The 72,089-nt window shown below is 42.2% G+C and overlaps 1 protein-coding gene across 2 annotated transcripts; it reads left to right on the top strand.

Annotated features, from left to right (window-relative positions):
* Positions 1–6,394: 6,394 nt before the first annotated feature.
* On the top strand, positions 6,395–55,352 carry LOC147613078 (uncharacterized). 2 transcript variants are annotated; one of them, XM_086782378.1, is made up of 6 exons: positions 6,395–6,598; positions 6,999–7,269; positions 7,374–8,336; positions 8,433–8,633; positions 54,651–54,846; positions 54,926–55,352. In XM_086782378.1, exons 2-6 carry the CDS (start codon positions 7,108–7,110, stop codon positions 55,108–55,110), a joined length of 1,707 nt encoding a protein of 568 aa, XP_086638504.1. In that variant the 5' UTR covers positions 6,395–6,598; positions 6,999–7,107; the 3' UTR covers positions 55,111–55,352. The 2 variants fall into 2 exon arrangements, with proteins under 2 accessions (XP_086638504.1, XP_086638505.1); XM_086782379.1 differs by having other exon boundaries at positions 6,463–6,598; positions 7,121–7,269.
* The last annotated feature ends 16,737 nt before the right edge of the window (positions 55,353–72,089 follow it).

The raw sequence follows: 72,089 nt of genomic DNA on the forward strand, positions 1-72,089 counted from the left end.
CTGTCTTGACAATCTCTATTCCTGAAAAGAGCTTCAACTCACAACTATCTCTTCATTATTTCTATTCCTCTTGCATTATTTGGTCACTATGAGATCAGCTATACAGATGACTATGAATGCAAGACTCCCATTCACTTCTCTTTCAAACAAAGAGTGATCGACATGGCTGATATGAAACCTCATTTTTTGCAAATACATAGCCAATTGCTCAAACAAAGAGTGATCGATGAAGCTAATATGAAACCTCATTTGTTGCAAATACAGAGCCAATCGCTCAAACTGCTTTAATCCATATAATACTTTCCTCAACTTGCATACATGCATCTTCTTTGAACTGTCCAAAAAACCCTCTGATTGGACCATACACACTTCTTCTTGTAAGTATCCATTTAAGAAAGCATTATTGGTATCTAACTAGTGTAGAGTCCATCTTTGATCCGATGCTATTGCAATCACACTGCATATAGTAACCATTTTAGCTATTGGAGCAAACGTCTCATCATAGTCTATGCCATATGTTTTCACATAGCCCTTAACAACCAATCTAGGTTTGAAACAACTTATGCTTCCATTCGTGTTGTGTTTAATGAAATATATCCATTTACACCCTATGATCGACTTGTTCATAGGAAGTGGGACAAGCTCCCATGTCTGATTCTTGTACAATGCATGCATTTCTTCCTTCATAGCTATTTGCCACTCCTTACTCTTGTTTACATCTTCAAAATGTATTAGTTCAATGCATTCATTCACCTTTTCCATATACATGTAGTGATGATTAAGATAATGCTCATATGTAAGTCGCTATATCAGATACTTGGTTCGTGTGCTCCTCCACAAGTATGGTGGCTCCCTTGTTGAACTCACATTCTTGAGGGTGGTGATGCCAGTAATCCTCTCATCCATCCATATGCCCCCTTCAAAATTGATGATGACTGTGCATAAATGGAGCTCTCAAAAATGTTTTAAACCTCATTTCGATCCCCAAACATATATACAACATCATCTTAATGTGCCTCGACAAGCGATATATGCATATGTGAAGACATGACCCTATTTTTACCTGGTGGCGGTGACTTTTATTGACTTTGGGCTGATGCACAAAATTCAGAGCTCCCCTTTATGGACTAAACCTTATGGGATGGTAGAGCATCATATGCTTTTGTTTGACTTGATTTGACCTCCGGAGCATGTATAAATCCCCTCCAAAATTGCCATATTTTAAAGCCTTTTTTGAGGTTTTTTTTGTTTGTTTGGCTATACCATCAAAACCATGACCTCTCCCATGTTTGGCCACATTAAATACATCATTTGCATCATGTTTTACATCTCTATATAAATGAACCACATCATTCACATCCTCTTCCAAGCATGCTTTCACGATAGCTTGACCTTGCAACTAGTTTGTCAAACTGGTCTTGCATACCATGCTAATCCTTCATCAAACCTCACATCTCAGCTTATATATAGCTTCTTTTGTATCGGATTATACGTCCTAGAAGGTTTTGTGCTCCTCACTCACACCAATGAATATGTATTTCATAGCTTTGGATTATAGTTTTGACCTCACCTCTTTAGGTACATGTACGTAACATACACAACTAAATATCTTCAAATTGCTTACATCCGGTTTCTATCTAGTGTAAATCTCCTCTAGTGTTACATCTCCAAGCATAAGAGTCAAAGCTTGATTGATTAGAAACTTAACATATACATATGCCTCAACCCAATAGAAGTTAGGCATGTTCATCTCATTAAGCATGGCACTAACTATTTCTGCAATATGTCTATTCCTTCTTTCGACAACTCCATTCATTTGTGGTGTATATCTTGTAGTCAAATGTCAATGTATGCCATGCTGTTGTAAATAAGCATCAAACTCAAGTGTTAGATACTCACCACCACCATCCGTACTTAGACACTTTACTCTCAAACTTGTTTGAGAGTAAAGCATGAAATTGTTTGAACTTATCCAATGCTTTTAATTTGTGCTTGATGAAGTATATCCATGTCTTTTGTGTATAATCAACAACAAAGATTATATAATATCTGGCTTTGCCTATGCTAGCCTCTTTTGTATATTAGAATGCACAAACTCCAAAGGCATCTGCTTCAATTGACCTTGCTTACTAAATGGCAATTTGGAAGACTTCCCAAATTCAAATGATTCACATACATGTGTCAGTTCGCTTGTTTTGAAAGAAGGCAAACCTCCCACTATTCCCTTGCCTTGCATATCTCTCAAATTGGCTTGCATTCACATGTCCAAAGCCTTTAGTGCCATATATCAAACTCTGTCATACTCTTTGCTTGTGTATACATATTCTCATACCACTTTGTATTACATGCATCCACTAAAGTAAACATTCATTCTCTCTTTTGCTTAAACAAAATAGCCCATAGGATCAAATATCACTCTCATGTCTTGCTGCTTAACCATTTGTCCGACCCATAGCAAGTTCTTTGTAATGTCTGGAACACATAATACATTATGCAAGTATTTCTTCTTTTTAGTGTCGACAATTTGTATCAAATGTCACCCAGATGAGTAGATGTGTCATCCCAAGTAGTAACATATGAAGGCACTTCCACTTCTCACTTTGCTTTAAACCATTCATCATGGTGGTTGGTCATATGATAATTACAGCTTGAGTCAATGTACCATTTATCTTCACATATATTCATACTCAAGCTTTTATGCTCATGATTCATATAAAATAATTGATGCTCTTCTTTCTACTCTCTTCCTTCATCAGAAGAAGATGCATAGTTGCTTGATTGTACCTTCCTTCTTGCATATCCTTATCTTTATGAAAACATTTTGGAAGCATGTGTCCTGTCTTCTCGCAATACTGGTGTACAACTCCACTTCTATCTTAACTCACAGCATGGCCTCTTCCTTGATTTGCATACCTGCCTTGATATATTGACTATAATAGCCACTTTGATAGTTGATTTAATAACCTCTTCCATAGCCTTCTTGAGATCGTCGACCTCTTGCAGTCCCTCTCGCATATCCTCGTACATTCATACTTAAGCTTTTATGCTCATGATTCATATAAAACAATTGATGCTCTTCTTTCTCCTCTCTTCCTTCATCGGAAGTAGATGCATAGTTGCTTGATTGTACCTTCCTTCTTGCATATCCTTATCTTATGAAAACATTATAGAAGCATGTGTCATGTCTTCTCGCATTACTAGCGTACAACTCCACTTCTATCTTAACTCACAGCATGGCCTCTTCCTTGATTTGCATACTTGCCTTGATATATTGACTATAATAGCCACTTCGATAGTTGATTTAATAACCTCTTCCATAGCCTTCTTGAGATCGTCGACCTCTTGCATATCCTCGACCTCTAAAGTCACCTCTTCCACGAGACTCTCCATAGTCTCCTCTACCTCTGAAATCTGCTCTCCCCCTTGCTCTGCCTCGTCCTTGATACCCTCTTCCTCTTTGACTTCTTGTTCTACCTCTTTGACCTCTTCTCCCTCTACTTGTGTAATAGGTTGATTCTTGGTATCCTCCTATACAGATGAAGCTCCTCCCTCACGAGACTCTCCATAGTCTCCTCTACCTCTGAAATATGCTCTCCCCTTTGCTCTGCCTCGTCCTTGATACCCTCTTCCTCTTTGACTTCTTGTTCTACCTCTTTGACCTCTTCCTCTTTGTTCGCTTCTCCCTCTACTTGTGTAATAGGTTGATTCTTGGTATCCTCCTACAAATGAAGCTCCTCCCTCTGTAAGTGATTCTCTTCCTATATCAACTTTGGCACCAACAATTCAAATGATGGCAACTCATCTCTAGTCCGTATACTGGTAGTAAACACTCGATAATCTCTACCCAAACCTTGCAAGCATGCATGCACTTTATCATCCTCTTCAACCATATAACCAAGGCTAATGAGTCTACAAGACTCCGGATCTTACCCACATAATCCATAATGCTCATATTTGTTCCGTTTCACATTGTTGAGCTCTGTTTTCAATTACAACTTTCTTACCTATGACGCACTCTCATACCAATTTGCTAAACCATCCCATAGCTCCTTGGCTGTTGCATAATCCTCAACATGTAGAATAATTGAAGAAGAAAGAGTCATAGTTATAAGATAAATTACCTTTTTATTCTTTAATTGCCATTGCTTGAGAGTTGCTTTATAAGTAGCCATCATAGTAGACACTTGCTCTTGTGTGTGTGGAGAGGGTCTGAAACTTTTGGGGGTCTTGGTTCTACATCATCTCTGTCGCTTAGGTCCCATAAGTTGATTGACTCCAAATATAGTTGCCATGCATGGTAATGGCCTTTGTCTAGTTTCTTCATTCAAGTAAGATTTGCATCTCCAAGGATTAGGTCCCATAAGTTGATTGACTCCAAATATAGTTGCCATGGGTGGTAATGGCCTTTGTCTAGTTTCTCCATTGCAGTAAGATTTGTATCTCCAAGTTGCAAACTCCTTATATTGCTTGTGACTTCTATCATATTTCAAACCTGTATATCTCACTTCTCTTCTCTCACCAATGCAAAGAAACTCTCAACCTCTCAATTCACTCTTCGCACACAAAACATAAATTTTCTCACAAAGGCAATCTCTCAAAACAACAGAGCTACAAGCTGTGCTATGATACCATGAAAAGAATTTGTAGCAAACCCACACTCTCATGGGCCTTGATCACCTAAGAAAAAAGAATGTCAGGAGACGCTCAAGAAAGAGCAAAAAATACTCAAAATTGATAGAATTGCAAAGAATTAATCTCTAAACACATAGAATATACTATCCACAGTTTATATGAGTGATCGCTGATGATAAACAATGTGTGTAGAAAATAAATATTTGGACCCAAATGGAACTTTTTTGCTTGTAGCATATTAAAGTGATGATTGCTATGATATTTTGCACTCCAAAGCTCTGATTCTTTGCTCTCTACAGTCTCCCACAAACTCCACACTTGCTTCTTATCTTTTTCTCACTATTTTCTATATTTTTTATTATTTACCACTCCTTTTTCCATAAACTTTGGCTCCCCACTATAGGGATGTATTTTGGCCCACTCAAATCACCTTATTTTACTCTTTACACTCACTCTAAGGTCTACCCAATTATCAAATATTTTAGCTATTCCCTACTCTAAGGTTACTTAATGGCTCCTGCCATCATAATAAACATTGCCGGTATGTATATGTCCATCACATGAAATTGCTTTTGCTTCTCTAACAAGGGGTACCACCTTGGGAGACCGACCCTCTTACCTAAATTGTAGGTTTACAACTATATTAATACTATGTAAAGAGGTTTTTTAAAACAAAAACAAAGCTTAACCTTTATGTAGATTGACCAGCACCAATTTGAATCTTTCAATCTTAATTGTTTTATCAATACATTTTATGATGTATTCTACACACACACACACACACACACACACACACACACACACACATGTATATACATACATACATATATGTATGTATGTATGTATGTATGTATATATGTATATACAATATATGTAAATCTGTAATATGAATACATACATATAAATATATAAATCTAAATAAGGAAAAAATATATTTTTATGTATGTTCATACTATGTGCGTGCGTGTACGTGTTTATGTATGCATATGTACATACATATATATGAAGATATTAATATATGTAGGTATGTAAATATATATAAATATAAATATAAATATATTTAGGTATGTACACACACACAAAGTAAGTTATTTCTATACATATGTGGAGTAATGATGAGGATAATAGAATCATGGTCGGCTAAATTTAATCACGACAAGGCATACTATTTTCACATTAGGGGAACATGCATACACATACACATATAATATATACATATACATACATACACATATATTTATATATACATATACACATACACACATGTACATATACAAATATACACACACATACACATATAAAATATACATATACACACACACACGTACATATATACATACACATATAATATATACATATACATATGTATATATACATATACACACACATACACATGTAATATATGCATACACACACACACACACATCATCATCATCATCCACACCTTCCTTACTACCTTTGTCGATAGCCAGGAATGTCATCGTGAGAGGTCATTGACTACTTTTTTTCACTAATGAAAGAACGGTGGTGTATACATATGTATACATGATCATCCATACCTTCCTTACTACCTTTTTCAATAGTCAGGAACGTCATTGTGAGGGGTCATTGACTACTTTTTTTCGCTAACGGCCAATGAAAGAACTGTGGTGTATACATATGTACAAATATACACTATATATGTATGTGTATATACAATATGAGTATATATATATATGTAATGTGTATATGTACAATATGAGTATGTATATATATATTAAGTGTATATATGTGTATATGTATATATATAAATATGTATTATATGTGTGTGTGCGCTAGCCCGCCCTGTCGTGATTAAATTTGCCGACCATGTTTCTATTATCCTCATGCGTTTATATAGAAATAGCTTCCGCAGTTCGCTTAGACTCTTAAATCATCGAGTTCTAGACATTCAATGATTGGAAAAGCTTCCTCTTCAATTGCACAGGTAACGCAATTTAATTTTAGATCATTTTCAACAAACCCGTTGCTTAAGCAGGTTGTATCTGCAAATAGTTTGCTTTCTAGCCCCTTAGTATTGGTAACTCTCTTCGGTTATCGTGATGGTACTGGCGATGATGGTGATGATGATCTCATGCTGATATTGGTAACTCTCTTCGGTGATGGTGATGGTGATGGTGGTGGCGATGATGATCTCATGCTGTGGATGATGATGATCTAATGTTGTGGATGGTGATGATGATGATCTGGATGATGTTGATCTAATGATGACCATCATGATAATAACACCAGCGCTGCCTATGATGACACTGATGATGACCATAAGTTTCACCAAGGGTATTTTAATGTAATGATTATGATGGTGATTGTATAATTCTTTATTACAGGTAGTGGGGCTCTAAAAGCCTTTGCATGAGTGCCATGTTGATCGCATTCTGAGGGTTTTCAAAGCTGGTACACACACACACACAGAGAGAGAGAGACAGATTGCAAATAATGTCGTCTGCAGTACACATCAGCAAGCATGAGAACATGCATAATATCGAGCAGCAGTGTGAAGTTCCCAAATGTCCCGTGTGTATGGAAAAACTAGGCACTCATGGAGGACCGACTTCCTTAGCATGTGGCCACAATGGGTGCCTCGAATGTCTACAACAGGTTTGTGCATCATACGAGGAGCTTTTTTGTGCATGTAATGTGTCTAAGATTTGACAATCAAACAGCTAACTATAGCCTAATCTACTTGAGATATTGTGTGCCAGGTGCAAATGTGTAACGCCACCCCTTTATGCCCTTTGTGTCGAACTCCTTTTGCATCAGAAATGAATTTTGGCACTAACTTGGATCTCAAAGATGCATTGGGGCGGTTGGAGCTAAAATGGCCTGCGGCACCTAAATTTGATGAAGACAATTCAGGTGAATTTGGAAGCACTGATCATGAACAGAAGGAGCTTGATGTTGAACATGCCGAGCAGCATTACCGCCCTTGTGTGTATGAGGAATTCAATACCTGGACGCCTGTTGCCACTCCTCAAAAGGACACTGTAGACGAAACCAGATATGTTCGCAATGCATGGCCTTGTGATGGTAGGAGTGCCGTTCAGGCAATTGGAAACATGCAGCCCGATGTGAGCACTTGGAATTTAGCAAGGGGAATGATGTCCATGTTGGCTAAAAAATCCCCGCCCTCTAAGGAACAAGGCGGTCCTCAGGCCAGCCACCGCCTTGACACAGACGGTTTGAATGGAGGGCTTGAAGATGTTTGGGCTAGTGTACATCTTCCTAGCGCACCACCTCTTTCAACACGCTGTGACGAGAGCACCATGGTGTTACGATCCCTGCTTGAGGCGGAGCCACCACAGTGGGTTCCAGATAGTGCATGTAGCAGATGCATGCAGTGCAATGCGAAATTTCTGCCTCTGACAAGGGGACGGCATCATTGCCGGTTCTGTGGTGGAATATTCTGTCGATCTTGTTCAAAGGGGAAATGCTTGCTGCCATTCAAGTTCAAGGAAAGGGATCCCCAGAGGGCCTGTGATACATGTTTTGAAAGGTTAGAGCCTATACAAGGGTTCCTAACCAACATGATCAGCAATGCAGCACAGATTGCGGTACATGATGTGACGGATTCAACCTGCATGAGGGGCTGGTTGAATAATCCAATTGGCCTGTGTATGGAAGATGAAATATACAAAGCCACCAACACTCTGAGAAGCTTCTGCAAGGTTTGCTACATTCTGTCCCCTGCAGCTCATTGCTTTTTGTATTTGATCACTGTGAATCCAACGAGACAAAGTTGATGCACAAACTTGGTCTTGCAGGTCGGCATACTTAAACCAGAACAATCCATACCGGAGGCTGTCCTCAAGGGAGCTAAAGGGCTTGCCATCTTAACAGTCATAAAAGCAGGGATGGTACTTACGTATAAGGTGGGGACTGGTTTGCTTGTTGCCCGAAGAGATGATGGTAGTTGGTCGCCTCCAGCTGCCATTATGTCATGTGGGTTAGGATGGGGCCTCCAAGTATGTAATTTCTTATCTTTCTCATGCACATACTTTTTTTGGTATATCTATTTTTTAAAATTGTGGTAAAAGGATATTTTTACACATTTTTAATGGTGTGTGCAAATGTGGCTATTGTAAGAGTGCCTGCCCATCATGAGGGTCGTTGAGTAAGCAATCAAACGTTTTGTAGGTTTAAATGGCAGGCAGGCATATTATACACAAGCAGGTGGGTGCCTGCCAAATCCATGGCTGCTGTGCTGCCATGTCCAGCACTTCCATGGATGGGCAAGCAATCCAGACATGGATATGTGCCCCTTGTCTGGCCAATCAGCAGATCCCTCCTCGGAATCTCTCACCTTCCCTGCATCTGCAGCCTCCTGCCATGACCTCTGCTCACTTCAAACAGGCCTTTTCTTGATTGCAATCTCCTGCTCTTCTGATGACCTTTGATGTTTCCAGGTAGAGTTAATGGTTGCCACATTAAGTCTGTGCAAGTCGTGAGCTGGTGATTTTCTTGTGCTGCAGTAATCACCAGGGGGATATGAGTGCAAGGCTTTTGTTTCAGGGCTGCAGGAGCTCTGAGTGTAGGCCAAGCATGTACTTGTGGGTGAGGGTGTTGTGTAACAGGGCTGCTTACAGTGCCCGCCTGTTCACACTAGCTACTATCCGTGTGTGATGAGAATTAAGGGGCAGATGAACACTATATGTGTAGTTAGGCTGCCCAAGTCATTTTTTTAATGCATCCTATAGAAGTGATTGTGGAACAGCTTTTGTGAAAGATCTCCCTCTTCTTTGGCTGGTGGCTTGTAGGAGTCTAGCAGATTACACTTGGCTAGCGATAGCCAGTTGACACTGCAGCCTGTGGTAGATGCAGCGCTCCCCAAGAGTCTTAGCAACAGTGCCTTTGGGACATCCCAAAGGTGTAACAAATTTGGTGGTGGATTCTTCATGCCCGCGATAAGTATTGGAGAACCCTCAGAGCGGCTTGCCAATGAGAATGTCAAGGAGCGGAAGAAAACTGACTGAGAACATTGACAGTGTAAGAAATGTTGGGCCTGGTGTAAGTCAAATAAATAAGCGAACCAACAAGCCTCCGGTACTGTGTGCTGTCCTCGAAGAGGGGAGAGGGATCATCATGGGAGAGCTTGGAGTTAGGATCCATCGGACAAGAAATTCGACGGCACTTGGTCATCACAAATGTCTCCAGGAGCTGCTGCAAATATCTTTACTGGCTAAGAAACACTCCATCAGAAGACTAATAGACCTCCATCCCAAGAAAGTAGTGGAGAAGTCCTAAATCAGTCATCTCCAAGGTGAGCTAAATTTGATGTCATGTGCATGCACATGTACATGCTAATCCCAGGGCTGATCCTTGAAGGGCAACAGATAAAGAACTAGTTTTGGACCAGATTCAGGAGCTTATGCTGATTGTATGGGGAGGGAGGCTTGTAGAGAGAACTAGGAGGCTGTCGGCCAGCACATGAAAGGACACTTCTGTCGGCTGCAGCAAGATGGACAATTATTTGTCCAGGACTTGGCCGACCTGTTGGTCGGCCAGTCCATGAGGACTCCCAAGGCCTATATAAGGCATAATTTGCTCATTGGTTAGATCATTCAGCCCCCCATGGGCTGAGTCACTAGACTTAGGCTTAGAGTAGGTGTTTACCACCTTTTGATGGCAGCCAAAGATTGGCCAAGATCTGGACACCATTTTGTGCTATATGAATATACTGAAACTCAGCTCTCTCTCTCTTCTCTCCATCTCGCTTGCTTATGTTTTGTTTGAGGTTGTTCTAGGATGGTGTTTAGGGCTGAAAGAAGACTCCTAGAACTTCCGCATCAGAGCTTCAGGTTGATTCTGAGATATTGTTGCTACCCATGTCCCACCCACCCTTACTACATCGGGAATAGATGAAACCATCACCCGTGTCTTTGATCCTTTAATGGTGTGGGAATGAAACTACACCGGCTAGGTGTGAACGTCCTTAGGCACCGTCTCGTGAACAATACACACGTCACATGTGATATGTCAAAACCACTTTGCACATAACCATTGAATGGTATATCATTACACAAGATAATTTGCAACAGAGACAAGCATTGCACAATACACCATCATTAGGGCCGCGAACGGGCCGACCCCCCTCAATATTGAAGTACATTGTTGGAGTATTTAAGTTTGTACAAAGTACCAAGGGCCTGCCGGCCAGATAATCCTATGCAATGCAAATATGAAGACAAGTTACCCAAATAGAAGTATGTCGGAGTAGTTTGTCGATGCCGGACTTGTCGAATGAGTCTTAATAGCTTGGCCACTAGTCTCATATACCTGGAGGGAAGTGAGCGTGAAACTGTTGTTCCAAGACCACGCACAAACAGGCGCTTTCGTACTAGAGTGTGGCTCACACCCTCTCAGAGAGCATGGTTCAAGCCTCCTTGGTACGAGTACGCGGTGTCAATAGTAGTGCTGAATTGACAAGAGACGGGCATCCATTGCCAATGCATATGAAATTCAGCATTTAGAAAACAGTGGTATGTCGATGTAGATCACCAAGGAGCTGCCTTGATAACCGGCCCGACTTCAGTGTCCATATTCTCTACCATTGGCTCTATGTTCTACCAAGCAAGGTAGCAACATCTTCAAGAGCACATAGGACAAGAGAAATACTACACATGGCGGCTAAACAAGGAGTCATGCCCTTCTACTGAATAAGTAATGACAACACATTGTCCAATTAGCTTACCAGTCTTCATAGAAGTTGTTGCAAGCGGAATCCTTCGCGTTGGAAGCTTTAGAAGTGTTGATATCTTCGATTTGCCGCAATCCTTCATGACAAAAGTCTTCAAGAGGATGAAGGGAACCCTGGAAAAGCTTCCCCTATGGTTCAACTTGAGAAAGGAAGGCTGAAATTAAGGTTTTCAGCAAAAAGACCAGAAATTACAGCAAAAATGAGAGCTGTTTTGCTGAATTTCAGTCATTGGGAATGAGTAGGAGAGTGATTAGCACTTGGAAACACTCTTGGAAGCTTGTAAAACACCCTAGCAAGTTGGGTATAGCTATGGAGAGCTTGGAAATGGAGAAAAATGGTGGAAAAACAGAGTTTTCAGCCTCCAAAAATCCTCATGAAGAGAAAACACGAATTTTCTCTTAATAAGTAAGTGAATTGGGGTCCAATCAGGTGAGAGGACATAAGGAGATGCCCATTTATGAGTAAAAAGGGAGGATCAGGTCCTCGACATTGAGTCTTGTCCGCCTCGGGACTTCAGTGAGTGTGAACTTGGAAGCGGTCATAATTTATAAGTGACTTTTGGGCACCCAAACTTTAATGAAGTGGGAACGCACTCACTTATAAATATTGACCAAGTCCTAAAGGCTATTTGAGCCTAGATTGGGTAATACTTACCACCTGTTCACATGCCATAGACAATTTCACACGCACGGTTCACGGGCGGGCGTCCCCTAGCCTGGAACTACACATAGGTCATGCAGGCAGGAAAACAGCATGCAATTTTATTTGCAGGCAAGCACATAAAGATGCTATGCAATGCAGCATTGGCATGAGCAATTTCCGTTCATGAAACCATATAAGATCAGGTGTTTCGAGGCAAGTATATGCGATACCAAACCCAGTGGAAAGCCAATCCTCTAGGCGTTTCCAGGCATGTACACAAAGGCACAAGTCCTAGCGGAAAGCAAAGTCCTCCACATATTCTGGGCATGATATTGTCAAGTCCTAGCGGAGTATCATATCCAACTATACAGCATGACACATGTCAATCACATGCATAGGCACATTCCATAAGCCATGGACACCAATCCAATATGTACATAGTGTGAAAGCAAGAGTGAACCATTCGGGTGGCCAAATGGTGACAGTTGCTAGGGGTTTCATGAAACGTGTTTCATAAACGTTTCTTTCAAATCCCAGACGTTTCAAAAACGTTTCATACAAAACAAGGGGCTTACAGGTCCCAAAATTTATATATATGTTTATAATATGTAAAAAATATGTTGCCTTCTCTGTAAAACAATATTAAACATGCATCATTTACACATTAAAACATGTTTTCAAGTTAAAACTAAAGAATCTAGGTAAAAGACGCTTACATCGTACAGTTCTGAGGTGGACGCGAATGAAACGCGTTTCATTTGTATGAAACGTTTGGTTTCATTCAAACTGAATGAAACGCAACTATGGTTTAAGGCTGTGGCCAATTTCAGTGTTTAATTGCATTAATGGTCAAGTGTTTTGTGAAACCCCGAGGCCCTTTAGAAGTTACACCAAGGAGCTTCTTGTCGCCTATACTGAGGCTAAGACTCGCATCACCTATGGGAGGCCAGGCTTCGTGTCACCCATAGTGTGGCTAGGACGTGGAACCCACTGTCACGAATCCCAGTTTAGGCCTCCCACTAAGCCAGGTCCGTGCTCGAGAAGAACTACTATTTATAGGTTCCAAGAACGGGAGATATATATCCATTGCATAATGCATGTGCATGCATCTCTCCTTGCTTGAAAATGATTTCGTGTGACTTGTTTTTGTGTGAATGCCTGCTATGACGTATCCAGTTCACAAGCAAGGAACGCTCACCCGTGAACCATGTGAATGCCTTGTATTCTGACATGGTTTGTGACATGTGAACAGATGGAGTATTCATTTAACCCTTGTTTATTATTGTAAAGGTTTTATAACCTTCGCAGTTCACACTTATTAAAGTTGGGCGTTGGCCACCGGCCTAGTGCCCGGGGCCCAAAGGATAAAAGTGTGGCCAGCCCAAACTTTGGGCACCCACACATGGCCTCATAATTGTGTGGACACTTAAAGAAGGTGCCCACCATTAATTATGGTGGGATGTGGCACAAGGGGCTTGGACCCCTCCACGTCCTCTCCCCCATTCTTCTCCACCTTTTTCCCCTCTTCCTTCTCATGCAAGTTGGTGCCCATCTCTCTCTTCCCTTTTCTGCTCGTCAATTGCTCCCCGGTGGATAGCTGTTGTACCCGCTGAAACTATTGCACCCACCTGTTGTGTACCTATTGTGGGCACCTATTGTATCTGTTGTGTACCTACTTTGGACACCTTCTATACATGGTGTACCTATGCGCACCTGTTATGGACACCTATCGTACTTGCAGTACCTGTTGTACCTACTATACCTGTTGTACCTACTATACTTGAAGTACCTGATGTACCTGCTATGCACCTGCTATAGGCACCTATTGTACCTAACTATTCTTGCAAGTACCAGTTGAAACCCTAGCTATCCTTGCAAGTACAAGCTAAAATCCTAACTGTACCTGCAAGTACATGTTGTGAATCGGCACCAAGTGTACCTATTTGAGTACATTTACTTCTTGTATATGAGCAAGTGTCCTTCAAATCTTAGTGTATTTTTAAGTGTCTTGATTAGCATTGTGTTCAACCAAGTTACATTGGTATCAGAGCATACGGTTCTCTTTCACTTCTATCGTGAGAGACGATTACCGTGAACACTAGCTATCTCTACACTTAGAACATTATGAATACAATGAATGTTGGAGATGCTAATACAAGAGGCAAGGACAATGAAATGCATGCCTCCAATGCTTTACAAGATGAGCAAACTCATGTGGTGCACAATAGGGAACATGAATATGTGGGACAGCCGTTCCGTGGCAAAGAGAAGATGCAAGAAGAAGAGTCCATAGTCTTGAGGGCTGAACTTACTCGTATGCAGGCTCTTCTCCATGCACAAGAAGAAGAATTGAATCTCTATCGCCGCGAGGATCCATTGGTACATGATCGTTTGAAGGCCAAGAAAGCTGAATCTTATATGGATCATGCAATGGCAATGATTGCTCAAGAGTTGCACATGCAACCGAGGGATGCAGCACCTGTATACTTGGCTCGTACCGAGGATGCCTATGCAGAAAAGGCAACCATCCCACATGTCTTGGAATCCCCACTGGTGTCCGAACAAGAACTTATGTCTAAGAGGATAAATCTCCATGCTATGGGAGAGGAACAATCAGGGACTTCACGCCATGCAGGAATACCTCATGTAGCCCGTGAAGGATACAATGTTTATGGCAGTGGTCAAAATGTATGTCAAATACCATTGCCGGCTGAAAATGTACATGCACAACACATGCAACATGGGCTGCAATTTTCTGTTGGTGCAGGTATTCCGTGTATCTCTCATGCCACTCATGCCTTCGAGTGTGCTCGTGAGGGAGAAGTTATGGCTGAAAATGTATCAATGCATGTTGAGGGGCCAGCCATGCCTCATGCTTACAGGGCACATGTATCTATGCCTCATGCATCACCTTTTGGTCCAAAAATGATGCCAATTACAGGGGCTGTCCCAATGGACAAACATGGGGGAAAACATGTTGAGATGTACACACATGCATCAAAGTCTCGTGACTTCAAAGCCGGAGACAAATATGTGAAGTTTGACACATATCATGGGGAATATGATGCATCAAAGGCACTTGCTTTTGTTGCCCAGTTTAATATTGCTTTCAGTGATGAGGATTTCACTCAGAAATCCATGATCCGGCATGTAAGCATGTTCATGAAAGGCACTGCTGCCCACTGGTGGCTCACGGAGCTGCCCTCACCGAATCCCGTTAGATCATGGGAAGAGTTCAAAGAGAGGTTCTATGCTCAATTCTTGCCTCCCAATGCATTGAATGAGATAACAATGAAGTGGGATTGGGTACAGCAAAATGAGGGGGAATCGGTAAATGCATATGTACAAAAGTTTTGGAAAGTGCTCTTGGAGGTGTCTCCATTTATGCATGTCATCGAGGCGGAAAGGAAGAGAAGGTTTCAATCGGGATTGCAACCCGTGTACAAAGCGGGATTACAAATATATCCTGGTCATACCTTACACCAATTAATCGCAGCCGCCACCGCCACCGAGCAATTGGAACTCAAATTGAGTCGATCCAATAAGGCTAAACCCTCATTTCAAGGCAAAGAGAGGGCTGTCCAAAACCTGCAAAATGATGGACAGCCACCTAAAAGGGACCAAAACCAAGCCAAATCAGGTCCAAAAGCTAAAAATAAGTTTGCTAAAAAGCGCCCTTATAAGCCGGCAAAAACTTTGGTCTTAGTGCTGAGAAGAAGGAGCAATATATGCGTGAAGGCAAATGCTTTACTTGTGGCAGCACTGAGCACATGGCAAGAGCATGCCCAAATAAGAAGAACAAAGCTAAAAATGCTAATGTACCGAAGCCTAATGTGCATATGGTTCCGGATGTGCAGGGCAACACTTCATATGATAGCAAAGATAGGGTTGTATGTAAAGCTTGGGGACAGCTTAAAGATCAGCCCGCTTTGTTCATGTTTGATGATTGTGCATGTAAAAATTTCATATCCACTCAGATGGCAGCTGCTTTGGGTATTGAAGTGGAGGACATGGGTCTTCAAATTGAAGCAGGGGCTGCCTTTGTTGGTAGAGAAGTGCAGGTCATGCCTATTTTTGGCAACTTGCGCATACACATTCAAGGCTATGTGGATCATGAGGATTTTCTTGTGGTGCCTTTGAATGGTTGTGATGTATTGCTTGGAAAGCCTTGGCATACACGTAGTGATCCGTGTAAGGCTTACAAGACTAACACGATCACTTTCATGCATAAAGGCCGAGAACATGTAATTGATGCTGGTGAAGAGGGTGATACCATTCCCCTTGTATCTCATGTACAAATTAAGAAAGTAATGAAAAAGAGTATTTTTGCGTACTTGATTTTTGTACGAGATCCTGTTGAGGAAAATGATGTACATGTAAACACTCTTTGTAATGATAGGCTAAAATTTTTGCAAGAGCACAATGATTGTTTTGTTGATGAGTTACCAAATGAGTTACCACCTGTACGACCGGAAGATCATCGCATTGATCTTGTGCCGGGTAGCTCACCACCTAATAGGCCAGCCTATCGTGTAAGTGCATCCCAAAAAGAGGAGATCATGAAGCAAGTAAATGAGCTTCTTGAGAAGAGTTTGGTTCAGCCAAGCTCTTTTCCATATTGTTCACCCGTCCTCTTAGTTCAAAAGAAGGATGGATCCTTTCGTATGTGTGTGGATTATAGAGCTTTGAATAAGCTTACCATCCAGAATCGGTTTCCGATTCCACGCATTGACGACATCCTTGACAAGTTGGATGGATCGGCATGCTTTAGCCGAATTGATCTCAAGAGTGGATATCATCAAGTGCGTGTAGTGCATGAGGATGTACACAAAACTGCTTTTAGGATAGCATTTGGGCTTTATGAGTATCTTGTTATGCCTTTTGGTCTTACAAATGCCCCGGCTACATTCAATAGAATGATGGATCGCATATTCCATGGATACAGGAAATTTACAAGTGTCTTCTTTGATGACATCCTAGTCTTCTCGAAGACCGAAGAAGAGCATAAAGCTCATTTGGCTATTGTTTTTGAAGAGCTCCATAAGCATAAACTCTTCATAAATGCAAAGAAGAGTGAGTTCTTCTTGTCAGAGATACATTATCTTGGGCATTTTGTGTCCAAAGATGGAGTGCGGATGGATCCTACAAAGATTGATGCAATTCGGAATTGGCCCGAATTGAGTTCGGTGCATGAGATCCGTAGTTTTCTTGGATTATGCTCTTACTACCGCAGGTTCATTCGGCACTTTGCATGGATTGCTTCTCCTTTGCATGATTTGACAAAGAAGAAGGCTGTGTTCAAATGGACTAATGTAGAGAGAGATGCATTCCTCAAATTGAAAGATGCAACTACTCATGGTCCAGTGTTGATCGTTCCGGATTTGCAAAAGCCTTTTTGTGTGGAATGTGATGCATCTGGAAATTGCATAGGGACTGTCCTTAATCAAGAGGGACATGCCGTGGCTTATGAGAGTCGTAGATTGCATGATGCAGAGCTATCTCTTGGCATTTATGAGAAAGAGCTCTTGGCTGTAATTCATACACTTACTATATGGAAACATTACCTTCTTGGGGCTGATTTCACCTTGAAGACAGATCACCAGAGTTTGAGGTATTTTCTTACTCAAACTAAGTTGTCAGAGAAGCATATGAGGATGGCCAATTTCCTCTCTATGTTTCATTTTCAGATCTTGTATACCTCGGGAAAGAAGAATGTAGTGGCCGATGCATTGTCACGAAAGCCGTACGTAGCAGCTATCTCGGTTGCCTCTCATGGGGACTTGTCTACCATGCGTGATTTGTATCATACGGATGCTGATTTTGCCACTATTTGGACTGATTTGATGGCTGGTCATGCACATGCCTCATATGTGATCAAAGAGGGTTATCTCATGAAAGATAATTGCCTATGTGTGGTGTCTGACATGAGGCAAAAGGTTTTGGATGAGTGCCATGCTCCTCCATATGCTGGTCATAGAGGCATAATGCCTACTACGCACATGATTGAGCGGTATTTCTTTTGGCCAGGTATGCGGAAGGACATAGAGGCACATGTACGTGCATGTATCACGTGTCAAAAGGTCAAATTTGATAGGCAAAAGGCACCAGGTTTGCTTCAGCCATTGCCTATTCCCACGCAGCCATGGGAAAGTATTACAATGGATTTCATTATGGACTTGCCATGTACCCAACAGGATAATGATGCAATTTGGACAATTGTGGACAGGTTTAGCAAGCAAGCTCATTTCTTGCTGGTCAAAAAAACCATCAAAGCTGAGCATATGGTTAAAATATATCTTGCACGAGTGTTCAAACATCATGGAATGCCGAAGTCCATTGTGGTGGATAGAGATCCCAGGACTACAAGTCTCTTTTGGCGGGCCTTATTTGATAATATGGGCACCAAATTGGACTTCTCATCAGCTTATCACCCTCAAACGGATGGACAAAGTGAGGCTGCAAATTCAGTCGTGTTGGATCTCTTGAAATGTTATGTGGCGGATCAGAAGTCTTCTTGGGAGAAGTACTTACCGCTTGTGGAATTTGCATACAACAACACAGTACATGTATCTACGAGAAAGGCCCCGTTTGAGATTGTTTTTGGTAAGGTGGTTTTGCCACCCATCCTTCGCACAAAGGATGAGATATTTGCAGAGCTGATGAGTATGTAAGAGACTTGGATATTGCTTTTGCTCAGGTGCCGACAGCCATTGCAAGGTCACAAGACAAGCATAAAAAGGCTGCCGACAAGCATAGAAGGCAATTGGATGTTAAAGAGAATGATTGGGTATTGCTGAAATTTGAGAAAGCAAGACTTGCAAAGAGGCCTGGCAAAGAGGGTGCATATCCTAAGCTTGCAACCAGGTACTATGGACCTTTTCGAGTGATCGAGAAGATCAATGAAGTGGCTTTCAGATTGGCATTACCTAGTCATTGGCACATACACAATGCTTTTTATGTGAGTCTCCTTCGCAAGTATGTAGGGCCGGAGCCCAGTGAAATGGTCGTTGAGGATCCACCAGAAGTGGATGAGCTTGAGGAGATCTTGCAACCAGAGCAGATTGTGTATCACAAGGAACACAAGCTTGTTGCAGGCAAGCTTGCTCTGCAGGCAAAGTTGTGAGGCGTTACCTTGTGAAGTTTAAGAACTATCTTCCCATTGATGCTAAATGGGTAGATGAAGAGTTCTTCAAAGATTGCCTGCATGTGCTTCAGACATATTTTGATGCATTTCAGTTGCAGACAACTGTTTAGAAGCGGGAGGGAATGTCACCATTTGGCCACCCGAATGGTTCACTCTTGCTTTCACACACTATGTACATATTGGATTGGTGTCCATGGCTTATGGAATGTGCCTATGCATGTGATTGACACGTGTCATGCTGTATAGTTGGATATGATATTCCGCTGGGACTTGATGTTATCATGCCCGGAATATCTGGAGGGCTTGGCTTTCCGCTAGGACTTGTGCCTTTGTGTACATGCCCGAAAACGCCTAGAAGATTGGCTTTCCACTAGGTCTGGTATCTCATATACTTGCCTGGAAACGCCTGGTCTTATATGGTTTCATGAACGGAAATTGCTCATGCCAATGCTGCATTGCATAGCATCTTTATGTGCTTGCCTACAAATGAAATTGCATGCTGTTTTCATGCCTGCATGACCTATGTGTAGTTCCGGGCTAGGGGACGCCCGCCCGTGAACCGTGCGTGTGAAACTGTCTGTGGCATGTGAACAGGTGGTAAGTATTACCCAATCTAGGCTCAAATAGCCTTTAGGACTTCGTCAATATTTATAAGTGAGTGCGTTCCCACTTCATTAAAGTTTGGGCACCCAAAAGTCACTTATAAATTATGACCGCTTCCAAGTTCACACTCACTGAAGTCCCGAGACGGACAAGACTCAATGTCGAGGACCTGATCCTCCCTTTTTACTCATAGATGGGCATCTCCCCATGTCCTCTCACCTGATTGGATCCCAATTCACTTACTTATTAAGAGAAAATTCGTATTTTCTCTTCATGAGGATTTTTGGAGACTGAAAACTCTGTTTTTTCACCATTTTTCTCCATTTCCAAGCTCTCCATAGCTATACCCAACTTGCTAGGGTGTTTTCCAAGCTTCCAAGAGTGTTTCCAAGTGCTAATCACTCTCCTACTCATTCCCAATGACTGAAATTCAGCAAAACAGCTCTCATTTTTGTTGTAATTTCTGGTCTTTTTGCTGAAAACCCTAATTTCAGCCTTCCTTTCTCAAGTTGAACCATAGGGGAAGCTTTCCCAGGGTTCCCTTCATCCTCTTGAAGACTTTTGTCGCGAAGGATTACGGCAAATCGAAGATATCAACACTTCTAAAGCTTCCAATGCGAAGGCTTCCGCTTGCAACAACTTCTATGAAGACTGGTAAGCTAATTGGACAATGTGTTGTTTCAGTAGAAGGGCAGGACTCCTTGTTTAGCCGCCCTGTGTAGTATTTCTCTTGTCCTATGTGCTCTTGAAGATGTTGCTACCTTGCTTGGTAGAACATAGAGCCAATGGTAGAGAATATGGGCACTGAAGTCGGGCCGGGCATCAAGGCAGCTCCTTGGTGATCTACATCGACATACCATTGTTTTCTAAATGCTGAATTTCATATGCATTGGCATGGAGGATTTGGCAATGGATGCCTGTGAAGCTATGTATTGAATTTCTCCAATAGTAATATAATTTACTCAAGGGAGGGGTCGGCTGTTCCGGCTCATTGTGTGTCTCTTGTCAATTCAGCAATTTACTTCTTGTATATGAGCAAGTGTCCTTCAAATCTTAGTGTATTTTAGTGTATTGATTAGCATTGTGTTCAACCAAGTTACAACAATTATGCCTTAAACATATGCCACTTAATCCACAAAACTGTAAAAGAGAGATGTGTATAACTGACACCGCAGAGGCCGGAATGGGCCAACCCTCCCTCCCCCCCCCCCCCCCCCCCCCCCCCCCCCCCCTTGGAGTATTTTATTACCCAAGGAGAAAATATTATGTACAAGCTTTGAGGGCCTTACTCTCCCTATGGGAGATGCCGGATTATCGATATACAAATCATAACACAGCGCAACACGGGGCAACCATAAAATTCAGCCGGTCCACAAGCTGTAGAAATGCCAAGCCAACAATATAAACCATATACCTCCGTGTGGGTATTGGTTCTTCCCCAAAAACCACGGGTCTTCATGCAATAGAGCTAGAGCAACATGTACAACTCTCCAATCAGCCGGTACAACAAGTACAATGGTTGGTACAGTAGCTACAATGGTTGGTACCACAAGTACAAGGGTTGCTACAGTAGGTACTTTGGTTGGTACAGCCAGTACAGTGGTTGGTACAATTGGTACAAGGGTTGGTACAATGGATGGTACAACAAGTACAATGGCTAGAAATCATAATAAAATGATCAAATACCCTTGCCTTTAGTATTTCTTCGCGATGGAAGCCTCCAAAACAATCCCCAACAGTTGGTATACTTCATGGGCAGCCTTCAAGAGAGAGAGAGAAAGAGAGTAGCCATCATTAGGGCACCATGTCACGGTGGTAGAGGCTAGTGTGCAGCAAGAGAGCCTCCTCCAAATGAAGAGAGAGGGCTCCAATTTATAGATTTGGGCCTCCCATGTGCTAAAATGGCAAGAAAAGGCTATAATAATAAGTGGAGAGCCACATAATAGTCGAAGTGTGTCATGTGTACAGTGTGTATCTACCGTGTGCTACACGCACACAAGACTAGCTTCGAGGTTTGGGGAAGCTTGGAGCTAGGCAGGCTGATTGACGAGCTGAGTTAGGGATAGACTAACGAGCGGGCACCCAAGTATGGACGGGCGGGCACCCAAGTGTGGACGCCTGATGACCGGCCAAGAGCCTATAAAAGGGTGGCCAAGGTTAGTCATTAGTCATAAAGAGTCTCGCGTGACTTTGTGAGAGCTCTATAGTCAAGAGTCTAGATCTAGTGCAGACATGCACCTGCATCATGCAGCCGAGGTCGGCATTAGTCTCGAGGCCCGCGAGGGTAGCTTCGTGGCAGTATGGGACGTCACAGGGTAGAGATTCGTCGGTATGTCCATCTAGTAAGCTCAGCTCGTGGCTCGGTGGAGACAGCCAAGACTTGTGGGCTTGCCCACGGCTGTCAAGGTTGGGAGGTGAGTCAGGCCTGCACCCCCGTCATGTTTGTTTCGTTTGTTTGCAGGTTTCGAGTCTTGTACCAGGAGCGTTCTACGAGGAGATCCTATGGGGATTTGACAGTGGTATCAGAGCAAGTCTCTTTAACGAGCAAGTCGGTAGGTAGAGAAAAGAGGTCGAAGAAAAGGTATGAGTTCGAGAAGCTTGCTGTTTTTTCTGTGCATACTGTTGTTTTTTCTAATTCAGTATGTTGCTTTTTCATCGTAGGAGCCCGTGATGATGGAGATTGTGGTCTAGAAAGGGTTGTTTGCTTTGCAAAGAAGAGGAAAGATGTTTTTGAACTGTATGAACAGTATGAAGAGAGAGAAAAGAAAAACCAGTTTGCTGTACGTGAGAGAGAGAGAGAGAGAGAGAGAGAGAGAGAGAGAGAGAGAGAGAGAAGGTTGCCGGCTGTAGCTGTGTAGCACTTGTATGCGCAGCCAGGGACAGGTGCTCATCTGCAGTCTGGCTGGCGGGCTAGTACACACAGGCTGGCGCACTTGAGCAGGCCGATCTTGCACACGGGCAGTTTTGTGCAGCCAGGCACATGCGGTATACACAGGCAGGCAGGTAGCATGCGCAGCTAGGCGAGTATGAGCACCCAGGCGGCGCAATTTTTTATTAAAATTCATAAACAAAGTAATAAAATTAGCTTACATGGAGCTTGTAAGCTCTCCTTTGGCTTGAGGGATTGAGGGTTCTACTTTTACAAAGAGGGAGGCTTCTATTTATAGGAAAAAGTGAGCTCTAACCAAGCAAACTGATTCTAGAATTTTTCAGATCAGTTTGGTCAATTTTTGACCATTTTTTGGTCAGTTCAGCTTACTTTTTGGGTCAGTTCAGCTTACTTTTTGGATCAGTTTGGTCAATTTTTTACCATTTTTGGGTCAGTTCAGCTTACTTTTTGGATCTAGTTTTGAAACAGGAGAGGAGAGATGCAGTCCGTGCGCACAGGCGGGTAGTACACGCTCGCAGTCGGGCTCGTACACGCGGGCAGACACGCAGGCAGGCAAGTGGGTGTCAGACAGGCGGCGTTAAGGCGTTGCAGTAAATCACCCAAAAGCAATCGTGGGTCGTGGTTTTTTTTAAAAGGACAAATTTAGCTTTTGCTATTAAAAAAAAAAAACAAACCTCCATGCGATGCTTGCTTGTTTTGAACCTTATAAGAGGGGTTTTAAAACTTCATTGCTTTCCAAGTGTTTTTTAAAATAAAAGCAGAATATATATATATATATATATATAAACACAAAAGCAATGCATAAACACACATGCTTTTCGGAAGGTCTATAAAATATCCCTCTAGTGGGCTTCTTGCCACACATCTCTCGAGTTCTCAAGCTCTCAAGCTCTCTAGCACTCTCCTTGTGCAAGATAAATATTGCCCTCTTCAAGATATTGACCCACGAATCCGAGTCGGAGCCCCTTATTGAACGTGAAGACCTGCCAGCTACGGAAGACATCGATGCCGATCTTTTCGACGATTATGTGTCAAAATTAGATTTCCAAGAATTTATAGTTGCTCTCGAAGCTTTTTCCTTGGAACGTCAAGCATAAATCGCCGTGCTGATGTAGGCTTTACAAAACTCCATCTCTTTGTTGACCACTACCCTATCTACTCTTTCGGGTATGGATACCTTGGCATCTGCTTTGGGCTTCAATATTACTCCGGAACAGTTTGGGGGCGAGCAAAAGCAGCGTACCAAGGAGATAGTGGACACTTGGCTACATAAGTGGCAAGTCCATTTTCAGTTTCATCCATATGACGATGGAAAAAAAATCCAATTAGCAGCGGGTTTCCTCTCGGGCAAAGCTTTGCTTTGGTGGAAGGAACTCAACTCTAAACCAACGACTTGGGCACAGTTCGAAGATGTCTTCAAGAAAGAATTCCTCAAGAAAGAGGATGACTATGATGTTGTTGCCCGGTTTACTACTTTGTCCATGACCTCGCAGAACCTCACTTATGAGGTCTATCTCCAGAAATTTAGGGACTTGCAGATGAAAGCTACGAAGATGGATCCCACAACTCTTTTGGGGTTCTTCGTAGCCGGTTTACCCGACTCATATTGTTTACATGTTAAAAACAACAAATGCAAAACTTTGGACGAGGCCATTCATTCCGCTTGTATCTATGATGATACAATGATCTCTTCCAAGTCTAAACCCGTTACCGAGCAGGGGAACAAGCACAAAAGGAAGTTCTCCGTACCAATGGCTAGCACGAGTGAAGGAAAGTCTTCGGACGAAGAATTCAACTTCGACACCAGCGAAGAAGAAACGTCTCCTTAAGGCTTTAAAGCTCAAGAAGGAGGGACGTTGCTTCATCTGCGAAGAAAAAGGACACATGCGAACGAGTGCCCGAAGCAAAAGGATGCAAAGACGAACGTAGGACCCAAGCCAAAGGCAGCTAACCAGTTGTCTTTGACAGGTACGTCAGTTACTGTACTTTCTCGTCCTAGTACACGTTCTGATTGTCACTCTAAAGTTTTTGGCTTGCATGATCTTCTCCGAGATTATGGAGAAGTGAATGGCCATAGAATTCCCATTCTTCTAGACCCTGGCAGCTCACACAATTTTGTTAATTACAAACTTGTGCAGAAATTGGGTCTTGACACAACACCCAGCGATCATACCTATGAGGTACGCCTACCTGCGAGTCGGCAAGTATGGGATCGAAAGGTGGAGATGCTACCGATCCGGATTCAGGACTACAAAGATACTTTGGAATGCTATATTATGCATCTAGAACATGTAGACTTGTTATTAGGGATTGAGTTGTTTAAGACTCTTCAAGTCCAGATAGATTGGTCTAGTCATATTTTTTCTTTTGAACATAGGAATACCCACTATAGTAACTTAGGTGATTGTATACATCCCTCTCAGGGACCTCTTGTAAATACAGTTGATTTTGGCAATATAATGGATTCTTCTTTGTATACTGCTTTCCATTGTGTATTGATTCCACTTTCTTCATTTCTCATACCTTCTATGGATGTCAATGAATTAAGTGTATTTGAAAGTAAAGAATTACAGAAGATACTTGATTCGTTTCAAGATGTATTTCCTAAGAAACTTCCATCGGGTTTACCACCTGAAAGGACAGTAGATCATCGTATTGACCTGATCCCTGGTGCTCACCCTGTTAGTATTCCACCTTACATGATGAGCCAAGCTGAGGAAGCTAAACAACTCGAAGATTATTTGAGGATGGACCAGATCCGTCCAAGTAAATTACCTTGGGGTGTACCTGTGTTGCTTAGGAGAAAGAAGGACAACATCTGGAGAATGTGTAGATTACAAGAGATTGAACAAGAACCGTTATCCTCTCCTTAGATCAAATGACCTGATTGACCAGTTAGCAAGAGCGAAATATTTCACGAAGATAGATTTACGTACTGGCCCTATCACCAGATACGTATTCATGAAAGGCATGTCGAAAGAACCGCCTTTCGGACTAGGTATGGCCATTACGAGTTTCTTGTATTACCTTTTGGGTTAACCAATGCTCCAGCCACTTTCGAGCAAATGATGAACGATCTTTTTCGTGAACATTTGGGAAAATTTGTGGTTGTGTTCCTGGATGATATTTTGATATATAGTCGTACTCGTGAGGATCATGTTAGACACCTCACGATTGTCTTAACTATTTTAAGACAAAATCGACTATATGCTAAATTAAGTAAATGTGAGTTTTTCATGACAGACATCATTTACTTGGGACACAAGATCACTAGAGATGGATTGAGCATTGACTATGACCGAGTTCAGAAGGTTCTGGCCTGGCCTATACCACGAACAGTGAAACAACTTCGTTCTTTTCTCGATTCTGTTGTTTTTCTTCGGAAATCTGTGTGGGAGTACTCTCAGCTCACACTACCGATGACCGATTTGTTGAAAGGTCGTGGACGTAAGTCAAATCAGCCTATCACTTGGAATAACAATCTGGATATGGCCTTCAGACTTTTGAAAGATAAAGTCAAGAAGCACCTATCTTAGCATTACTCGATCCTAGTCGGCCTTATGTTCTTGAAACTGATGCCAGTGACTATGCCATCGGGGTTGCTCTATTTCAAGATGGTAGACTTGTTGCTTTTGAAAGTAAAAAGCTAGACGACAAACTCGTTGGCCAACCCTTGAGAAGGAGCTTTATGCTGTGATTCACGCTCTTAAGGTTTGGAGACATTATTTATATGGCTCCAAGTTTGTGGTGGTATTGACTGTTTGGTATTGACTGATCATCAGTCAATCAAGTATGTGTGTGATGCAGACGATTTGAGAGGAAGGAAAGCTCGATGGACTGAATTAATGCAAGATTTTGATTTTGAGATTCGTTATAGAAAAGGGTCCATGAATAGTGTTGTAGATGCGCTTAGTCGAATTAGAGAGGTGAATACTTTGTCGTTCATTGAGATTTCTACTGACTTATTTCGGTCATTGATTCGGAATGGTTTACTATTTCGTAATGACAAAATTTGTGTACCACAGATCCCGGACATTAGGTCCAAGATTCTTAAGGAGTGTCACGACGCTCCTTTTGCTGGGCACCCTAGGGTACACAGGACATTATCGTTAGTGAAACACACTTTTTATTGGCCAAAGATGAAAGGGTATGTAGAAGATTATGTTCTTAAGTGTCAAGTTTGTCAAGCAAATAAAGCTGAACGCTTTAGACAGACTGGGTTGTTGCATCCTTTGCAAATCCTAGGTAATAAATGGGAAAGTATTTTCATGGATTTTATTACCGGATCGCCAAGAACACATCAAGGCCACGATTCTATTTGGGTTGTGGTAGATTGCTTGACAAAAATGACTAGATTTTTACCACCTCGGAAGACTATTACAGCTACGCAATCAGTAAGGCAGTTTATCGACCAATTGTTTAGACTATACGGGTTACAGCAGGACATAGTCAGTGATAGGGACTCGTTTACGAGTGATTTTTTGAAACTTGTTTTTGAGAAGTTAAAACAACTTTGAATATGAGTTCCTCAGATCATTCTCAATCTGACGGCCAGACTGAAAGAGTGAATCAGATTTTGAAGGATATGCTTCAAGCATATGTATCCAAAAGACAGAGTTCATGGGAGGATTATCTTCCTATGTTAGAATTTGCATATAATAGTACTAAGCATACGAGTACAGGTTTTAGTCCTTTCATGCCTTGTTACAGTGGGATTCTCAGGACTTCAGCATGATGCAGCACGTAATTTTTTGCAAGCTATGCAAGAAATGTTACAAGTTGTGAAGGAATCTATTATAAGTGCTCAAGACTGAGACATATTTTATTCTAATAGACATCGTTCACCCAGAGAGTTCTCTGAAGGAACAATGGTGTATTTGCTAGTTCCGAAAGATTCCGAGACTTTACGGATAGGTCGATCTCCGAAATTATCCCCTAGATACTGTGGACCATTTCGTATTACACGACGGATTGGTTCAATTGCATATGAATTGGATTTGCCTTCTTATGTGAAAGTTCATCTTGTATTTCATGCCAGTAGACTTAAGGAAGTACTGGGTGGAACAGACCAGTATCACTGAAGCTGGGCTATAAAAGCCATTGCCTCGCTTGCATCATAATCTCCATGATAGGCTTCAAACTTCAGAGATTTGTTACTTGCTTTAAATTCTTTAAATCTCTTGGCATGGTGACCCTCAATTTCTAGCTTTCTCTTTCCCTTATCCAATGGGACAGCAGTAGGTGCATGCATCAAACCTTGATGAGAAACATGTGGCACGGAGGCATGTGCTCTATGCAACGTTGACCTGTGCAAGGGCGGCCTCCCAATACTTGCATTCACATAAGGATCCCTGCTTGAGACTCTTTCTGTCACAAAATTCCTTACAGCTCCTATTTTTCTACTGTTCATGTGTGGCCTGTGGAGCCTGACATGGCATACATGTTCGGCTGGTGTAGCTTGACATGGTGTGTCTGTGTGGCATATGGAGCCTGACATGACAGTACATGTATGGCTGGTGTAGCTTGACATGATAGTACATGTGTGGCTTGTGGGGTTGACATGGTGTACATGTATGGCCCATGGAGCCTGATGTAACACACGGAAGCTCTGGGGGTCTTCTTTCAGCCCTAAACACCACTGGCAACATACTGATGCAAAACGCAGACATGAAGAGAGAGTAGAGAGAGAGAGATATGCTGGAAATTCAGTATATTTTTGATGGTATAAAAAGGTACCTAAAGCTGTAGCCCTAGGCTGCCTTCATACAAAAGGTGTAAATCACCAAAATCTGTCCTAGACTAAGCACCCTAAAGATCCACTCCCTAAAGGAATGAATGACTACAACAATGAGCATCCTGGCCTATTTATAGCCCCTTTAGACAAATGAAACGCTGGCCGACTGTAGGGTTGAGTTGTTAGGGTTAGGGTTTTGGAAGGCACATCAACAGGAGGCATGAGAGAGAGAGAGGAACATTTTTCTCATATATTGATAATGATAAAAGAAGTACAATAGCCACATAAAAGATGTGACCTAAAGTGTGTTCACATGGTCTGGCTATAAACTGTGCCAGGTGGACCAAATCACTTATAAACCACTATAAGTGAAACTAAGCTAAACTGGGAGAAAAAACCTCTACTAACTGAAGTAAAAAGTGCCCCAGTAACCTACTAATGATCACTAGCACTCCCCTGGGTGCATACACAGCATAAAACCCAACAAACCCCCCTGGAGTGATATGTGATCACTGTACATCGTCCACCATGTAGTGTAGTAAATCAGACTGATATCACCTGCCTGGAGTCTCTCCCGAACAAAGTCATAGTGAATCTCAATGTGTTTCGTGCGAGCATGAAACACAGGATTCCTGGTGGCTACGGCAACGGCACTCTGACTATCAGTATAGATAGGTGTAGGCTCCTCCACTGAAATATCCATATCAGTCATAAGATGACGCAGCCATACACACTCAACGGTAGTAGTGTAGGCTGCTCTGTACTCTGCCTCACAAGACGAAGTGGCCACTGTGGTCTGTTTCTTGCTTAGCCAAGAAAGAAACAATTTCCACTAGTGGAATGTCTGGTATGAAAATCACCAGCCCAATCTGAATCACTGTAAGCATATAGCTGCATGTCACCCCCCTCAGGATAAAGCAATCCAAGAGACAAGGTACCCTGCAAATACCGAAATACATGCTTCACAGCTTGCCAATGTGACAATCACGGGCTGTGCATGAATCTGCTCAACTGAGATATGGCATACTGAATATCTGGTCGTGTAGTACACAAGTAAATAAGGCACCCAACAGCCTGAGCATATATAGTGGCATCAAATAAAATACTGTCATCTTGTAGTGACAGTTTCATCCCAGGTTCCATAGGAGTGCTGATAGGCTTGCAATCTTGAAATTTGAACTTCTCCAGAAGTTTAGCAACATACCGAGATTGCAACAACCCAATGCCTCTGTTATCCTGCACAAACTGTATGCCCAAATAGTAGTGTACGAGCCCCAAATCAGACATATTTCAAATGTCTGTTGCAGTATCTCTTTAAAAGCTGCAATTTTGTCATCATCGTTTGATCGCATGAGCAAAAGATCATCTACATAAAGACCGATGACCAGCAGATCTTTCTCTTCTTTCTTTACATACAAAGTGGCTTCTGATGGACTGTTCACAAAGCCTTGAGTGAGCAGGAAAGCATCTATCTTTGCATACCAAGCTCGTGGAGCTTGTTTCAAACCATACAAGGCCTTTTTCAGCCTGCACACTTTCCCTTCATGACCATGTTTTGCAAAACCTATGGGCTGATGTACGTAAACTTCCTCCTTGAGGTCCCCATGTAGGAAAGCAGTCTTGATGTCCAATTGATGAACAACCCAACCACGATGTGCAGCCAATGCAATGATACTCCTAAGTGTCGACATACGGGATGTAGGAGCAAATGTCTCCTCATAATCAATGCCCTTCTTCTGTGCATAGCCCTTTGCAACTAGACGGGCTTTGTACCTGTCAATGGATCCATCTGCATGTCTTTTCAACTTATAGACCCACTTAGTACCAATAGCTTTCTTGCCTTTGGGCAGATCAACCAAATCCCATGTTTGATTCTTTTTAATAGAATCAAGTTCATCCTGCATGGCTTTGTTCCAATGCACATTGTCTCGTGCATCCACAAATGAATCAGGCTCATCATCATCCTGTAAACTAGCTGCCATAACCATATTTAAATCCATGATGTGTGCATGCTCATTGGTCCGTGTCTCCCTACGAGTACGGCCAGCAAGAGGAGCATCTAGATGGCTGTCCTGTAATGTCCTCAAATACCATCTAGGTATATGTCTGACCTGGGGAGCCTGTTGCCCCATATTTGGCTCAACTTTTGGCTCAATCTCCTGCTGAATTTCTGCACCACCTTCATGGTTAGCTGGCTGCCCTGCACCCTCATGGGTTGGATCACCAACTGTGGAATGAAACTCCATAGGTAGTAGACCTTCAAACACATCATTTTCAGCCTGATTTGCATCGTAACTAGCCATGGATAATTCTGATTTTTCATCAAAAATCACATCCCGACTAGTGAATATCTTCTTGGACAGTGGGTCATATAACCGGTAGCCCTTGCTCTCACGGCTGTACCCAACAAAAATACATTTTGTGGCTTTATCATCCAACTTCCTCCTCAACTCTTTGGGTATGTGTCATATGCAAGACACCCAAAAGTACGAAAATGTGATACCGAAGGCTTGCGGCCATGCCAAGCCTCAAAAGGAGTAATGGAAACCAATGCCTTTGTGGGAGATCGATTCAAAAAATGACAAGCACACATAATAGCTTCCACCCAAAAGACATGTGGTAGCTTCTTTGCCTTTAACATATATCTGGCCATCTCCATGAGTGACCGATTCTTCCTTTCTGCAACCCCATTTTGCTGTAGAGTATAAGTAGTAGTATACTGATGCTTGATACCTCTACTCTCAAGAAAGGAATTCAACATGTGACACATATTCCCCCCCTCGGTTAGAACGGAGGGTCTTAACCTTGCATCCTGACTCTGTTTCAGCAAGTGCTACAAAGGCCAAAAATCCATCATATACCTGTGATTTCTGTGTCAATGGATAGACCCAGCATATACGAGAGAAGTCATCAATAAATGTAGCAAAATAGAAGCAACCTCCTAATGACTTCGTCTGCATTTGACCACAAAGATCACTGTGTATAAGCTGCAACTTTGCAGTTGCTTGTAGAGCTTGATCACGTGGAAAGGAAAACCGATGCATTTTTCCCAAAATACATCCTTCACATATGTGATCTGGAGGCTTCTCCATAAGAGGTAGGTCACCTTTCTTTGTATCTTGAGATGAACCACCATCACTTGAATTCTAATTTGAACTCTTTGGCTGAAACTTGCCTTTCCCTTTTTGACCTGTCACAAATGCTTCAGCACTTGTGTTCATGTTCATGTTCTTCTTGATTTGCTCTTCTTGTAACAAGAGAGCAACAAGTTCCTGATACTTTAGGGGCTCAATAGCATTCCTCATGCTAAGGTTCAAAGAGGTATGAAAAGCCACGTAGGATCTTGGCAAAGAGTTTAAGATGGTGGATACAAGTTGTGTCTCAGGAATAATCTCATCCACATTGATGAGTTGCTCTCTCAAATCCTGCAGCTTGTTCAAGTGGCTAGACATATCATCTCCTTCATGGATCTTCTGGTTTTCCAGCTCTCTTTTCAAAAATGAGATCCGTGCCTCATTACGAGCAGCATACATTTACTCCAAAGTCACCCATGCATTCTGTGAAGAGCCAGCTGAACGAATATGAGGTATAATAGATCTCTGTACTGACAATGCAATAAGTGATAAGGCTTGTGCATCTTTGGCATCCCATGTCTTCTGGGCATTTGTTCTTTGAACAGGCTGTGGCTAAACCGGTGCCTGTGCATGTTGTCCTCTTCCACGAGCACCTCCTTGAGGAGGAGTCTTTGGAGCCAATGGACCTGGACGTGGTTCATCACCACTAACAAAATCCCAAAGACCTTTTGTCACACGAGCACATTCTCAGCATAAAACTCCACAAGGAGTAATTCATGCCATCCAGCTTGTCTTCCTTAGACAAGTACGTGAACACATCACTCTGCTGTTGATTTGCTATTATGCCAGTGCACAATGTTGTACCTGTGTATCAAAAAACCCAAAAACAACAACCCTGAAAGCAACTGTACTCCACTGAATACAAGTGACCCAAATATGCTTGCACTCTCAATCCTCTGAATGTGCAACACCATTTGCACCACTGACTGAGTAGAGCAACAAAAGTGGCTCACACAGTGCCGAAATGTCCAAAAATTCGCAAAAGCCTGTAGAAGTTTCTTTGCAAGAAAACCTCTCTGTATCTGCCAGAAAAGCTTTCACAGAAAAACGCCCAAATTTCAAAACATGTAAAGCTTTAAATTTTACCCAAGTGATTTTGCAGGTACTGGTCGGCTGTAGGCTGTACGGAACAGTGGCAGGTACTGGTCGGCTGTAGGCTGTACGGAACAGTAGCAGGTACTGGTCGACTGTAGGCTGTACGGAACAGCAGTAGGTACTGGTCGGCTGCTGTCTGCTGTACGGAATAGCTGTACGGAACAGCTGTTGCCTGTATGGACAGACAGCAGGCCTGTACGGACTGTACGGCTGTCTGTGCAAGACTGTACATGGGCTCGATTGGCTGCAGCTGAAGGCGATTGACTGTACGGGCAGCTGGTGGCGAGGGACTGTACGGGCAGCTGGTGGCGAGGGACTGTACGGACAGCTGGTGGCGAGGGCCTGTACGGACAGCTAGGCGAACCTGCTCTGATACCAAAATGCAGGGTTGAGTTGTTAGGGTTAGGGTTTTGGAAGGCACATCAACAGGAGGCGTGAGCGAGAGAGAGAGGAACACGTTTTCTCATATATTGATAATGATAAAAGAAGTACAATAGCCACATAAAAGATGTGACCTAAAGTGTGTTCACATGGTCCGGCCATAAACTGTGCCAGGTGGACCAAATCACTTATAAACCACTATAAGTGAAACTAAGCTAAACTGGTGGAAAAAACCTCCACTAACTGAAGTAAAAAGTGCCCTAGTAACCTATTGATGATCACTAGCACTCCCCTGGGTGCATACACAGCATAAAACCCAACACCGACTGCTGGATATATGCCTGGTCGGCCAGCCGACTAGGCATATATCCATATATTCTGAAGCGTTTGCAGCCGCCTTTGCTCTTGTGCAGCCGACAGCTCCTTGGTCTTAGCTGACAGCACCCAAGTCTTCCATGCCCTTGCTCCAAGTCCAACCTCGGCCCAAAACTGTAGCATGCTCCTAAACTCTGGTCTTTTTCTGGCTGCCCTTGCTGGACTAGCTGAGGAACTTGTCCATGGGCATATGTGCACATGACACCTGACATGATGAAATTCTCTGGGACTAGCTATCTTGGAGATCTTTTGTATTTATGTTCTGGGAAGGTTCCGGAAGGATCATGAGCCCTGGACATTTTATCGGATACAACTGAGCAGATGGGTGTTTCTTCCAATCTAGCTGCACTCATGTGTGTGCATGACTTTGATTTTATTTTTGGATGACTTGTCTTGTTTGCCTGGACAATGCCTGAGATTTTTGCCTGCGTTGTCCATGGGGCCAGGGACACCTAGGCACCTTGTGGACGTGTATGTGCACACCTGTTTAGGACTGATAGGTTGTCTACATGTGTTTTGCAGGTGGTAAGTATTCCCAAAAACTCAATTTACAGCTTTATGAGTTCACATGCTAATAATTATTGATGCAGGTTCACACTCACTTATAAGTGGCCGGACAACTTATAAGTGAGTACACATTGAGTAGGACTTATTTAATACACGTGGCGGCCAAAAGCGGCACTGGACATTATTTGGGCCTCCTTCAAGTAGGCGCCTCCTTCTAGACCTAAAAAGCACACGTGGGAGCTAAAACTGGCGGAGGAGCTCTAATCTTGAGTAATACTCCAGTTTTATGGTAGGTTTTACTTTTCTGGGTGGATGGGATCTGGTCGACTGCTTCTACAAGCTGTTTACAGCCTTCTATCGCGACAAAAACCTAACAGGTGCATGGGAGGTGCTGGCCGACTCCTCCTGCATGTTCTCCACTACTGGCCGGCTGATTTACAGCTTGAACAGAGGCTGGACAGAGGATAAAAACAGAGAGGAAGAGCTGGTCATGGGCATCTAGACAATTTTCCTTCTGACCGGGGGCGTGCAGGCTTGTGTACAATTGCTGGTTGCTTTCTTCTGAGGCTACTGAGGAGTGGTTGACTACTGAAATCAGCCTTTGAGGGTTGGTCGACTTGCCCTATGAGCTAGATAGGAAGAAGACGATGATGTTGAGTTGTCCCGGGCTGATGTGGGAGTGCTATGGGCTGTCCATAGTTGTCCTGCATGTGCTTGATGCCGGGAATGCTCACTTGTGCTGAGAATTGTCAGCAAACTCAGTTTATGTTATGTTTTCTTGTTTTCATATTGTATTGGAAGAAAGAGGTGCAGCTAGTGGTAAACCCTGGGCACCCGCAAAGTTGTATTGAAAGCAGACTCCTTTTTGGTAATCTAACCATAAAGGGGGGGGGGGGGGGGGGGGGGTTTCAGCCCATCTTCTGGCCCCTAGTGTGGTGTATTGTGCAGATTTGTCATCTTGTTTTATCTGGCATGCTTATGTGTATTTTCAGATTTCATGATTGATTAGATTTTCCATGTTCAGTTGCCCTTCGGTTTACATTGGTATCAGAGCCCAGCTTTCTACACAGTTGTACCCAATATGCTGCTGGATATAGTTGTAAGGAGTCATTATCTGTGAGAGAAGGTTGGGATTCTGAGGTAGCCCTCGTCTTATTGTCGCGCCTCGAAAGAGGTTACCTTTGGTTTAAGTGGCAGTGAGCGTGTGGAAAGACTTCATTCCCCTCCTGTGTGTGTAGGGGCACTGTTGCACCCTTGCAATCTATTCGGTATCATACTTGGGAAATTGGTGAAGAGCGATTCCGAGGCACAGAAAATTCTTTTCTTTCTAAAAAACTAGAATATACATTATGGCCAGCCAGTCTGATCATTCTGTGGAGGACTCTATCACCCGTATTCGCCGCATGCGGGAAGAAGATAGAGATAGAGATCATGTTGGGGCTTTGGTGGATAATGATCCACCGTTGTCTGCCAGAGCTGAGGATTAGCAGGATATTGATGCCTTGATGAATGAGCTTGAAGAGCTCCGTGCTTTGCAAAGAGATCATGATGTATAGAGGGTCATAGAGTCAAAGTCTCATGTCAAGGCTGATGTGGTCACTTTTTCTGCAATTGCCCAACAGATGAGAATCGACAAACCTCGAGAGTTGGCTGTTGCTTATTTAAAAAGCCGTGGCGATGATGTTTCCGATGATGAGGGCAAGTGGGTCTTCACATGACAGCCTCGCAGGCTATCCCGTGAAGGGAAACTCCGATGATGTTGTGAGAGGGCATGCAGCCCGCACCAGTGATGTGAGAGGGCATGCAGCCCGAGCAAGTGATGTAAGTGGGCATGCAGTCCGAGCAAGTGTTTTGAGGGGGCTTGCAGCCCATGCAACATATATGAGGAGGCATGCAGCTCGAGGAGATGATGTACATCAACATGCAGCTCGCGGGGATGATGAAGGCTTTTCAGTCCATTTGAGAGATGCAGAAGATCTTCATGCATTGTCGGTGGTGTCTCCACCTTCTAGGTATGTTCCTGCTCCTAAAGTTCCATCGAGAGTGGAAGGTGTTACACGGGAAATCAGTCCTAGATCTGGGCACCGTTGCCATCGTAGACATGACGAGGAGGATGATATATTAGAGTGTCGGGATGCTCGTCATAGCAAGAAGGCCAAAGAGTTCAAGTCAGGGGACAAGGACATCAAATTTGAGAGCTATAATGGAAAGTTGGATACTACCGAGGCACTTGCTTTCATAAGGCAATTTGAAATAGCCTTTTGCACTGAGGAATTTACTGAGAAATCTATGCTCAGGCATGTGGGTATGCATCTTAAAGAGATTGCAAGTGATTGGTGGATGGCAAAACTTTTGGATAGGATGGTTGCCCGTACATGGAGTGCTTTCAAAGAGCAATTTTATGATCAGTTCTTGCCTCCTCACTGTGAGAAGGATGCACGAAAGGAATGGGATTGGCTAACACAGGATGAAGGCGAATCCGTTTTCTCTCATGTTTCAAAGTTTTGGCGGATTCTTCTCAAAGTCACACCTTTCATGACGATTAGTGACGACGAGAAGAAAAGAAAGTTTGAGTCAGGGCTGCAACGAATCATTCAAAAGAGCCTTGCAGTGTATCCCCACAACACCTTACAGGAGCTCATATACTCAGCAACTATTCAGCTCATACAAGGGAAAATTCAGAGCTGGAAATGAGCAGAAAAAGGGTGGACAGCCACCTAAGTTTATGTCTCACGAGTCCAAGGATGCAAAAGGGGGTTCAGAAAAGAAGTCGGGGGGTAAAAAGGATGATCCTAAGCAGTCCAGACAGCATATCTTTGATTGTATGAGAGGGGAAGTGCTTCACATGTGGGAGCAAAGATCACATGAAAGCTCAATGCCCCCATAATCTCAAAAAGAATAATGTGCAGGATGCCAAACCGAGTGTGAATGTTATACCCAATGTTCAGGGGAACACTGCACATGAACCAAAGAGCAGAATCTTATGCAAAGCTTGGGGCAAGTTAAAGGACCAAACAGCTTTATTCCTTTTTGATAATGCCTCAACAGACAACTTCATATCCATATAGATGGCTGCTGCTCTTGGGTTAAAGCCTGAGGAATTGGGCATGGACTTTCATGCAGATGCTGCCTTTGAGGGCAAGGAAGTTAAGGTCACCCCCATCATTGGGAAGCTTTGCATACAGATACAGGGATATTTGGATCATGAAGACTTTCTCATGGCACCACTTACGGGATGTGATGTGATACCTGGGATGCCTTGGCATTATCATTTAGATCCCAAGATTTTGCACAAAGAAAAGAAAGTTATGTTTAGTCATCAGGGAGCAGTAGACCAACAGAAAAGGGAAGGAAGGGAGAGATGGGCACCAGCTTGTAGGAGAAGGAACATGGGAAAAAGGTGGAGAAGAATGGGGGAGAGGAGGTGGAGGGGTCCAAGCCCCTTGTGCCATGTGGCACAGCCCACCATAATTAATGGTGGGCATCTCCTTGTGTCCACACAATTATGAGGCCATGTGTGGGTGCCGCGAGTTTGGAGTGGCCACACTTCCATCCTTTGGGCCTTGGGCACTAGGCTAGTGGCCAATGCCCAACTTTAATAAGTGTGAATTGCTAAGGTTAAACCTTTACAATAATAAACAAGGGTTAAATGAATACTTACCACCTGTTCACATGCCACAAACCACAAACCATGTCAGAATACAGGGCTTTCACACGGCTCACGGTAGGGCGTCCCCTACCCGTGAACTGGATATGTAATAGCAGGCATTCACATGAAAACAAGTCACGCGAAATCATTTTTAGGCAAGCAGAGATGCGTGCACATGCATTATGCAATGGATATATCTCCCGTTCCTGGAACCTGTAAATAGCAAGTCTTTCCGAGCACGGAACTGGCTCAGTGGGAAGCCTAAACTGGGATCCTTGAGAGTTCCACATCTTGGCCACACTACGGGTGACATGAGGCCTGGCCTCCCATAGGTGACTTGAGTCTTGGCCTCAGTACGGGCGACACGAAGCTCCTTGACCTCCCATACCTTAGCACGAAATAGGGGAAGATCACTTGGCTAGCCAAACGATGAAGGGGACCAGGCAACATTTTTTTAGTATCAAGTTCATCAAGGCTAAACGAAGGTGCACAGTCCAAGGAGAGTAGCACAAGACCTAGAAGTTCCCAGGAGGTTGGTTGGTAGTGGTTCACAAGACCCAAGGGGAATGGCAGTCCTATGACTGCCACTTGGGGTATACTAGGAAAGGCTTTGTGGAAACGGTTTTAGGGGAGGATGATTCTCCAAGGGGTGGAGTGAGTGCCAAACTCAATATTCAGGATCAGAAGACCACAAAAAGTGTTTAGGGATAGGGCATGAAGGGATAGGGGATAGGATGGAGTAGATGCATGGATCTTCAGCAGATTTGGAGTGGATTTGGAGATCAGGCATGGGTTTTCAATGAAAAGGTTACCAGGAAGGGAAGGATGACAAGTTTGGGATCCATGATGATAGTCACCCAAGAACATAAGTTGGAATCCCGTCATCAAGTTTAGTGAAGGGGATGTCACATACTAATCCCAGGGCTGATCCTTGAAGGGTAACGGATAAAGAACCAGTTCTAGACCAGGCTCAGGAGCTTGTGTTGATTGTATGGGCAGGGGAGGCTTGTGGAGAGAACTAGGAGGCTATTGGCCAACACATGAAAGGACACTTTTGTCAGTTGCAACAAGATGGACAATTATTTGTCCAAGACCTGGCCGACAGCAGGTCGGCCATTCCATGAGGACTCCCAAGGCCTATATAAGACATAGTTTGCTCATTGGTTAGATCATTCAGCTCCCCATGGGCCGAGTCTCTAGACTTAGGCTTAGAGTAGGTGTTTACCACCTTTTGATGGCAGCCAAAGGCTGGCCAAGATCTGTACACCTTTTTGTACTAAATGAATATACTAAAACTCAGCTATATCTCTCTCTTCTTTGCTTGTGTTTTGCATCAGGTTGTTCTAGGATGGTGTTTAGGGTTGAAAGAAGACTCCCAGAGCTTAAGCATGTGACATCTGACCGGAGCTGTTCAATCTTGGTAAGATGTGAGTCTCTGAGAGTAGCCCTTCGCAACCAATCTGGCTTTGTGTTTGTCCAAAGATCCATCAGCATGAAACTTGGCATTAAAGATCTACTTGACCCCAATAACCTGTCGATGCAGAGGCTGGTCCACAAGCTTCCATGTACGATTCCTCTCAATAAAATCAATCTCGGCCTCCATGGCTGCCCACCACTCAGGAAGAGCAAGAGCCATATGATTATATCACTATACTCATTAGGGCGAGGTTACAAGAATGATGAAGTTGATGTAATCTTCATGTCCGTGTCAAAGGTTGTGCTGAAGAATTAGCAAGCTTATGAAGTTTCATATCGGAGAGATGAGAATCACGAACAGCGGTTTCAAGCCATCGTGAAATCTTGGGGGAAATCCTCCATTGCACAAGAGTAGGAGGAGGAGGAGAAGGCGGGGTAGGAAGAAGTGGGGATGGAGAGGTAGGGGGTAAAGAAGTTGATGGTGGAGACACTGGTTGTGGAGTTGCGGCGGCCCAAAGAAGGAGAGCAAGAATCATCTGAGGGTTCAACAAAGTGAACATTGCGAGAAATCACCAAGGATCGCGACTTTGGATCCCATAATCTGTAAGCTTTGGAATGAGAGCAAGGAATTTGTACTTCCTGGACTCGGGATCAAATTTGGATCTGTTAGAATCAGGGATATGACCATAGGAATCACAATCGAAAATCTTGAAATGAGATGAAGGTTTCTATCTAGTAAAAGCCTCCTCTGGAGTCATATGAGAAACTTCCTTTGTAGAAGAATGGTTGATGATGTAAACAGCAGTGCTCACAGCTCTCCCTAGAAAGAGGGAAGAAGATCAGAAGAAGAAAGCATGGCATGGGCCATCTCCTGAACAGTCCTGTTCTTGCGTTCAACTACACCATTCTGCTGAGGAGTGTGAGGTGTGGAAAATTGATGGCTTTTACCTTTCTATGAGAAAAAATTATGGAAGGCTTTGGAGATGAATTCTCCTCCATTGTCGGAGCGAAGACCCTCGGCCATGTGTTGAGAAGACAGCAGCTGCAGAGAAGTATAACTTGGAATCGTGAAACTCATGCTAACGGGTTTGAGTCCGGAGAGAATAAGTGCTTCCACTAGGCAAAGTATACCTAGGAGCTTCGCATTGTGAGCAAGCTTTGGCGACAAGGTTTTTGCAGCCAAAGTGGTGTGGTCGAACTTGATTTGGATTTATCTGTTGCCAAGAAATTGGACATCCACAATGCGCTCTTGCTCACTAACTAGCGTGGGTGTAAAGTTTTCTTCAACGGGGTCCGTTCCTTGGATTGGTCCCAAGTGTGAGCCTCTTTTGTCTCCTATGTATTACTTATCATGTTATTAATCACTGTTAATGTATTGCCATCAGTTAAGCATATCAAAACAGCTTTTCTACTATGGGCACTTTCTCATTGCATATTCTCTTTTGACATAAAATCAGATATTTTATTTAAATTGTCAACAAGGCTCATTCTGTTGGTTTTCTAAGAAAATGCATTTATGGTTATTAATAATCTGATAAATTAAATGCCTTGGATAGATTCCCCTCTTCCACCATCTCGGCTCTCTGTGCACGAGTGCATTATAGTGATGATTCTCTATAGTAACCCTTAAAAGGGGCTAAATCAATGAACCATTTTGTGGAAAGGATAAACAATCCCGTGATCGAGAATCCGTCTACATGAGCAAGAGATGGTGACATTAATATTGATTAATCATTCGCCTAAGAACTTAAGTTTATCATAAGACGAACACATCCATTGTCAATTCTCGAGCTGCCATGGGAAGATATTTCTATGGTTGGATTGGCAAAGAGCTGGGGGTTTCATAGTGATTGCATTTTCATTTGTTAAGCAAAGCACATACACCTTGTTCCTTACAATTGCGATAGTTGGGAAGGCTTGTCGTCCAAGGTGGTCTACTTGTATGGATTTCCGAATAGGATCATTTTGAATACGTTCACAGTGAAAGAAAGAGCATCACAGGTTGTAGGCCCAAAGCACAAACTGTAGAAGGCTAGAAACAATTGATTATTGTTGAAAAATGAGCATGAGGGAAGCCCGTAGGTGCTTACAAGCATAAGAGACTGTTGCTACAACCAGTGATCTCCAGCAGATATGCAAGAATGAGATGAAAAGTGAGGGGAAGGGTGAGAACCCTTATATATCCCTCCAGAGAGCTGGTCGGCCAGCTGTAGCAAGCCGACAGCTGTCCAGTAGCATAAAATGCTATAAAATGCCAAAAAAATGGTAGAAAAATCCCAAATAATATCTACTAAATATGCCAATGCAGGGTCTCATAAAATGACCAGTACAAGCATGAAAAAGGTGGTGTAGACCCTATGGAGATGATATATTCCAACACCTCCTCTTCAACGCTAGAGGGGCGGTCCAATATCAGCACGCTGAAGTAACACCTCAAAAGTAGCCCTCGGAAGTGGTTTGGTGAAGAGATCAGCCACATTGTCCTTAGTGGAACAGTAGGCCAGCCGAAGAAGTCCCAATTCGATCCAGTCGCGTACAAAATGATAATGCACTTCAATATGCTTGGATCGTCTCCGTATTACAGGATTCTGAGCTAGAGCAATAACACTCTGAGAATCCGAGAAGATAGTAATCGTGGAAGTGTTAGCATAGCGCAAATGCTCCAAAATCTGATGAATCCAAAGTGCCTTAGTGGAGGAGAGAAGGTAGGATTTATACTCAGCCTCGGCCCTCGGTGGAAGAAGTTTTCTGCTTTTGAGACTTCCAAGAGACTAATCCTGTACCAAACATGAAGCAATATCCAGATGTAGACCTCCGAGTATCAATGCAGCCTGCCCAATTAGAATCTGTGAAACCAACCAAATCAGCACCACTGGAATAGGTGATGCGTACCTCGAAGATAGCAAAGAACTCTCAAGGTTGCTTGCCAATGAGACCTTCGAGCGGCTGATGAGAATTGGCTGAGAACACTCATAGCATAGGAGATATCTGGATGGGTGTTGGCAAGGTAAAGCAATGAGCCGACAATCTGCCAGTACTCCTTGGAATCCACCAAGGGTGTATCATCCTCCTTGGATAACTTGGCATTGGGATCCATGGGATAAGAGAGAGGTTGTCATGTGCACAGTGTGTATCTACTGTGTGCTATACGCATGCAAGATAGTTAAGAAGGGTTGATTGTTTTGCAAGAAGTAGGATCTTTTTGCTTGGCAAAGAAGAGGCATGTTTGTGTGTGCATAAACTGCAGTCGCATAAACTGCAGGGAGAGAAACAGAAAAACGAAAAAAGCAAGTTTGCTTTTCGTTGATTGAACGAGAGAGAGAGCGAGAGACGTGCTAGATCGCTTATATGCGGGCAGATTGATGCGTTGGCACGTTTGCAGGCAGTGGTTACCGACGGGCTGAAGGCGCTTAAGGCTAGGCGGCCAAGCGACCAGGCCACGTGGCCTTGTGGCCAAACTAGCGCAGCCAGCCCAGGCGGCGCCTAGGCCAAGCAGGCCGGCACCCAAGCCAGCCCAGGCCTACGCAGGCGCTCCAGCCAGGTAGCGCAGCCAGCCAGGCAGTGCCCAGGCCAGGCCTGCGCAGCCAGCCCTGGCAGCGCCCACGCTAGGCGCTTTATGGCCAGGTCTATGAGAAGGTGGCGCAGGCCACTGCAGGCCGCCTGTGCGCAAGCAAGCGCCGGCAAGACAGCACGCGCAGGCAATTCCAGCGACGGCAGCCAGCACGCCAGCAACTATTCCTGGAGGGCCTGCGGAGCCAGCCCTGGCAGCGCCCACGCTAGGCGCTTTATGGCCAGGCCTATGAGAAGGTGGCGCAGGCCACTGCAGGCCGCCTGTGCGCAAGCAAGCGCCGGCAAGACAACACGCGCAGGCAGTTCCAGCGGCGGCAGCCAACACGCCGGCAACTATTCCTGGAGGGAAGAGAAAAAAAAAAACAAGGAAAGCACTCGTTATTTTTGGGCTTTCGTTTTTTTTACTTTAAATATATATATTTTTTAAAGGTTTAAAAGTCATCCCCTCTTCAAAGTTTAAAGGTGTTTATTTTTTTTCAGAAAAAAGAATATATATATATATATATATATATATATATATATATATTCAAGAAAAAAAAAACACAAAAACAAAGCAAAAGCTAAGCCTAGCTTTTGGAGTTTTTTTTTGGCTTTTGGGAAACCTTTATAAACCCCCTGAAGTGGGCTTCTTGCCACACATCTCTCAAGTTCTCAAGTTTAGTTCGCTCGCACTTTTGTTGTGCAAAGATCGAATTTTCTCTCCACGTACCCTCTTCACGATGTCGACCCAAGAATCAAAGTTGGAGCCCCTCGTGGAACGCGAAGGCTTACCGATGCCGATCTTTTTGACGATTTTGTATCAAAATCAGATTTCCAAGAGTTCAAAGTAGCTCTTGAAGCTTCTTCGACGGAACGTCAGGCACAAATCGCAGCCCAGATGCAGGCTTTGCAGAACTCCATCGCTCTATTGACCACCACCCTCTCTACTTTCTCGGGAATGGATACCTTGGCTTTAGCTTTAGGCCCCAATATTACTCCGGAACCGTTTGGGGGCGAGCAAAAGCAGCGAACCAAGGAGATCGTGGACACGTGGCTACATAAGTGGCAAGTTCACTTTCAGTTTCATCCATATGATGATGGAAAGAGGATTCAGTTAGCAGCAGGTTTCCTGTCCGGCAAAGCTTTGCTTTGGTGGAAGGAACTCAACCCTAAGCCAACGACTTGGGCACAATTTGAAGACGTTTTCAAGAAAGAATTCCTCAAGAAAGAGGATGATTACGATGTTGTTGCCCGGTTTTCAGCTTTGACCATGACCTCGCAGCACCTCACTTACGATATCTACCTCCAGAAGTTTCGTGACTTGCAGATGAAAGCTACAAAGATGGATCCCACTACTCTGTTGGGATTTTTCGTAGCTGGTTTACCAGACTCGTACCGATTTACAGGTTAAAAATAACAAATGTAAAACATTGGACGAGGCCATTCATTCAGCTCGTATCTATGATGATACGATGGTCTCTCCTAAGTCGAAACCCGTTACCGAGCAGGGGAACAAGCATAAAAGAAAGTTCTCCGCACCTATGACTAACACGACAGAAGGATAGTCTTCGGACCAACCTTCGAAGAGTTCCAGTTCGACTCCAGCGAAGAAGAAACGACTCCTTAGGGCTTCAAAGCTCAAGAAGGAAGGACGTTGTTTTATCTGCGAAGAAGAAGGACACATGCGTAACGAGTGCCCAAAGCAAAAGGGTACCAAGACAAACGTAGGACCCAAGCCAAAGGCAGCTAACCAGTTGTCTTTGATAGGTACGTCAATTAGTGTACTTTCTCGTCCTAGTACTTGTTCTGATTGTCTGTTCAATTCTAAGGTTTTTGGCTTGCGTGATCTTCTCCGAGTTTATGGAGAAGTGAATGGCCGTAAAATTCACATTCTTTTAGACCCTGGCAGCTCGCATAACTTTGTTAACTACAAACTTGTGCAGAAATTGAGTCTTGATACGACACTCAGCGACCATACCTATGAGGTACGTCTACCTGCGGGAAGGCAAGTTTGGGATCGCAAGGTGGAGATGCTTCCAATCCAGATTCAGGACTACAAAGACACTCTGGAATGCTATGTTATGCATCTGGAAAATGTAGACTTGTTATTAGGGATTGAGTGGTTTAAGACTCTTGAAGTCCAGATAGATTGGTCTAGTCATATTTTTTCTTTTCAGCATAGGGACACCAAGTATAGTATTTTAGGTGATTGTATTCATCCCTCTCAGGGACCTCTTGTAAATACAATTGATTTTGGAAATATAATGGATTCTTCTTTGTATACTACTTTTCATTGTGTATTGATTCCACTTTCTTCTTTTCTCATCCCTTCCATGGATGTAAATGAATTAAGTGTGTTTGAAAGCAAAGAATTACAGAAGATACTCGATTCGTTTCAAGATGTATTTCCTAAGGAACTGCCATCAGGTTTACCACCTAAACGGGCAGTAGATCATCGTATTGACTTGATCCTTGTTGGTGCTCATCCTGTGAGTATTCCACCTTATAGGATGAGCCAAGCTGAGGAAGATGAGTTGGCTAAACAACTCGAAGATTATTTAAGGATGGGCCAGATCCGTCCAAGTAAATCACCTTGGGATGCACCTGTGTTGCTTAGGAGAAAGAAGGACAATACCTGGAGAATGTGTATAGATTACAAGAGATTGAACAAGCTGACCATTAAGAACCGTTATCCTCTCCGTAGATGACCTGATTGACCGGTTAGCAAGAGCGAAATATTTCACGAAGATAGATTTACGTACTGGCTATCACCAGATACGTATTCATAAAAGGCATGTCGAAAGAACCGCCTTTCGGACTAGGTATGGCCGTTACGAGTTTCTCGTATTACCTTTTGGGTTAACCAATGCTCCAGCCACTTTCCAGCAAATGATGAACGATCTTTTTCGTGAACATTTGGGAAAATTTGTGGTGGTGTTCCTGGATGATATGTTGATATATAGTCGTACTCTTGAAGATCATGTCAGACACCTCATGATTGTCTTATCTATTTTAAGACAGAATCGACTATATGCTAAGTTAAGTAAATGTGAGGTCTTTATGACCGACATCATTTACTTGGGACACAAGATCACTCGAGATGGATTGAGCTTTGACTATGACTGAGTTCAGAAGGTTCTGGACTGGCCTATACCGCGAACAGTGAAACAACTTCGTTCTTTTCTCGGTTTTGTTGTTTTTCTTCGGAAATCTGTACGGGAGTACTCTCAGCTCACACTACCGATGACCGACTTATTGAAAGGTCGTGGACGTAAGTCAAATCAGCCTATCACTTGGAATAACGATTTGGATTTGGCCTTCAGACTTTTGAAAGATAAAGTCAAGGAAGCACCTATCTTAGCATTACCCGATCTTAGTCGGCCTTATGTTCTTGAAACTGATGCCAGTGACTATGCTATTGGGGCTGCTTTATTTCAAGATGGTAGACCGGTTGCTTTTGAAAGTAAAAAGCTAGACGACACTCAATCTCGTTGGCCAACCCTTGAGAAGGAGCTTTATGCTGTGATTCATGCTCTCAAGGTTTGGAGACATTATTTATATGGCTCCAAGTTTGTGGTATTGACTGATCATCAGTCAATCAAGTATGTGTGTGATGCGGATGATTTGAGAGGAAGGAAAGCTCGTTGGGCAGAGTTAATGCAAGATTTTGATTTTGAGATCCGTTATCGGAAAGGGTCCATGAATAGCATTGCAAATGCGCTTAGTCGGATTAGAGAGGTGAATTCTTTGTCGTTCACCGGATTTCTATTGACTTATTTCAGTCATTGAAAGGGTTTTGCAGGACTGATAGTTATTTTGGTCCATTTTGGCAGAAGATCCAGGACGGGAGCTCATTGATTGACCAAGACTTGGTGATTGAGCAGTCTACCATTCAGGTAGCAGGAGGTCAGTGGATGATTCGGAATGGTTTGCTATTCCGTAATGACAAAATTTGTGTACCACAGATCCCGGACATTAGGTCCAAGATTCTTAAGGAGTGTCACGACGCCCCTTCTGCTGGACACCCTGGGGTACACAGGACACTATCATTAGTGAAACACACTTTTTATTGGCCGAAGATGAAAGGATATGTAGAAGATTATGTTCTCAAGTGTCAAATTTGTCAGGCAAATAAAGCTGAACGCTTTAGACAGGCTGGATTGTTGCATCCTTTGCAAATCCCAGGTAATAAATGGAAAAGTATTTCCATGGATTTTATTACCGGATTGCCAAGAACACATCAAGGCCACGATTCTATTTGGGTTGTGGTAGATCGCTTGACAAAAATGGCTAGATTTTTACCGACCCGGAAGACTATTACAGCTACGCAATTAGCTCGGCAGTTTATCGAGCAATTGTTTAGACTGTACGGGTTACCGCAGGACATAGTCAGTGATAGGGACTCTAAGTTTACGAGTGAATTTTGGAAACTTGTTTTTGAGAAGTTGGAAACAACTTTGAATTTGAGTTTCTCTGATCATCCTCAATCTGATGGCCAGACTGAAAGAGTAAATCAGATTTTGGAGGATATGCTTCGAGCATATGTATCCAAAAGGCAGAGTTCATGGGAGGATTATCTTCCTATGTTAGAATTTGCATATAACAGTACCAAGCATACGAGTACAGGGTTTAGTCCTTTCATGCTTATGTATGGTTTTCAACCTAGATCACCTGTTACAATAGGATTTTCAGGACTTCAGCATGATGCAGCACGTAATTTTTTGCAAGATATGCAGGAAATGTTACAAGTTGCGAAGGAATCTATTAGAAGTGCTCAAGATCGAGACAGGTTTTATTCTAATAGACATCGTTCACCTAGAGAGTTCTCTGAAGGAACGATGGTGTATTTGCGAGTTCTGAAAGATTCCGAGACTTTACGGACAGGTAGATCTCCGAAATTATCCCCTAGATATTGTGGACCATTTCGTGTTACACGACGGATTGGTTCAGTTGCTTGTGAATTGGATTTGCCTTCTCATGTGAAAGTTCATCCTGTATTTCATGTCAGTAGACTTAAGGAAGTACTGGGTGGAGCAGATCAGTTAGTTACTCCTCAAGAAATTATAGATGTCGAGTACATGACATTTGTTCCGCACGAACCCGAAAAGATTCTTGGATTTCATGAACGATGATTGCGTAATACGCTTATCACGGAATACAAGATCAAGTGGAAGGATCGTGTTGAGGAGGACGCTACATGGGAGACATTGACTACTCTTCAGAGAGATTACCTTGGCTTTTTAGTGAGCTCAGGAGTGAGCTCTTAGAGGAAGGGGAGTATGTCATGTGCACAGTGTGTATCTACTGTGTGCTATACGCATGCAAGACTAGTTTCGAGGCTTGGGGAAGCTTGGAACTAGGCAGGTTGATTGATGAGCCGAGTTAGGGAAATACTAACGGGCGGGCACCCAAGTATGGACGGGCGGGCACCCAAGTGTGGATGCCCGATGACCGGCCAAGAGCCTATAAAAGGGTGGCCAAGGTTAGTTATTGCATTATAGAGAGTCTCGCGAGTTTGTGAGAGCTCTATGGTCTTGGAGCCTGGATCTAGTGCAGACGTGCACTTGCTTTATGCAGCCGAGGCCGGAAGCAGTCTCGAGGCCCGCGAGGGCAGCGTCGTGGCGGTATGGGACGTCGCGAGGAGGAGATTGGTCGGTACGTCATCCTAGTTAGCTCAGCTCGTGGCTCGGTGGGGACAGCCAAGACTGTGGGCTTGCCCACGGCTGTCATGGTTGGGAGGTGAGTCAGGCCTGCACCCCCTTGTTGTTTGTTTGTTCGTTTGTTTGCAGGATTCGAGCCTCGAACCAAGATCTATCACAAGGAGATCCGTGGGGATTTGACAGAGGTGTACAATTTGACAACCCATAAAGTGAGAGCAACTTCTTCACATACGTTTGCTAAGAAATGAAGATACAGTCATCTTTTTGCCAAACCTCTAGCCCAAGAAAATAATGAAGAAGGCCAAGATCAGTCATCTCAAATGTCTTTGAGAGCTTGGATTGGACATGTGTGACCAACTCAGTATCTGAGCCAAAAAGGATGAGGTCATCAACATACAAAACAATGACACAAATATCTCCACCAAAAAGAAGCACATAGAGATTGCTGTCAACATATGCCCTCTCAAAGCCAAGAGATATCAAGAAGGCATCAATCTTCTGATACTAGGCACGCGGGGCCTGTTTGAGACCATAAAGAGCCTTCTTTAGAAGATACACATGGGTGTCGTGTCCCTGAATCACAAAACCAAGAGGCTGCTCAACATAAACTTCCTCTAAATTTCCATTCAGAAAAGTGGATTTGACATCCATTTGGAACAGGGGCTATCTGAAGTGTGCAACCCGAGCCAAAACAATCCTGATGGTGGCATACTTGGCTGTAGGAGCAAATGTCTCATCAAAGTCTTCACTTGCATTTTGAGCATATCCTCGAGCAACAAGGCGGGCTTTGTACTTATCCAAAGTACCATGTGCATGAAACTTGACTTTGAAAATCCATTTCACACCAATCACATGACGATGAGAAGGCTGTGGCACCAAAGACCAAGTGTGATTCCTCTCAATAGAGGACATCTCTGCTTCCATGGCTTGCCGCCATTGCGGCTGTGAAAGAGTCTCCTTTGGACTCTCAGGCTCATCGATCTCTTGGAGAGAACTTATGAGAGCATAATTTATTGTGTGATGAGATGTGGAAGCCCGAGATGAACGGCGAGGTCCAGGGGTGGTGGTAGAGATCTGGTTATGGAGCTGTGCATCAGTGAGACTGGAATCTCTAGAGAGTTGCTGAACCCATAGAGGTAGGCCAGCCTTCCTCTCAAAGCGTGAAGAAGAAGAAGATCTAGTTTCAATAGAGGACTCATGCTGGGAGAGGTGATGAAGTAAGCACTGGTGGGGGTAATCCCGTAGTCAAAACAGGACTCGTAGAGGGACTGGGAGCTGCAGAAGCTGGTGCAACAGGAACTGGTGGCTGTAAAGTAATAGCTGGCACCGGAGTTGGAGGAGGAGGAGGAGGAGGTGGATGTGGAAGAGGTATAAGATCACTAACATCCGTTGGGAATGGATCGTTGAGAAAATCTGTAGATGTATCAAGTGGAGAGGATTCGATGCCAAACAAGCTCTTAGCAAACCAAGCATCACGGGAAATGATGATGTCATCAACCTCCGGATCCTAGAAGCGGTATCCTTTGGATCTCAGACTATAGCCTGTGAAGATCATCCTCTTTGACTTCGGTGCGAGTGTGGTCCTCTTCTGATTTGGGACATGCACATAAGCAACAGAACCGAAAATACGTAGATGAGAAACATAAGGCTTGTGTCTTGCAAGAGCCTCCTCTGGGGTCATCTCCTCAACTGCTTTTGTGAGAGAGCGGTTAATGAGATAAACTGAGGAAGCCACAGCTTCACCCCAGAAAGCAGGAGGGAGACTTGGATGATGCAACAAAGAATGAGCCATCTCTTTTACGGTCCGGTTCTTCCGTTCCACAACTTCATTCTGCTGAGGAGTGTAAGGAACTCTGGTCTGTTGGTGAATGCCCTTCGACACAAGGAAGTTATCAAACGGTATAAACCATAGTTGCATCCAAACTACGTTTGGATGTAATCCAAACGTTTGGAGCGTTCGCTAATGTTTGGAAACGTTAGTGAACGTGCACTTTTGATTTTACAAGTTAAAAAACGAACGCAAGTCAACGCCGTTTTTTCCCCTTATGTGTGCGGCGCTCAAGTCTTCTCTTGCAGGCGTCTCTATGCGGCGCTCACGTCTCTCTCTCTCTCTCTCTCTCCTATACACGCTCAAGTCTCTCTCTCTCTCTCTCTCTCTCTCTCTCTCTCTCTCTCTCTCCCCCTCCTGCAAAATTGAAACTAAAGGTTGTATAGTATTAGCAAGTGCTTTAACGTTCATTGATGAATCTTCAAACTTCATATTTCAAAATTTTATAAGTAAACTATAAATTTTGTATATATATATATTGGGGGCAGTGTTCACTACGCTTGGAATCTTTTTAGCACTTTTTCCAAACGTACTAAACGTATCATTCACTACGTTTGGAACTACCTTGGTATAAACTTGCTACCATTATCAGTCCGGAGAAAAGAAACTGTACTGTCAGATTGATTTTTCACCATCTAAGTCCTGAAGCTGGCAAAAACATTTGACTTGCAAGATAGAAAACATACCCAGACTTTGCGAGTGAAATCATCCACAAGAAGAAGAAAATATTGAGTCCCTCTAAGAGAATCAACCTCCATGGGTCTAGCAAGATCTGCATGTATAAGCTCCAGTCTTCGGGTTGCTCGATGAGTGGCCTCCTCTGGAAACACATCTCGATGATGCTTGGCCATCATGCAAGATGAGCAAATGTGTCAAAGAGACCTGAGCTGAGGTAGTCTGCTGACAATCTGTTGAGAATGGAACTTCTGTAAGGTAGCGATGGGTACATGACTGAAGCGAGAATGCCACTGAGAAGTATCTGCCTCAGAAACCAAAGTCATCAAGGGGGAGAAAAGTTGATGAATATGCGAGTCAGTGCGAGGGATCTGGAAAGAAAAGTTGGTGATCTTGTAGAGATCCCCTTCATGGATTCCATTGGCAACAACCGAGAGAGTTTTCCTGTCGATCACTTCAATGACCTCATCATCAAAGTACAGACCAAGTTCCTTCTGAGAAGCTTTGAATACAGAAAACAGATTTTTGGAAATCCGTGGAACATGTAAAACATCATGTAAGGTGGCAGAGGAACCCAAAGAAACATTACCAACACCGGTGACAGGAAGCGAAGAGTTGTCGCCAATACGAACTGAAGAAGAGAGAGTTTGGTAGTCCTCTAAGATATGGGCTTGATTGGTCATGTGGCAGAAGCACCACACATTCCACTGCTTCAAGTGTGTCACTGACCTCTTCTGGAGAAGTCATCGTTGTGATCACGAGAAATGAATCCTGTGAAGAAGTAGATGAATCTGTGACTGCCGTGTATGCAACTTTGGCAGATCCCTCCTCTGAAACTTTGTCCTTGCCCGCCCTTGTCTTTGGTGTTGTCCTTGTCCGATGCTTTGGAAGCATCCTTGGCTTTGGCTGCTCTAGAGTCATCACGACGAGCAAAGCAACGAGCCTCAGTATGACCTGTCTTGCCACAGTAATCAGATTCATTGCTTTTGTCCTTGGACTCCTTTGAATCCTGTTTACCCTTGCCTATGCCTTTGTTTTTGTTGTTGTTGTTGGTCCCTTTTCCGCCTTTGCCTTTGCTCTCGTTAGAGGCAACAAAAGCAGACTCCGACTTGCCTTTTCCACGAAGCATGCACTTGTTGTGGAGATAACTCACGACTTCCTCAAAAGGAGGGAGAGGATCACGGAAATAAATATTATCCTTAAAAGAATCAAAGGAAGTAGGCAATTTACCAAGAAGTTTATGGATGGGATTATTGATGGTGCTCCCTTACTCCTCAGGCTGTAGCTTGATATGGGTGAACTCTCTAATCTTCTCAATCAAGTTATCTGACTCATTGATTGTAAGCTTCTCCAGATATGACTCCAATTTGTCACTGTCGAAACTCTCCCATACCTCCCTTGGATCTCTATCCACATATGATGAGCATAACTCCGGGTAGAGACAGAATGTGCCTGTATAGATGGAGTCATGCAATGGATGATGATAAGACGAGCCCGAGCATCCAATATGCTTCTCAAAGCAGGGTCCACCAAGTGAGGTGTGGAGATAGCCATCCACACACCTTCCAGCAATAACTGAGTGTAGAAAGACCATGTATGATAGTTGGTTGCTGTAAGCTTCATGGAGTCACTGACTTGGGGAGGATTGTAGGATGGTATATGGCTAGGGGTGGGAGCACGACCTGGATGAGAGAAACTCAAAGAAGAAAAATTGGGAAGAGGAACCACCTGGGGAGCGGGAGCAGGGGATCGAGGCAATGAAGGAGCTGGAGTATCAATGGGAGAAGGAGCAGCACTAGAGAAATCTCCTGAAGCTCTCTTCTAGGTGCTGAGGACAAGGTTCCTGAGGGATTTGTTTTCTCTATTTCTCTTTTCTCATCCTCCCTCCCTTTCTTCTCTCTCCTCTTGCTGTGCACAGCTTGAGAGGAGGCTATTTACTGTTTTTTTACAGCCCTCTCTCTCTAGAGAAGGAGCAAAAACGCAGCAGTTAAGTAGTACAGATGCAGAAAACGCAGCACAATGATGAAGCCTCTACTCCAATCAGAAAAACGCAGCAGTTTCTTACCTGTAGATCAGCGTTGGCTCTGATACCATGAAAGAAAGAGCATCACATGTTGTCGGCCCAAAACACAAACGGTAGAGGCTGAAAACAGTTGATTATTGCTGAAAAATGAGCACGAGGGAAGCTCGTAGGTGCTTACAAGCATAAGAGTTATAGGTATATAATAGTCTTGTGGGTTGACTACCAGGAGTATATAACATGCACGTTCCTAAAAGGTGAATTTGGGCATGTTCTTGGATTCATCTTGGTATATAATTCAGTTGTATTAGCGGACATGCAGATTTCACATTGTGAAGTTTTCGTCCGAGTTGCGGCCAGTTGATATTGTGCTTATTCTTTCTATCTTTAGCGGTGCATTTGCCCTATCAACTGCTTATTTGCTATACTAATTCTTTCTATTTGCTACTTCCCTTAGTGCTAGGCTTCATTATGGTTGAGTCTGTCTTGCATCTCCGGAGGTTTGATAGATACTTAGTACGAAGGGCTTTGTGTGAATATATGCTCTTATGTGTGTGTGTGTGTGTGTGTGTGGAGTGCGTGTGTGAGAGCATATCTTGATACAGAGTTCTACATCCACTATTGGGCAGTGATGACGTTAGTGGGGATGTCGTAGTATCTAGTCCATACTATGCATAATGGAGTTGATAGTTATATAGTCTTGTGGGTTGACTACCATGAGTATATAACATGCACATTCCTAAAAGGTCATTTTGGGCATGTTCCTGGATGCATCTAGGTATATATATATATACATATATACATATATATGTATGTATATATGTATATATGTATATATGTATGTATATATGTATATATATATGTATATAAGAGACTGTTGCTACAGCCAATGACCTCCAATAGATATGCAAGAATGAGATGAAAAGTGAGAGGAAGGGTGAGAACCCTCATATATCCCTCCAGAGAGCTAGTTGCCGAGATGTAGCAGGCCGACAGCTGTCCAGTAGCATAAAATGCTATAAAATTCCTAACAAATTGTAGAAAATCCCAAATAATATCTGCTAAATATGCCAATGTAGGGTCTCATAAAATGACCCGTACAAGCATGAAAAAAGGTGATGTAGACCCTCTGGAGATGATATATTCCAACATAGGAGCGTTTTGGAAGGCCTTGGTTTACGGTCTTGGGGACGAATTATAGTTCACAATAACCTTTCACCCACAGACAAATGGTCAAACCGAGAGCGTGAACAAGTCCATGATCATAGTGCTTCGGTGTTTTTGTCAAGAGCATCGGGCTCTTTGGGAGGAGTTTTCATTGTTGGTGGACCATTCCATTAATGATACCATCCAGGTATCAATGAAAAAAGACTTCTTTTTTGAGGTGGTCTATGGTTGTTGGTGGTGAACCCGACGACTTGAACTCTCGAGGCTTCCAAAGGACATTATGGTGCAGATCATGTGGCTGAGGATCTGGATTAGATGTTTGCAACAGATCTGGGAGGAGATATGGAAGGCTCAGGCAAAGCAAGTTATGATGTCGATAAGCATTGCCGAGATTGCCACATTTGCATATAAATGAGATTGCCGACGATTGAAGGAAATCAGGGTTTTCCGTCAACTTGGAATTGTATTGTTTATCATTTGTATTTCATTGTACATCCTTTCTTGTATACGTAAGTTTGGGTTCAGGATTTACACCAAAGCTAGGGAGATACTTGTCTGTGATTGTGTTTGTACAAGTCTTTTGCCATTTCTTTCTCTGTTTACATACTCACATCACCACTAGTCTTTCTCTGTTCACATTCTTAATCACTGGTAGTCTTACATAGGTAGTGCTCAAGAAATGGATACAATCGCATGTTTGAATGCCTAGATTGTGTTAAGATGCTGAAGTGCAGGCAAGCAGGCTTCTTAACTCATTCAAGTAGAGTTCATATGCTGTTTGTCTTAGTTGTGTGCTTGTTTTTACTGCCTGAACAGGTGGGTGGAGAGCTTGTTGATTTCATCATTGTCCTTCGATCCACCAAGGCCGTGAAGGCATTCAGTGGTCGGATGCACCTCTCTGTTGGAGCTGGATTGAGTGCATCCGTGGGACCTCTTGGTAGACTAGCAGAGGCAGATCTACGTGTTGGGGATAAAGGTGCTGCTGCATGTTTCACCTATAGTTGCAGTCAAGGTCAGTTTTTCTGTTCTTTCCTTGTTATCATTGTTTTCTTCACGTGTGCTTCTGGGTACTTACACCACTATGATTATAGGTGCTTTTGTTGGAGTATCGCTTGAGGGTAATGTGGTAGCCTCCCGTGTTGAGACTAATGCACGTTTCTATGGAGACGTGTATTTGACCTCGGAGTATATACTGTTTGGACCCATTCCGGCACCAAGAGCTGCTGCTCCTTTATATGGTGCTTTGCATGATCTATTCACAACTGTGGGTGGCTGATCCTCCTTATTAAGTTTTTGTAAATTATATAAGTGTTATGGACTAGCGCTTAGCTCTTTGTACATAGTGCTCCAAATAAAATGCGTCAGGTTAATCATGTCAAAAACTTAAGTGAATATTATCTATAATGCTTGACAATTGTACAGATGTGGTTAAAAACAATTGGCAAGCTTTACGTTGCCTGTTGCACCTTAGATGGTGCTGTACATTCAATGTATTGACCCTCATTTTTTTGGATTCAATGGCCTCTTTCATCTTTCCCGAGTTTGTATAACTAGCATTTGATAATTGTTCAATACTTGAGCACATGATGAAGCCAAATTTTTAGAGGTTAATGATGAAAGTAGGCATAAAAATGTAAAAGACATTGAAGTGTGCAATCATTGGTGATTTCTTTGTTATCAGGTCAGGTTTCCATGCTATTTGAGAAATGACTTCCTACCCACATGCTTTTGGTAGACAGGTGCCTTTTTTGACAACTGAAAAGTTTGCTGGCTTTGAAAAGAAAACACCAAGTCCTTCGCCTCCTATGTAGTTGTGCTGGTGGGTGGCTGTTGGCATGTCATTCAACAATTGATATTTTGTTGTATTAAATTTTTGTGTGAGAATGTTTTAAGCATCATCAAGCAAAATCTTCAATAGCATCAAGTGACATCTTCCAAAAAAGCTTGTGGGATATCTACTACTTTACCACACCACTTTTGTATACTAGAGTTATGGTATAGTTATAGTGCCAACTCATATAGTTGGATTCACACAATGGACCAATCTTTGTATGTTATAGTAGGAAAGTACTTTTCTTTATAGTATCTTTTAATGTTATAGTTGTAGAGAAGAGAAGAGAATATAAGAAATTTAGCCATCCATCTCTTTTAATGTTATCGTTGTAAAGAAGAGAAGAGAAGAGAATATAAGAAAATTTGGCCATCCATTTTTCGTGTGTGCTTGTCTACTCAAGTGTGTGTGTTTGCTTGCAAGGAGATTAAGCTCATCCTCTCTCCCACATTCTTCTCATGGTATTAGAGTGTCGGGTTGTTAAAGAGCTCAATAGGCAAGTTGCTTGCAAGCCAAGGAAGCGGTACTACATGAGTAAGGGTAACTTTATCTCTTTCCTTTTGATTTGGAAGCAAATCTCTGTAGGTAGTTGCTAGGCAAGATCAGCAATAGGTAAGAACAATAGTACTTTTATATTGATTATTCTTGGAGTGGAATCAATATAAAAGTACTTGCTTACTTTGTTAACAACTCACACATGATGCATCTTATGTTAAGATATTGAGCTCAACTAGTGCAGTCATTGATGTCCTATATGGGTGATAGTTTTTGTACTTACACCATTGGTATGGTTGGTGGGATTACGGGCGATATATCGCTAGTGGTTTATAGACTGTGACAATCACTTTGGCATACTAGAGTTATGGTATAGTTATAGCGCTAGCTCATATAGTTGGGTTCACACAATGGTCCAATCTTTGTAGGTTGTAGTAGAAGAGTACTTTTTCTTATAGTACGTACTCTTCTCTCTTAATGTTATGGTTATAGAGAAGAGAAGAGAATATAAAAAAATTTAGCCATTCATCTCTCTTGTGTGCTTGTGTACTCGTGAGTGTGTGTTTGCTTGCAAGAAGCTCAAGTTCACCATCTCCCACACATTCTTTTCATGGTATTAGAGCATTGGTTTGTTTGAAGAGTTCAAGAGACAAGTTGCTTGCAAGCCAAGGAAGCGGTGCTACACGAGTAAGGATAACTTCATCTCTTTCCCTTTGATTTGGAAGCAAATCTCTGCAAGTAGCTACTAGGCAAGAGCGACAGGTAAGCACAATAGTAAGATGCATTATCACATCTTGAGGCACCCTTTGTGGTGAAGCCAAGGGGCATTATGTTGTGCAGGTTTACTCCATATGACGTTAATGATTTCAGAATTTGGATTTAAGACCATTTCGAGTCCCGTTTTAGCTCTACAAGTTTTTCGCAAACAACAAGTACTATGTTAAAGTGTCGATTTTAATTGTGTATGCTCGATTTCTAGTTCATCGCAAAGTTTTGTAGAAATTTGGTTGGAGGATCATTTGTGCAGAGAATCTGAGATTTGCAAGTTATTGGCGGATGTATGTTTATGTAATTGTTCTATATATAGTTACAGTATAACATGTTTATGTTATTGTTTTGCAAGCTTGTTGTAAGTGCATAAGCTTTTGCAACCACTATTTGGTAAGTTGCTTCTACAAGTAAAAATGTCTCAGAGCTTGTCACAAATTGTGAGTGAGAAGCTAGACAAGAATAATTTCAAGCTTGGAAATTCGGGATGACCAAAATTTTTATAAGAAATTGAGGACAACTAATTTTCTTATGGGAAAATAATATTTAGATTTTATCACAGGTGATGAAAAGGAGCCAGAGATTGTTGAAGAAAATCCCACCCCACAATAGGTGCTTTCATATAAAGCGTGGCATGAAAAAGGTAGAAATGTGTTATATTGGTTGTCTGTTAGTGTGATAGACTTTATACAGGATGTACAAACACCTAAGAAGGCTTGGAACACCTTGCTGTGAAGATATACACTATAATAGTCAACCTTGGAAGAAGCTGCTAAAGTAGGAGATGCATAATGTGACCAATGGAAAGCTAAGTATAAATGATTACTCCGTGAAAGTTAAAGGGCTTGCAAATGCCCTTTCTTCTATTGGATCACCAGTAGATGATGATGATGATATGATATCGGTGATCTTAAATGGTCTTGGCAAGGAATACATTCAGTTTTGGACCTCCACTGGAGTTCGAGAGAACTTTCCTGATTTTTAGGAACTGATTGCTCTCCCAATCCATGAGGAGAAGAATATTGGGAGAGGTTCATCCTCAGAAAATTCACATGAGCAGGCCTCTTACTCAAACATAGGTAGAGATAGAGCCAGATCATCAACAGGTAGAAGAGGCCACTCTAAATGTAGGGGAAGCTAGAGAGGTTGAGGTTAACTAGGGCACATTTGCAAAGGATTGCTATAAAAAGTAGAACAATATCAAAAGTGGAAAGTTATAGCAATACAACTATGCATCATCAAGAAAGCAAGGTGATGAAAGAAGTGAGTAGCTATTTATGATGCAACCCTTCCTCAGTTCCATGACATGAGATGTGTTAGGATTAGGAGGTATTTGGTATCTAGATTCTAGCACCTCTACCCACATACCGATCATGGTGAGTGGTTTAGAGATGTGTAAAAAATAAAAAAACGAGAGTATGTGGGAATATGTGATGACACTGTACACACCATCGCGCATGTTGATAAAGTGCCATTATCTATGGAGGATAGCAAAATGAAGTACCAGATGTACTTCATGTTTCTAATATCACGAAAAACTTGGTTTCTACTGGACAAATGGTTGAGAAGGGTCTAGAAATGAGGTTCAATCCTCAAGGGTGCTTTGTGGAAGACTTCAAAAATCAATGCTTGGTTGCAAAGGGTAACATAAATGACATGATGTTTACTTTTGATGTTAACATTCCTGAGGTGAAGGCAGCCATGTTTGCACATGGGACAGATGTCATTCTTCGTAGATATTGATATATGGAAAAAGCGCATTGGTCATGTGAATATATAGCACGGTTGAAGTCTATACAGGTCCAAAATATTATTATAGGTTTGCTGAAGTTTAAGGTTGATGATGATATACACAAAGTATGTGAAGTATACCGGCTTGGTAAGCAGGCCAAACATGCTTTCCCACATGAAAAGCATGTTAGTGCAAGGCCATTGGATGTTATACATTTAGATATATGGGAACCAATCAAGACTACAATAGTTGTTCATGTTGATGGTATGCACAAAGTATGTGAAGCATACCAGCTTAGTAAGTAAGCCAAACATGCTTTCTTGTATGAAAAGCACGTTAGTGCTAACATTCTGATGTATGGGGACCGACCAAGATTACAACAATTGTAAGTTGTAGATACTATGTTACATTTATTAATGGTCATACTAGCAAAGTGTGGTTTACTTCATGAAGGAGAAAAGTGACGTGTTTGCTCACTTTCATAGATTTAAAGCCTTGGTTGAGAAGGAAAAATGTATGCAAATCAAATGCTTAAGATCTCATGGTAGTGGAGGAGAATATTTCTCCAATTAGTTCAATGATTTCTTGGGAAAGTAGGGAATAAAGAGGTAATTCACATGCAGGTACACTCTGCAAGTGTTATAGAAAGGAAAAATAGGTACATTTTGTAGAAGTTCCCTTGATGTCTGAAAAGAATATGCTATATCATTTTTGGATTGATGTAATAGTAACTACTGTTTACATTATGAACATGATCCTAACTACAACTATAAATAGCTGTAGCAATTGATGTTTACATAATGAACATGGCTCATGGCATGATACTTGAGCAGAAGTTTACACATATAAAACTAGACGTGTCTGACTTGAAATTGTTTGGATGTATTGCATATGTTCCTAATGAAGAGAGAACTAAGTTGGATCCAAAGGCAGAGAAATGCACTTGCATTGATTATACTTTGGAGCATAAAGGTTATAGATGCTATAATCTTACCACTCATGAGATATGAATAAGCAAAGATGTTATCTTTGCTGAGATGAGTCCATTAGTGAAGGTAACTGAAGATGTAAATGTAAGAAGTAATGATGATGTCCCACATGTAGAGTAGTAATCACATGTGCTTAGTGGACCTAGAGAGTCATCTAGTAGGATCTAGTGTTCGTCCATGGTCAGGTAGGTTGAGGATAGATACAAGGAATGTAGATGCATCATCTTGTGGTTGGTACACATGTATCACATAAAGGGAAGGAAAAGGTAAATCAAACTTTTGTGCTTGACGTGTCAGCACATCACTCTTATGTGGATGGTGACTCTAGTGGCTCTGAGTAGAGTCTTAATGAGGAGCTTCACATTCCATTACTCTTGGTGCACAGAGAACCAAGCCTATTTTAAGGACACCCAGTAGTGATTCTTGTGTATGAAGGTCTACTCGGATTAGATAGCCCATCAACTAGTAGTGATCGATGTGTATGTAGGTAAACTCGGATTAGATATCCTGTTAACAGGTTACGATACAATGGATATACATCCCATAACTAGTTAAAGTGATACTGAAGATAGAGATACCATGGATGAGGAGATGACATCATTGGGGATATAAATGCGACATGGAGTTAGTGCCTTTGCCTAAGGATAAGAAGGCAACTAGATGTAAGTAGCTGTACAAGGTCAAACATAACTTAGATGGATTTATGAAAATTTATTAGGCAAGACTGGTTGTTATGCACAAACATATGGCATTGACTATGAGGAGACAATCCTTGTATGGCTTGAACCAACAGCTAGAGCAGGGTGCATCATTTCAGATATCCAAAGCAGATTTTTTACTTTTTTTGAAAATATAGATAAAGGGATGATGCTATTAGTGATTTATGTGGATGACTAGATTATCACTGGTGATAGTGATGCTGATATACATGATGTCAATATGCTTTTAAAGAAGAAGTTTGATGTAAGATTCCTCCCTCCAACTTTTGATGATGTAAAGATGTAAGAACCTCCCCTTCAGTCTCTTGTAATCATCCCCCCTCCCCTTGAGAATGGAAAAAGATCTTGTTTGACTCTATTTTGGTCTAGAGAGAGAAATTATTCTCGAGAGAGATAATACAGTTTTGAGATATTTTTGGATACAAAGTTACCCTTTAATTTTAAGATAAATTCCCCTGATGTACTGGACACCTTAACCTAGGACTAAACCTCTTCTTCTCTTGAAGATTACCCTCTTCTCTTGGGGTGGCCAAGCCTCTTCCTTGAGGGCTACACGTCTCATTTTGCAAGATAAAGAATCAAGCACACCAAGGGTAAGCCTAAACAATGATGTTTACTCTCTTCTTTAGATGTTAATCTTCTTCCCAATCTCTCTACATGCTTGGGAAGCATTTTATCTCATGGTTTCCTCTTAAAACCATGCCCTTCTTGATTTATGTTGTTGTTTAGATAAAGTAATGTTAATCTCCTATGCTTAAGTGTATTGTTTATGATTTATATTCACTCTTTATGAAGAAATACTCACTTATTATGGTTAAATCCTTCTTGGAAGGTTAAACCTTAATTCTAATCTCATTTTCTTACCCTAAACTCTAAGCTTATCAAGCTAGAGATGAGGATTAATCATTTTTATGTTAAACCTTAATTCTAATCTCATTTTCTTACCCTAAACTCTAAGCTTATCAAGTTAGAGATGAGGATTAATCATTTTTATGTTTATTAACCTACTCAGAATGAGGATAATTCATTTAAGCTTGTTTTTATGATAAGAAATCTTATAATTATTCATTTTATGATGAAAGAGAGCTTATGATAACATTTATATATCTATTTTCATATCGAAGTTATATTTGGATATTTTATTAAATAAACAAGATGTTTAGATACATTTATGATTATGTTTATGCATAATAAAAGTGAAATTTTGAGGATTCTCATTTCATAGAAAATGCGAGAAAGCTATGGCAAAAAATTTATCATTAGAAAATGAATTTAAATTTATGCATAATAAATTTTATGCTAAAAGTGGAGTTTTGAGCATTATTCATTTGCCAGAAAAATAAAGAAGGTTATGCACAAATTTTTCTAGATTCATTCAATTTATGAGAATTATGGAAAGGATTATGAATATAATTCATTTAGATAAAAATAAATTAGTATGTGTGCATAAATATTTTATGCTAAAAGAGAAATTTTCATGATATTTTATTTCGAAAAAATTGAGAAAAGAATATGAAAATATTCATAGGAATGCCTCGAGAAAACATGGATAAATTTTTAATTAGAAAGAGAAATCACGAACATATTTAACTTTTGGAATTATGAAGTATACCTCAAGATTCTCAAAAAATAGAATCTTGAGTACATTCTGAACAGGAAAAGGATTTCCAAAAAAAGACTAGAAATATGCTTAGTTGGATGAATGTAAATACTTGTGTGATGATGACTGACTTATTCCAATATTCCCTGGAAAAGGATTCTGGAATTCTTGAAAGGATCAAGGATCCAAAAAAGTTAACGAAAATTCAAAATTAATTGAAGTTGAGAATAAAGTTGTCTTTAACTAAGCCAAGTAATGACCCAGACTTAGAAAGTTCTGTTCAGTATAAAAAGTAGAGTAACTGTACTCTTAACCTGGTTGATTGTGGAATGAAAATTCTGATAACTAGATCAAGGAAAGTTGATAATCAAACCTGATTCGCTCAAAGCGAAAAGAGACCATCTTGTTTGTAGAAATCAGATTGATGTGAAATAATGTGGAGTGATGTAGAAAGATGTGGAGTGATGTGGAATGATGTGGAGTGATGTGGAATGATGTGAAATGATGTCAATTGATGTGGAATGATATGGAAAGATGAGAATTTTGCGTGGAGACTGTATTTGCATGTGAAACCTATTTTTTAAAGATTGCTTTACGTCAAGAATGTTGGGGAAGCATTTTGACTATCTTATGGAATGAGGTCGTAGACCTAAGTCAAAAATGTTGTAATAGCCAGACAGAGAGTCAAAGAAGGACGTCTCGCGTGGCAAGGTTGGCCGAGGTCTTGACCAACCTCGGTTCGGTTAAAATGGTGTGCTTCCGGTATGGCAGATGAGGGGCTAAGGAAGCGGCCTATGAGTGAAGTGCTAGGTCACTTACAAAGGATCCTAGAGGGTGCTGACCATACAGTGTTCGGCCTTTGGGGGGTCGCCCAAGATACCCATGCGTGCGTCGGAGGAAGAAATGGAACATTGAGTTGGAGTTGTTTTCTGAACACGGGCCTGGATTTGGTTGGTTGACCTTGCTGGTCTTCAACGGATGAGTCCATGGCTTCCGGTATGGCAGATGAGGGCTAAGGAAGCAGCCTATGAGTGAAGCGCTAGGTCACCTACAAAGGATCCTAGAGAGGGTGCTGACCATACAACAGTGTTCGGCCTCTGGGGGGTCGCCCAAGATACCCACGCGTGCGTCGGAGGAAGAAATGGAACATTGAGTTGGAGTTGTTTTCTGAACACGGGCCTGGATTTGGTTGGTTGACCTTGCTGGTCTTCAACGGATGAGTCCATGTATCCTTTTTGGGTAACTGGATCTTGTTGGTTGATCATCTAGCTGATCTTCAACGAAGAGTCCATATGGATTTTATGGAAAAAGAGATTATACTCCTAGGTACTATGAGTTAGGAACCATGAAACAGCCCCTGAGTGAAGTACTAGGTGAGCCTAGAGGGACTGACCAGGTGGTGGACGCTCTGGTTGCCAATGATGCCATAGGTACGCTGAGGAAGGTATGAATGGAATTTAGATTTTATGGTTGGAAATTGGAAAAGTTGGAACTTGGACCCTAGAACTAGAATACTGAGGATTATGATGGGAACACTGTGGTTTTATTGCAATTCTGTCTGAAAATAGTTGAATGAGAAAAGGCAATTTCATATTGGGTACGTAAGTGGTGTGTCTATTTAATATTTTTGCATGAGTGTCGGCTAGGGGGCCTGGGAACTCTTTTCCCTGGTACTCGGGACAAAACATAACCAAATTTTTATAAAGAAAGATCCCATCAATACAGTGGTCATTAGGAATTTTTTGGACCCAAAGAGGGCCTCTTAATAAGGATTCCTAATTTTAAGGGATTAGAGCTTAAAAAGCTGGGCTTAAGGGAGACAAAGGCTATGATAACCCCTATTTTTTGCCTTGCCACATCAGCCATACCCCCTAGTTTCACTTTTTAAAGGGAATATTCTCATACTCTCTCTCTCTCTTACTTTTTGACTTTTCTCATACTTTTTCTACAAATTGAATCTTTCTTGTCAGTTTGAAATCTCCTTTCTCATTAACTCCCACCATATCTCCCTTCCACATCAGCAAAACATTCTCGTATTTAGGTGGACCCCGAAAAGTGAAAATTTTTTATTTTTTATTTTTTTATATTTTGAGGTGGAAAAAACACCACAAAATCAATATCTATGATGAAAATATTTTTTTCCCTCCAAAAAGCTTGTAATTCAAGGGTCACGTCAAAAGCCTGTCAAGAGCCAGTACATCCATAACTAACAGTCAGGTCCCCCACAACCCCATAAACATGACTAACTGTCAGGAACCACTACATCCATGAGATCCCAAAATTGTGGGGATCCCAAAAATTATTATTTTTTAAATTTTCTCATAAATGTAATTTATTGATGAAAAACTCCATGTTAGTATATTTGTATATCAAAAATATCATTTTCTACTTAGAAAAACGGATTTGTGTTAAACTTGCAACAGTAAAGTTTTAACAGTCTCTCTCTCTCTCTCTCTCTCTCTCTCTCCCTCTGAGGATCTCTCTGCTTTAGCTTCTTCCTCTGCTTAGCTATGGAGCTTTTGCAAGCTGTGTGTGTAGCCCCTTGTGAAGCTAGAAAACGGAAGGTTGATTTACACATTCGTATTCCTGAAGAGTATGGCAGCTCTAAAAAAACCCATCCTACTAATGCACAATCTGTCCAAGCTCGTAGGATAGCTAAGGAGAAAAATGTAGAACTTTGGGTTGATGGGCATCTCTATTCAGTTGACCCTCCATTAAGAGCAAACCCTCCTTTCCGTAATTTATCATCTTTTATGCAATTTGTTGGTGAAGGAGAGCTTGGCTTGTTAGGATACTGCAGAAGATTAACTACAAGTGGAGCTTGGCAAACCCATATTCTCCAATCTCAATTGTTGCAAGCATCACAATTCAACCTTTTACAATGTCAAGAAGGACTTAAAACATCATCAGATAAAATGAAAGAGATCCTCGCAGAGAATGTGGAGAAGGATGCAAAGATTCAAAGCCTAGAGGACCTTATCAAACGACTCAAAGCAACACCAAATGGTGCTTGCGTAAACGCAAAAAGACATTGGCTGGTATAGAATCTCTTGCGTTTAAAGGTGGAGCACGGAAGAAAAGGATTCGTACAACAAAGTAAGTAACATAAACTTTCATTATGCACTCAGTGATTTAAACAAAATAGTCATGATTTGTGTTCTTCCAGGAATTTTCTGCAAGAGGTGTGTGGTTCTAATGAAGAGGGATGGAAGGATTTGGTCAAAGCCATTCTGAATACCAAGGATATTCTCTCAATTATTACTGACCCTCATCATCCTAAAATATGCCAAGCTGTGGTCAGCAATGTGGTGAGCGAGATTACCACCTCCATAGATTCTTTAGTAATTCAACATGCTTGTGATGCAGCTGGAATCAGCATGAAAGGGTACCAAGCAATCCGTCAGGTTGTAAAAGATGCATTTCTAAGACAAGGAATCACTGGCGCTTTATTTCCTACACTCAAGGTGATTCACAATGTCAAGCGTATCATGATGTGCAGCGAGCTATAGGACAATTTTATCACGTTGAGGGCACACTAACATTAGACACAGGGTCGAGCAGAAAGAAAATCAAGACAACAAGTACAGAATTTCACTATGATGTTTACAATAACATCTTTGTTCAATTGAGAGACTACAACAAGCTATGGTGAAGCTCTATGGTCTTTCATCAGAAGGTGAGAACTTGCAATTGCTACTATTCATGTTTTTTAGTAGAAAATGAAGACGATTATTTTATTTTGAATATTGTAAATTACCGTTTATTTGCAGTTTTGGGGAGCACACTTTTATTTGTGCTCAAGCTAGATGAGTGCCAAATTGTGAAAGGTCGGAAGCTGAAGCGTATGAGCATTACGCTCATGAATGAGGCCATGATCTGTGCATGGGAAAAGACTACCAAACCAAGTTTTAGTGTGCAATATGAGAAAGAGGTCTGGTGGCTTGGTGCATTCGAGGTACCGAAGGAGACACATAAGGTATTGACATGGATGTTTGAAAGGACTCCCTGGATAACAGATGTAATCAAAAAGCAAATTGATGTTCAACTTTTAGATGTAGAAAACATAGGAAAGTTCAAGGTGGATTGGCATCTTGGGGGAGATTTGAAGACAATTAAATGCATGATGGGTTGTGCTCAAGGCGCGACATCAAGATGGCCTTGTCCATACTGCAATGCTCAGATTGATATTCCTAGGCAGAAAAAGACAAATGGAAAAGGTATACAGAAGGTTGGTTCTGTTGGGAAGGATGCCTCGAAAGGTCCCAAGAAAGGGAAGAAGCAACAAGAAGATGCAGTAGATCCAACCGAGTCAACTGATGATGAAGATAAGGAACAACCAAATGCAAGATGGGTGGAAGGTGTCATGTCTCCTGATATGCTAGGAGAACCAAACAGGAATTCAAATTGGAGCCCCATAATTAATTTTCCACTAAAGAATATTCACTTTTGCACACTTCATGCATTCATGAGAATCTTTGAGTGCCATATCGATTATGCATTCACAATGCCTACACAAGAGAGGAAAGTTGCAGCCCTTGGTAAATTAGAGCATCTTTTGAATTCTTTGGGCTGCCATGGCAGAAACGTGAAAATTGAAGTGAATAAGCAGGCCTTTGGTATGTCATACGAGGTTGCTCAAAAGGTCTCCATGACTGGATCAAAGGCAAGGAGATTTTTGGAGAAGCCAGCAAACATAGAGAATTCAAAGAAGACTTGGGGACTCTGGAGAGACATGTGTGCAATCACCACAAATGTAGATTGTCCAATGCCAGCTCTGGTAAATATGCACAAACAGCTTTGGATAAATTTCAATATTATGGTTCGCATTATGAATCAAAGTAGCACAAATGCCCACCAAGAACGAGTATCATTCCAACAACATATCATAGAATTCACCAAAAGTGTGCTAGGTGCTTGGGGAGAGAGTAAAGTAACACACTATATGGTAAGTTGTACATTAAAAAAATAAACTGGTATTTTAACCTGTTCTAATTAAATTATATTGTCATGTGTACAGCACATAGTTTATGCGCATGGTGCGTATTTCATGAACAAGTATGGATCGCTCGACATGTGGAGTACCCAAGGGATGGAGAAATCACATTATAAAGCAAGAGGGGTTTATTTCAAAAGTTCAAGACTTGGAGGTGGAGCTTCTGCAGCAGCAGGAGGAACATGTACAAACTATCTACAAGAGGAGCTAGAGTATTGTTCTATGAAGTGCACCATCTTTACCAAGGATCTTGGGAAGGACCAGCTCACTAGGCATCTTCATCGACTTGGCATTGAGCCAAGAACATAATCTATCTTCGGGCAGACATTAAGGTGTGTTAGTATATACTCAATGCCTATGTCTTAGCATGTATCTCACATCTATGTTTGGTGCACATTTGTAAAGTCCCTCATTATGAGAGGAGAAGACATTGGTGCATGTGTCTCTGGTGGGAACCATGGCTTAGATGCTGATAAGGTCATTATTATGACCATTGATGAGTAGGAGATGGTCAGGAGTTTGAGCATTAGATCCAAGGCCTAGAGGGGAGCCTCAACTAAGGGGTCCCAAGGGGCTAGTAGCCCCCCTAGTAGGGTCCAAGGACATGAGCCTCGGGCCTAATGGTAGGGGTTCATTATAAGTGGGCCATGGTTGACCATGTCTTTGCCACATAACTGCCCGCATTGCACCTACTACCACACCACCTACAGCACTATACATGGAAATAGTTATCACAACTTAAGGTATTCAATGCTTGTGAACACACCCTCTACACTTAGTACATCCTCCATCCACACTCTATCTAGATCATTATCTAAGCTCTACTGCATATGTGGACAGCACCACCACATTATACCTATCTCAGAATTTTAAATTCTCTCCATTGTCTTTCTATTCCATTGTCTATTGCACTTTGTTTAGCTATCAATCTTTATGTTGTGACATATTCTTATAGTTAGCATAGTTTGCTTCAAAAAATTTAAAGTCCTAAACATAGACATGCTAGGAGCCAAACTTAAAGGAAGGGTTGGGAAATTAAATAAGTTGATTGCTATGATTATAAGAAGGATTAAGGAAAAGTAAATACTTAAGCAAACATGATTTGTAAGCAAGTCAACTTGGTGTGAGAAAGTGTCTAATTTGCTTAATTAACTCAATTTAAGTTCAAAGCACCATGAAAATTAAGCACCTTATTTAATTTGACCAAGAGTTATTTGTTGAATATAGAGCATTTCACCATACCAAATGGGTACAAAGGAAATGCAAAAATGATCAAAGTAGGTAAATAGTCAAATTCTTACCTTGAGTCCTTACAACAACGGGAGTCCTTGTGGCACGATTGTGGACTTATGGATTCCATGGATGATGAAAACTAGTAGCATGGAAATATCTTACCTAGAATCCTTACTGCGTTGTAGCACTCATGGATGCCAGAGATGTTGTCAACTAGGATGACCTTTTTTCAACACTTTGGTTGTGCACTTAACTTTAATTCAAGCCCCCACAATCTCCCAACCACTTGCAAGATCCCAACAAATAAGGTCATGGAATTCTTATGCAAAACTAGCTCCTCAAGAAGCTAGATCTACATATAAACTCCAACAAAGGCATAAGAAAGAAAAATTTCCTAGAAAAGCAATACTCACCCACATGCATGCAATAATGCAATATAAACATACACTCCAAGAAAATAGAAAATTATTAGAATTAGGGTTAGGGTTGCAACAATGCACACACACAAGATAGAGAAGCTTGAGAGCACACAAACTCACTAGATTAGAATAAATAAATGTCTGCCAGCTACAAAAGATAAGTACACAATGCCCCAAAATGAGTAGATAAGAGGGTGTACATATGCACGGGGGAAAAAAACCTCCTAGTGAAGGAAAAGCTGTCTCGGCGGTCCTAAGTGTGTTCACACACATTACTAGCCATATAATGCTATAAATCCCCCATGGAGTGATGATGTGAACATGTACAGGGTATGGCCGATCAATATTGAAAAGGCAGTAAGCCCAAAGCTTTATGAAAAGCTTCAAACTTTTCACAAGGAAGAGCCTTCGTGAATAAATCTGCCATGTTGTCATGTGTAGGCACATAGACCAAGTTGATCTCTATTGCAGAGAGTATTTCCCTGACATAATGGTAATGCACCTCAATGTGCTTCGTGCGAGCATGAAACACTGGGTTCCTCGCAACTACTAATGCACTCTGGAGCGGTCAGTAAAAATCGTAATGCTAGACGACTGTCCACCAGCACCCAAATCAGCTATAAGACATCTGAGAGCCACACACACTCAACTGTAGCTGTAAAAGCTGCCCTGTACTTAGCGTCACAACAACTGGAAGTGGCCACTGTAGGCTGCTTCTTGGCTGAGCCATGATATACATGAATCACCAAGGTGAAAGAAAACCCACTAGTGGACACTCGTGTGTCATAACATCTAGGCCAATCTGAATCACTAAAAGCATGTAGTTGTGACTCACCCCCTTTTGGATAAAATAATCCAAAATACTGAGTGCCGAAAAACCCACTTAACAGCCTCCTAATGCTTCGTACCTAGGCTATGCATAAATCTGCTCAAATGTGAGACCGCATACTGTGTATCTGGCCTCGTGTTGCATACATAAAGAAGGGATCCAACAGCTTGCTGATACAAACTTGCATCAAAAGAGTCTCCTACATCTTGAAGACTAAGTTGAGTACATATCTCCTGTTGAAAGAACGGTAGAGGGAGAGGAGACACACACACAGGAGCAAACCCTAATGTATATTGCAAACCCTAACCATAGAGAGAAGCCATGTCCACTCTCACACAAAGCATAATGCACTAATCCATAATCCACACAACACACAATGAGTTGTGTCCACACTCTACTAACCCTAGCTAATGTCCACACACTATGACCAGCTGGACACGCGGTCATTTATGTCTCACACATGTTCCTACCTAATCTGCCAGCACATAGCATAGCTGGCTCACACTGACATCGAGCTTGAATCTCAACAGCCCCTCTCAAGCTCATGATGTACTGCCGATGAAGATGTAGATGAGCTTGGGATATCAAGACTCTCAACACTCCCCCTCAAGCTCATCCCATGTACTCCCAACATAATCCGGAAGTACTCAAACTTCTCCCTGCTAAGTGGCTTCGTAAAGATGTCTGCCACCTGCTCATCAGTCTTCACATACTGAAGATCAACTGTACCATCTAGCACCTTTTCTCTGACAAAGTGATAATGGACCTCTATGTGTTTGGTCCTCGCATGAAACACTGGATTCTTTGCCAACTGTATACTGCTCATGTTGTCACAATGAATGACAACCTTTCCTTCAATAGGCTCACATAAATCTGTCAAGAGACTCTTTAACTATATAGCCTCACAAGTAGCAATGGCTGCACCCCTGTACTCAGCCTCTGTACTGGATAAAGCAACTGTAGGTTGCTTTTTGCTACTCCAACTTACCACGGCACTTCCAAGTGTAAAAGCATATCCACTAGTAGACCTCCTGTCATATGCGCTACCTGCCCAATCAGCATCTGTGTAGCCATGTATGTCCAAGCTTTTACCACTCTCATAAAATAAACCATAATGTGCTGTGGTCTTCACATATCTCATGATGCGTCTCATTGCATCCAAATGAGGCTTTCTGGGGCTCTGCATAAACTGGCTGACTAGCCCCACAGCATAACTCAAATCCGGGCGTGTGATAGTCATATATATGAGACTACCAACCATCTTCCTATACATAGAAGGATCATCCAATTCCTCGCTGAAATAGATGTATCAAAGGATTTGTATTCCTTGCCAAGACCACGCAAGGTAATATCCACCAAATCATCATCAGGCATGGGGGCATTTATTGTGGCCAATGCATCTGCAAACTTCTTGATTTCTTGCACATAGTCATGTATGCTCCTTTTATTCCTTTTCACATTGTGTATCTGCTGTCGCAATTGAGACTTGCGAGCACTCGTATCTGTATCAAACATCTTGACCAAAGTATCCCATGCATCTTTGGGATTCTCAGCATCCTGTATGTGTATGAGCATAGCATCAGAAATACATATAGACAAATAATGCAGCACTTTGAATGCTCTCTCTGACCATTGCTTATGAGCAATAAGCTGCTGTTGTGTAGGTTGTTGAGGTAGCTTAGGCTCAGGCTCAGCACCTGTAATGAGATTCCAAAATCCTTTCCCTTTCAAGAAACTCTTTATCCTGTACTTCCATGCCTGGAAGTTCTTCCTATCCAGCTTTTCACCAACAATTTGAACTGGATTGTCCGACATGTTTGCTCAATGCATACACCTTCCGCACACTTCAAATCTGTAAATGAGCCTTCCTCAGCTCAACCACACTCCAATGAATGTTCCAAATACTCCAAGGTAGCCAACAAACTCCAAATTTGATGTAGAAAATCAACCTGTAATCATCCAAGATGAACTGACTCACTCAGTGCGGGATACCCTGAATTGACACGCCTTCCAAGGCTCTAAATCACAATGTAATGGTGCAATCAAGTATGGGCAACTTGCATTGACACCTAATCAACCTCATTGTTGAGTATCAACACCATCTGACATGTGTACATATCAATTTTTGAAAACCCCTTTCTCTGTTTTTGAAAAAACCAGAAAAACCAGTAGAAAATTTGCTCTAATTCCTTCAATATTTGTCCAAATTGAGCAACCAGGAATTCATTAGCTTAGCATTAGTGTCCATCAACTCCATGTAAGAGGAATTTGTCCAATTGTAAAAGACCAAGGATTAATTGCTCGATTAAAAGTACTATGTTTCTCTGCAACCAGTGGACAGCCTGTTTTAATCAGCTCATTCCCAGCTCAATTAGGCATAATTGACCAAACAAATCACATAGCCCTCTTCTCCAAAGTGCAAAGCATCCAATTGCTAAAGCAAACTTGAAATGTATCAACCAACCAATGAGAATCGGATCTCCTTGTAGGCAAAATGGACAAAATCTGCTCTGTTTCTCTGTATATTCAGCGCCGCCTGCTGTAGAGAGCTTTGGGAAGAGTTGTAATGCTATTTGATGATGTAATCAAGTCCCTAACACTCCTAGGTAAGTGTGTGACCTATCAATGCTTTGATTTTTACCAAATA

Source organism: Cibotium barometz, chromosome 44 (assembly GCF_041138505.1).
Source record: "Cibotium barometz isolate CiBa-2024 chromosome 44, ASM4113850v1, whole genome shotgun sequence".
Classification (NCBI taxonomy): domain Eukaryota; kingdom Viridiplantae; phylum Streptophyta; class Polypodiopsida; order Cyatheales; family Cibotiaceae; genus Cibotium; species Cibotium barometz.

Excerpts from the sequence above, each read along its gene's own strand:
- LOC147613078 (XM_086782378.1), top strand. The coding sequence starts at position 7,108 with ATGTCGTCTGCAGTACACATCAGCAAGCATGAGAACATGCATAATATC. Across the intron at positions 8,337-8,432 it reads CTCTGAGAAGCTTCTGCAAG|GTCGGCATACTTAAACCAGA; the intron begins GTTTGCTACATT and ends TTGGTCTTGCAG. Across the intron at positions 8,634-54,650 it reads GGTTAGGATGGGGCCTCCAA|GTGGGTGGAGAGCTTGTTGA; the intron begins GTATGTAATTTC and ends CTGCCTGAACAG.